Below are 71,910 nucleotides of genomic sequence, written 5' to 3'. Positions count from 1 at the left end.
CTGCCTGCCAATGCAGGGGACATGGGTTTGAGCCCTGGTCTGCGAAGATCCCACATGCCACGGAGCAACTAAGCCTGTGTGCCACAACTACTGAGCCTGCGCGCCTAGAGCCCATGCTCTGCAGCAAGAGAAGCCACCGCAATGAGAAGCCCGCGCACCGCAGAGAAGAGCAGCCCCTGCTCGCCACAACTAGAGAAAGCCCTTACGCAGCAACAAAGACCCAACGCAGCCAAAAATAAATACATATTTTTTTAAATTGATAGATTTACAAGGAGAAATAGAAAAATCTGTAATTATAGTCAGAGATATCAATAGCCTCCCTCATTAAATTGTAGAACAAATAAATAGAAAATGAGAAAGAACATAGAAGATTTAAAAAATACTGTGAACCAACTTGATCAAATTGACATTTATAGACATCACCTAACACCAGCAGAATACTTTTTAAGTGAGCACACAAAATTTACCAAGATTGGTTATACACTGGACCATGAAAACAGTCTCAATAAATTTAAATGGATTCCAGTCAAACCAAGTATGTTCTCTGTCCACAATAGAATTGAATTAGAAATCAATAGCAAAAATCTCTGGAAAACCCATAAATGGTTGGAAATCAATTATCACACTTTTAAGTGAGCCACTGGTCAAAGAATAAATCAAAAGAGAAATTAGAAACTATTTTGAACAGAATGAAAGTGAAGACACAACATATCAAAACGTGAAATGCTGCTAAAGCAGATTTAGCACAAAATTACTTCACTGATGGCCTATATTTCAAAAAAAAGAAAGGTTTCAAATCAATGACCTCAGCTTTTACCTTAGAAATAAGAAAGAAAAGAGCAACTTAAATCCAAAGTAAGTAGAGGAAAAGGAATAATAAAGGTCAGAGCAGAAATCAGTAAACAGGAAAACGAAAAAACAATAGAGAAAAATCAATGAAAATAATTCATTGAGAAAAGCCAATAAAATTGATAAACATCTAGCTAGACTGATAGAGAATATACAAATACATAAACTAGCAATATCAGGAATAAGAAAGGTGACATTATTTTGTGTGTGATGGATATATTCACTATCTTGATTATGGTGACAACTTTATGGGTATGTATATCAAACATACCAAATTGTTCAAATTGTACACTTTAAATACATACAGTTTATTATGTCAGTTATACTTCAGTAAAGCCCTTAAAAAGTAGTTCATTCTGCAACTAAAGTTTTAGTATTGTGATTATTCTTGTCTCTTGGGCTACTGGTTTTAAATGGCTTTATTTCTGAAGAACTTTTTGGGGTCTTTGCGGATTTTTTTTTTTTAGATTTATTTTTTATTGACCTAAGACCTGTTCATTTGTGTGTGTGTGTGTGTGTGTGTGTGTGTGTGTGTGTGTTTAATTCTTTTTTTTAACATCTTTATTGGAGTACAATTGCTTTACAATGTTGTGTTAGTTTCTGCTGAATAACAAGGTGAATCAGCTGTACGTATACCCATATCCCCTTCGTCTTGCGTCTCCCTCCCACCGTCCCTATCCCACCACTCTAGGTGGTCACAAAGCATTGAGCTGATCTCCCTGTGCTATGCAGCTGCTTCCCACTAGCTATCTATTTACATTTGGTAGTGTATATATGTCAGTGCTACTCTCTCACTTCGTCCCAGCTTACCCTTCCTCCTCCCCATGTCCTCAAGCCCATTCTCTATGTCTGCATCTTTATTCCTGTCCTGCCATCAGAACCGTTTTTTTTTTAGATTCCATATATATGTGTTAGCATAAGGTATTTGTTTTTCTCTTTCTGACTTACTTCACTCTGTATGACAGACTAGTAAGACCTGTTCATTTTTACATGCATTATTTTTAGTTAAGATTTGTTCAAAGGAAATTAGTTTTCATTCTTAGAAAATTTTGAGCTTTGTTTTGGGGGGAGGGTTTCAGAATGTGTTTGTTTTTAAATTATTAACAGAAGAAAATCCCTTAAGGGAAAAAAAATATGCCCTTTTTTGTAGATGCTAATGATTTCTTCCCTTTTGAGATTATGAGGAAAATGGGACAGTTGTTAGGAGGAATCTTTGGTACCACATGTATGATGGTTTCAGATTGAGAATGTCAAGTCCCAAACCTTATTTTCTTGTCCCCACCTAACCCCTCTCATCCCCAGCATTATACAATCCTTCGAGTATGAAATGGTAGACAACCCCTTTATCTCATTATATAAAGTACTAAATTCCATTTATTAGCAGTTTTAATAGATATTTGGAACAGCTTCAAAATATATTCCCATATTTTGGCTAACACTACTCCAGAGTGCCTATAATTTCTGAGAAGCACCCAATCTTGAAAAGCCACATATTGGAAAGTGTTCACGGTTAAGCCCTAATAAAGATTTACAAGTACTCAGCTCCTGAAGACTGGGCTTCTGAACATATAGGTCTTAACTAATCAAGTTGATCCCAATTTTCCTCCTACTGCAGATAATATTTTCCAGAGATGGCCACAATAATATCTCCTAACCAACACGCTCTTCTTTGAAGTGACATTCTCTTCCATTGCGAGACAGTGGTCTGTTTCCTCCCCACGCCATGAATTGGGAAGGCCCATTAACTATAGTGGAAGTGGCACTATGTAACTTCAGTAGCTAAGTCATCTATATTAGTTTCATATTGCTGCTGTAACAAATTGACCCCAAAGTTAGTGGTTTAAAACATCACAAATTTATTATCTAAAGATTCTGGAGGTGAGAAGTCTAAAATGCATCTTATGGGGCTGAAATCAAGGTGTTGGCAGGGCTGCATTCTTTCTGGAGGCTCCCGGGACAAATCAGTTTCCTTGTCTTTCTCAGATTCTGGTGGTCACCTGCATTCCTTGGTCCATAGCCCCTTCCTCCCTCTTCAAAGCATATCACTCAAATCTCTGCTTCCACTGTCACATCTTTTCTGATTCTGACCCTCCTGCTTCCTTCTTATAGGGGCTCGTTTGATTACCCTGGACCCACATAGATCATCAAGTATAATCCCCCAATCTCAAAGTCTTTAATTTAGTAACATCTGCAAAGTCCCTTTTGCCATGTAAAGTAACCTATTAACAGGTTCCAGAGATTAGGATGTGGGCATATGTGGTGGAGTCATTAGCTTGTCTACCATATTCATCAAAGATGATACAGTGTCTCCCTCGTGTTCTTGGATACTCATTCTTGGAAGCCATTCACCTTCAGTTGATTCCCATCCTTGGAGTTAGCTGCCCCAGGTGTGAAGCAGCAATGAATGGCCTGGGCTGAACCCTACCCAAATTACAGATTTGTGGACAAAATAGATGTTGCCATTTAAGCCACAAGGTTTTAGAGTGAGTTGTTACCAGACTACCTTCTATTTAATTCCCTTTACTACTTATCTTAGACTCAATGTTCCATCACTCTACCCTCTATCTTTGCATTCTTTTTCCTCTCACCTCCCTATTAAATTCAACACTTCACAGATTCAAATGTCTGTATCTTATGCTTTTGTACCCAGGCCGTCAAGCACTACTAAAGAAAATCGTCTAATTTCAGAGTTGGTGGCCATGGCAAGGTCCTGCTTTCTACCTTAACTAGGCTCTTAATGTCATCTAACATTATTGTTTCTTTTTCTTTCCCATTTTGAATTTTTCTCAAACCTCAGACTTTACCACCTCCCCTCAGCAGATGATAGCAACTTCTACTTCACAAAGAAAATTAAAATAACAATGGTGGAATTTCCTAAAAATGTAGATTATTCAACAAATGATTTTGAGATAACTGGCTTTCCGCATGTTGGAAAGAAGTTGCATCTTTTACCTCACTCTCGAACCAAAAATAAACTCCAGATTTAAATTAAAAAAAAAACAAAACGATATACATATATCCACTCTCTTTTAGATTCTTTTCCCATATAGGTCATCACAGTGTATTGAGAAGAGTTCCCTGTGCTATACAGTAGGTCCTTGTTAGTTATCTATTTGATATATAGTTAGTTATCTATTTGATATATATCATATTTGATATGACTGGATTTGTCAATCCCAGTCTCCCAATTTATCCCTCTTCACCCTGCTGTGCTTCCCCACCCCCACCCCCACGCCCCCCACCCCCCGGCAACCATAAGTTTGTTTTCTACATCTGTGACTCTATTTCTGTTTTGCTGTACAGCAGAAACTAACAAAACATTGTAAGTCAACTATACTCTAATAAAAATTTTTTTTAATTAAAAAAACTAGAAAACTATTACAAGATAATGTGGGAGAATGTCTTTATAATTTCAAAATGGAGAGGCTTTCTAAAGAAGATTATGAAGCCAGAAAAGATAGCTGTGATTTCTTAAAAAGTAAAAGAATCTGGATGTAGAAAAATTCCATAATAAAATGACAAACACAAAGTCATGCAATGCAAATTTCCTCTGATTAGAGGCTTTTTTAAATCAATAAGTAAACCAGATCCATACAGATGTAACTTAAAAGAAGAAATGCAAATGTTCTTCATTTTTGAGAAGATAATCTTACTCATCATCCAAGTTATGCAAAGTAAGATGAAATGTTAATCTTTCCATATCAGATTAACATTGATCAAAACTTTGATGACACACTAAGGTGAAGGTAGGAGGAAATGGCATATCATACAACTTAATCATAAAAATCATCGTTTTTTAAAATTAACTGATTTATTCATTTATTTTTGGCTGCATTGGGTCTTTGCTGCTTCGTGTGGGCTTTCTCTAGTTGTGATGAGTGGGGGCTACTCTTCGTTGTGGTGCGTGGGCTTCTCATTGCAGTGGCTTCTCTTGTTGTGGAGCATGGGCTCTAGGCTCGAGGGCTTCAGTAGTTGTGGCACACAGGCTCTAGAGTGCAGGCTCAGTAGTTGTGGTGCACAGGCTTAGTTGCTTCATGGCATGTGGGATCTTCCCAGACCAGGGCTCGAACCCATGACTCCTGCATTGGCAGGTGGATTCTTAACCACTGCGCCACCAAGGAAGTCCCCATAAAAATCATCTTGACAGTATCTGTTAAAGTCAAAAATCATGTGCTCTTTGATCCAGAAATTCCTCTTCTAGGACTTAATCTTTCAGATATCCATACAAATATGGATAGAATTCAGTATAAGAATATTCTCTACAAAACTGTTTGGTAGCAAAAGACAATGTAGTCCTTGATTAACTAAGTGCCTGATTAAGTACGTGCTTGATTAGCTAAGTACTTAGTGATCTAGCCAGGAGTTTCTAACCTTGTCCAGGTCAGGTCAGGAGGTGAGTGCTAAGGTAGAACCTCAAGAATTAGTAGGAGTGAGTCAGATGAAGGGGGCTGGGGATATGAGGATTCAGTGCAAATGTAAATTACATGAAATGGGAAGGTAGGAGAGTTTGGCATATTTGAGAAACAGAACATTCAGTATCACCAGCAGAAAAGTGGTGAGGAGTTAAACTGCAAGGGTAAGTAGATCTGATTGTGTGAATCATAAAGAGCAAAACATGCAATAAGAGTTTGATCTTTAACCTGTGGACAATGGTGAGCCATTAAAGGGTATTAGAGCAGCAACAGGTATGTGTTTCAGAACATCACTCTGACTGCTGAGTAGGAAATTAATTGAATGGGAATAAACCTGAAGTCAGACTATTCATCCAATACTATTTATGAATACCTCGTATATAGTTAGACACTGTCTAGTTGCTTTAAAAAAAAGACGATACTCCACGTAAGGGTAAAATGTGGCCTCTGGCCTGAGGAAGAATTCAAGGTTTTCTGGCTTGGGAAGTTGGAGGAAAGACCATACTATTCCTTGAGATAAAGAACTTGGGTTAAAAAAGCACATTTGCATAGGCAAGTTGACACTTTCGGTTTGATACACACTGAATTTGAGGAAGTGGAGATGTCAGGTAGAATCTTGCATACATACGCCCTCAGGAAAAGGCTCTGAACTAGAGACACACATCTGGAAATGATGACTGTGCCGATGGTAATTGATCTTTAGGATCAGTGAGATCTGCCCGAATGTTAGAGTCATTTAGCAACTCTCAAGATTTTTTAAATAACCACTGTGCTAGAGGCTATAGAAAGAACCAAGACAATTCCTACCTTCAGAGTTTACAGTATAGCTAGAAAGACAATCAGTCATCCTTATAAATGTAACATTACAAAGTCATTTAACTACTCTGAAGAAAAAGGAGCGCAGCTTTAATAGTGTTACAGGGATGAAGGTACAGATGATAATAAATGACCAGCAAGGGTTTACACCAGCTACATGAGTGAGTGGCCAATGAGGCTAGCTTTCCATAAAGTTGCTAAGTAGTAGTAGTTAGTAGTAGTAGTAGTAGTAATAGTCCTGGCTTTCTGCAAAAGAAGAGGGAGAGATTTTAGATCTTTCAGAATTCAGCTCTGATATGAGTGGACTGCATTCCTGAGGGAGTGTCAGGCTAGAGTGTACTGAAGTGTGTGGATGAGGTCTCTTTGGGAGGAATGAGCTAAACTTCGCTCTGTTTATTAAGTCTCTAAACTTTTGCCTCAAGGTTTTTGCCATGCTGCCTGCCAAGGAACATGCAGGACCTGGCCTGTGTGTGTTGGGCTGACAGGTAAAAATCCAAGTGATGAGAAGCTTGGGGTGTGTCTAGTTCCACTCAGGCCCTATCTCTCCATCATAGCCCTTAACTGTGAATACCCGTCCATGCTCCACACTAATGACAAGAGGGGATTGTCTGCAGTTTGGGATGCCCTGCCACCTTCCCCACTCTCCCTGGAACCCTTCTACCACATCCTCTCTTCTTGCTGCCATTCATGACTTCTACATGAACACCACATTGTACAGGGTGGGGCCCAGGAGGGTGGAGGCAGTGTAAAAGATAAGGCCCCAGAGTCTAAAGACATTGAGACATCTACTCTCATTACAAAGGTTTTAGTTAGGACTCCAAGTCTAGCTCATTCAATAGTCCTTTAAGTTAGAAGTCATCTGAACCTCAATCACAAATCAAATTTTGTCGACTAGATTTTCTGGAGACTGTTACAACAGAGAGGGTGGCTTCAATACCTTCTGTCTCCAGCTCAGTCACAGTAACGTTTATCCATTCTCCCTGAGCCGGAATTGATTGATCCTCTCCCTCCCCCATTCACTTCACAGTCCCTGTTAGCTCTAGATTCAAGAGAATAACAACAGCAGAAAAAATATTTGCTGTTTCTGTGTACTTTCACTTGAATCATCCTAATTCTCCTCCTGGCTCTACGGATGCTTGCCACCTGGGTAGGAAAAATTAAGGAAGTGCAGTAAGAAATGTAAAAACCATGAAGGTTAGTATTTCAAGATCTTATCCCACCATGCTACACTTCAAAGCTCACGTTGAGGGGTTTCCCTGGTGGCGCAGTTGTTAAGAATCCGCCTGCCAATGCAGGGGACATGGGTTCGGGCCCTGGTCCGGGAAGATCCCACATGCTGTGGAGCAACTGGGCCTGTGCGCTACAGCTGCTGAGCCTGCGCTCTGGAGCCCACGAGCCGCAACTGCTGGGATCCGCGCGCCTGGAGGCCGTGCTCTGAAACAGGGGAGGCTACTGCAATGAAAAGCCCACACACCGCAACGAAGAGTAGCCCCCAGCTCGAGGCAACTGGAGAAAGCCCGTGTGCAGCAACGGGGACCCAACGTAGCCAAAAATAATAAAATAAATTAATTAAATAAATTAAAAAAATAATCCACTGACATTAGGACATTTAAAAAAAAAAAGCTCACGTTGAGAGAAATGACCAAAGGAAGAAAATAAATGTAAAATTTGTGAAAGCCAATAAATGTTTATTGACATGCCTAAGCTAGAGATACTTAAAGCCACCTCTGAAAAAGGTACATAGTATGGCTCTTTCTCCTTTGTTAGTTCTCATATACTCTAACCCACTGTAGTTTGGTTTCTGTCCCCAGTCCTCTGTGAAGCCTCCTGCTAATTTCTCCAGTGAATTCTATCTTGCCAAATCCAATGGACACTTCTCTAGTTCCATCTTACTCTAATTCACAACTTCCTCTTTCTTGAAAGCTCTCATTTTTAGACTGCTGAGGCCATTTCCTTGGTTTTCCTTTCACCTGTTTCTTTCCTCACTCCTTTGCTGCACCATCCTGCACTATACTTGTAACTGTTGGGGTGAGTAAGGGATTAACCGTTTCTTCTTTATCCACACTCTCTTCCTACATGAGCTCACTGAATTTCATGAATTCAAACACCATCTTTACCACTTTGCCGCATCCGATGTGATAATTGATTTAGATGAGGAACGTCAATGGAGGCAATTTGGTGAAAGTTGTTAGGTTTCAGGTTATTTACAGATTCCAAAGTAGGACCCCAAAGATGACTTACTATTGCAAAAGGTAAAAAAAGTACCACTCTAACAAATGGGAAAACATAAAATCACTAATATTGAGATGATCTTTTGTCATCTAATGTGTTACAATATGGAATACACAGCATCGTCAATCTAATCAAGTCTCAAAAAAAATTCCCTTTACAGAACACACAAAGCTTAGTGGAATATTAAATGACTCCCTGAAGAAAATAATCAGATAATTGGTATCATCATTGGTATCTTCGAAAAGCCAAAGTGACGGGGAAAAAAAGTAGGAATGTCTGCACAAAAACCTGCACACATATGTTTACAGCAGATTTATTCATAATTGCCCAAACGTGGAAGCAGCCAAGATATCCTTCTGTAGGTGAATGGATAAATAAACTGTGGTACATCCAGACCTCCAGACAATGGAAGCTCATTCAGCACTAAAAATTACTAGCTCTCAAACCATGAGGAGACATAGAGCAGAAATCTTTTTTTTTTAAATTAATTAATTAATTAATTTTTGGCTGACTTGGGTCTTTGTTGCTGCACACAGGCTTTCTCGAGTTGCGGCAAGCGGGGGCTACTCTTGGTTGCGGTGCATGGGCTTCTCATTGCAGTGGCTTCTCTTTGTTGCGGAGCATGGGCTCTAGGCACGCGGGCTTCAGTAGTTGTGGCATGCGGGCTCAGTAGTTGTGGCGCACGGACTCAGTTGCTCCACGGCATGTGGAATCTTCACGGACCAGGGCTCAAATCCGTGTCCCCTGCATTGACAGGTGGATTCTTAACCACTGCGCCACCAGAGAAGTCCCAGAGGAGGAATCTTAGATGCATATTTCTAAGTGAAAGAAGCCAATCTGCAAAGACTACGCACTGTATGATGCCAAATATATAACATTCTGGAAAGAGCAAAACTATGGAGGCAGTAAAAAGATCAGTGGTTGCCAGGGGGTGAAGGGTGGGGTGGAATAAATAGGCAGAGCACAAGATCTTTAGGGCAGTGAAAATACCCTGTATGATACCACAGTGATAGATACATGTCATTATACATTTGTCTAAACCCATAGACTGTACAACAGCACAAGTGATCCATAATTTAAATTATGGGATTTGGGTGATTATGATTTGTCAGCATAGATTCATCAGTTGTGACAAATGTACCACTCTGATGGGGGATGTTGATAATGGGGATGCTGTGCATGTGTGAGGGTGGTGGGTATTTGAAAAACCTCTGTAACTTCCCTTCAGTTTTGCTATGAACCTAAAACTACTCTTTAAAAAAAAAAAATAAAGGTTTAATTCTTTTAAAAAAGTAGAAGTGTTGATTTAGATGAAAATAAAACTAATAAGATATAATAACCAAACAATATTAGGTAGAAGGTATAATGGTATCCATTAAGCTATTCTTTAAACTTTTCTGTAAGTTTGAAAATTTTTATAATAAAAAGTTTTAAAGGGGACTTCCCTGGTGGTCCAGTGGTTAAGAATCCACCTTCCAATGCAGGAGATGCAGGTTCGATCCTTGGTCAGGGAACTAAGATCGCACATGCCACGGGGCAACTAAGCCTGTGCGCCATAACTAGAGAGAGGCCTGCGTACCACAACTAGAGAAGAGCCTGTGCGCCACAGCAAAGACCCAATGCAGCCAAAAATAAATATTTTTTTAAAAAGTTTCCCCACATTAGCTAAAAAGTGATAACATATAATTTTAGCTCAGGCCTCTCCTCAAAGTCCTGACTCATGTATCCCTCATTCCTTATCACCCTCAGTTGATGGCATTACCACATACTTCACTGAAAATTGAAGCAGTCAGACAGGGACTTCCTCATCCTTCCTCTATTAAATTTTCCAACATAAATACTTATGTACTCGTATCCCTTGCCTTTACTCCTTACAAGGTGCAGCACCTTGTATTATTCTTCAAATACAGTAATTCCAAGGGGAGGATTATACTTCTCACCTCCATTGATGTTAGGCTGGGCCATGAAACTCGCAGTGTACCTCCCTTTAGGAGAATTATGCATCCCTGCCCTGGTAAATGTGAGTTGGTCAATGGCCCTGTTTCCAAAAAAGATCACATTCTGAGGTGTTGCAGCTTAGGACTTCAACATATCAACCCATAACACCTCCCACTGGTTAATGGATCATGCCCACTATCATATAAACATGATCTAATATTGGACCTGCTAAAACAAAACAAAACCTAAAACCCAAACTTACAATTCTCCTGGGATCTTCTATCACTCTCCAGCTTCCATGCCTTTACTTAACCCCTTCACAGGAAAAGTATTTGGAAGAATTTTCTACAGTATTGGCATCCATGTCTTTATTTTCCATTCTCTCTCCTCACCCTTCAGTTGAACTTCTGTACCCTCGCTCCACGAACCTGACAATTCCAATGGTCACTTCAGAGAATTTGGCAATGGTCACTGAATGGTGGTGATGGCTGCACAGCTCTGTCAATCTACTGAAAACCATTAAATTGTACAAACTGTACAATTAAATTGAGTTTTATGGTATGTGAATTATATATAAATAAAGCTATTTAAAAAAAAAATCCTTAAGCAGAGTGCCATCTTATGTTGCCTAGAAATATGTTACCTCCTAGAATGCAAATTTTCTTGCCAGTACAACATAAAAATAGTCTGACACAAACAAAAGCTAGTTTTGGTCAGTGTTTTCATCTTCAACATAAATATTTTGAATATTTGTTCTTTAAATATACATACTTCAATTTCGCTATTAGCAATCATCAACAGAAATAGACTCTCTACACTTTTTCTACTATTCTGCCTTTTCCTATAGTGATTTCTTTTCACAGTTAAGGTGTGCTGTCTCTTCAATCACTGGTGCTTAGAAGAGCAAACCAGTTATCTTTAGCAACAGAATAATGACAAACACATACCTTATTAATTTGGATTGTTTAGAATAAAGTCTACTTTGGGGGAAAAAACAATCAAAAAAGTATTATATTCATGTACTTACACAATTGAGAATTTAGTAAGAATAAAATAAGTTCACCAATAAATTCTGCTTTTTTTTTTTTTTTTTTGGCGGTACGCGGGCCTCTCACTGTTGTGGCCTCTCCTGTTGCGGAGCACAGGCTCCGGATGCGCAGGCTCAGCAGCCATGGCTCACGGGCCCAGCTGCTCCGCGGCATGTGGGATCTTCCCGGACCGGGGCACGAACCCGTGTCCCCTACATCAGCAGGCGGACTCTCAACCACTGCGCCACCAGGGAAGCCCAAATTCTGCTTTTGATATTGATTTTAATCCATTCATTTACTCATTGATTCATATATTCAAAAAATATTTACAAAATATCCATTCTGTGCCAGGTGCTGAGTCTGGAGCAGATACACAGAGGTGAAAAACTTAAGTTTATACTTGAGTGTAAGGAGACAGGCATGAAGTAAATGATGGTAATCACACATAAAAAACGCTAAAAAAATAAAGGTGTAAAATGCTGTGAGAAAGAAAAACATGGAGGCCTAATTAAGATTGTGTGTGTGTGTCTGTGTGTCTACATGTGTCTGTCTGTATGTCTTTTTGAGGCGAGAGGCTGACAATGTGAGCGGAGTCAAAGGTGGAACAGAGATCATGTATGGTCATGTAGACCAGAAGTTATTGACAGGTTGTAAGAAAGTAGGAAAACAATCTGATCTATGTCTTAAAAAGGTTATTCAGTGGGTGGTGGTGTAGTGCAATGCGCAGAGACGCCAAGAATAAAATCCAAAGTTATCACGTGGCCTAAATGGCCCTAACAGACCTCCATCCCCACATGCCCACCCCTCCCCTCTCCGGCTTCACCTCCTACCTCCCACTTCCCTATTTTATTCTTTTCCACTAGACTTCTTGCAGATGCTTGAGCCCATCAGGCTGCCTAGGCACGTGTTCTGTGCACTTGGTGTTTCCTCTGCCTGGAATGTTCTTTTATTAGATATTCTTGGAGTTACAGAATGGAGGAACCTCCTTTACCTGGCTTTCTGTGGTAACCGTAAAGCAGAGCCCTGGCTGGTTGACCTGTAGGAGAGGGAAGTAAAACTTCTTAAAGTGAAGCCACTGAGATCTTGGATTTAATGTGTTAACTTAGTGTAAACTAGCCTCTCTTGACTAGTAAATACAACAGTTAACATAACAGACAAAAATTATTAATTAAAAAATATCTTTAAAGATTTTTCAATCTGTTAGAGAACTTAAAATAGTGTCAATTTCATTTTGTTGACTAATGGTGAGATTGAGTATTTTGTTGCGTGTTTTGGCCATTCAAATTTTGTCATCTTGAATTTCTTTTTAAAAAAACATATATTCAAGTATAATTGATTTACAATGTTCTGTTAATTTCTGTTCTACAGCAAAGTGATTCAGTTAAACATATATACATTCTTTCTCATATTCTTTTCCATTATGGTTTATCACAGGATAGTGAATATAGTTCCCTGTGCTATACAGCAGGACCTTGTTGTTTACCTATTCTATATACAATAGTTTGCATCTACTAACCCCAAACTCCCAACTGAATTGCTTTTTAATGTCAGTATTCAATTTCTTATTTATTTATTTATGGCTGCATTGGGTTTTCGTTGCTGCGTGAGGGCTTTCTCTAGTTGTGGCGAGCGGGAGCTACTCTTTGTTGCGGTGCGCGGGCTTCTCATTGAGGTGGCTTCTCTTGTTGCGGAGCAGGGGCTCTAGGCACGCAGACTCCAAGTAGTTCTGGCTCATGATGGGCTCTAGAGCTCAGGCTCAGTAGTTGTGGCACACGGGCTTAGCTGCTCTGCGGCATGTGGGACCTTCCCAGACCAGGGCTCAAACCTGGGTCCCCTGCATTGGCAGGCGGATTCTTAACCACTGTGCCACCAGGGAAGTCCAATATTCAATTTCTGTTTATTGGCTTTTTCCCTATTGATTTTCAAAAGTTCCTTATGTAGCATGGCAATTAGCTCTTTGTCTCTCATGCATAACGTATATTTTCTCCCAGTCTCTCTTTTGATTATGTTAATTATCATTATTGTTGTTGTTATGCAGATATTACAAAAATCTATGTAGTCTATTTTCTTGATATTTTCACTTTTGGTTTCTGAATTTCATGATATGCTTATAAAAGACTTCCTCACTCTAAGATTATTCTACACATTTTCCTCTAGTACTTTTGTTCCATATTTTGGTTAAACTTTTTTAATCTGTCAAGAACTTATTTTAGTATAAGTGAAGTAGGAATCCAGCCTTATTTTTTTTTAATTAATATTTATTTATTTGGTTGCATTGGGTCTTAGTTGCGCCATGCAAACTCTTAGTTGCAGCATGCAGGTAGTATCTAGCTCCTGGACCAGGGATCAAACCTGGGCCCCCTGCGTTGGGAGCTCAGAGTCCTATCCACTGCGCCACCTGGGAAGTCCCCCAGCCTTATTGTTTTTAATGATTCATTTTTAATTTATTATCTTTATCCCCTAATAAATTCCCGTATGCATATTTGAGTCTAGCTGAATTAATTAGTGTAATAGTGTCTTTCACATAAACCTGGGAGGTTAAGAGGAAGAGCAGGTTTGGGGGCAAGACGAAAAATTAATATTAAATTTACTTTCAGTTTCTTGTATCTGTGAGTTTGATATGTCAGTGGAATATCAGGTATAAATGCCTTTTAGGCATCTAGAATGTGGAAACTATGGTTTGGGAGAGAATATTGGTCAAAGCCATTTGTGTGGACATCAGAGTCACAGAAATGGGAACAGCTGGGATGGGGGAAGCAGAGGTAATTTACACAGGGACACAGGAGGCTGTAAAAAGGAAGAAACAGAACTCTTTGTTCTTGTCCTTTGGTATCACGATAACTTAGAGATGGATTTCTCAAACTTGAAATATGTATGCGTACCATGTCAAGGAAAAAATTTTTGATTTTTAAAATCCTAATGAGTTTAGAAATTTAAAAACTGTCCATTTATTTCATCACTTGGTACCAATGCAATGGTTAATACTACCTCAAACTAGTATCCTGGAAGTTGTTGCCTGTGTCTAAGGTTGTGAACCAAATGGTCCAAAATATGACTGTATTATTGTTTTTAAATTGAGGTATAAACTACAAACAGCAATACAGACAGTGAAATAAACAGATCTTAATTGATATCGTTTGAAGAGTTCTGATAAACATATATACTCATGTTACCCACACCCCTATCAGGATATAAATCATCTCCATAACCTGAGAAAGTTCATTTATGGCTGCAACAGTCAATCCCCACCTTTCCCTAAGGCAAGATAATTTCTTTCACCATAGGTTAGTTTCACCTGTTTTAGAATTTCACCTAAATCAAACTATACTGTTTTGTGTCTGGTTTCCCACATAGTATAATGATTTTGAGATTCTTTTGTCAACAAAAATTCATTTAACAGTCAACTTAAGGAGTAAAAGGGAATTTTATTTGAGCCAAACTGAGGATTATAACCTGGGAGACAGATTCTCATATAGCTCTGAGAACTGTTCCTCCCGTTAGAAGTTGAAAGCACAGTCATATACATTTTGGAGACAAAGGCTCGTACATCAAATGACATACTAATGTTTACATAAAGTTCACCAAATGTACGTAGTCCACGTAAGCACATACAAAGTGAGCAGTAAGTCACTAGACCCCTTACAGATCTGGGAGGGAACTTTATTCTTTTAAAAAGTCACATTGCTAGCATCAGAAGAAAGGAAAAAAAATATTGATCTTTACAGTCGAGCAAGCACTCCCATCTTTGATGAGCTCTGGTTAATGAGTAACGCAGATGCACAGTGCATATTCGGGAGGGAGGGAGGAGGCCGAAGTGGACACACAGAGAGAATTTTATGTTTAACTTTTCTTGTCTTGCCTTAAAATATAAAATTTTATTTCATTACATTCATATAGTTCATTACTTCGCATAGTTGAGTAATATTCCATGGTATGGTTCTACCACAGTTTGTCTATCCATTCATCTATTCATGGATGTTTGGGTTGTTTCCAGTTTTAGGTTATTTTGGTTTTTTGTTTTGTTTTATTTTGGCCACATTCAGTATCTTAGTTCCCCAACCAGGGACTGAAACTGAAGCCCCCTGCAGGGGAAGGGCGTAGTCCTAACCACTGGACGGCCAGGGAATTCCCTAAGTTATTTTGAATTAATCTGCTGTGAATATTCTTGCGCGAGACTTTGTGAATATATGCTTTCATTTCTCTTGGGTAAGCACCTAGAAGTGGAATTTTGGGTCATGGGGTAGGTGTATATTTGACTTTATAATAAACTGCCAAACAGTTTTCTAAAGTGAAACTAACAATGAATCCCACTAACAATGAATGGCATTCTAATTGCTTAAAATGCTTGTTAGCATATAATGTTATCAGTCTTTATTTTAGCCATTCTGTTAGGTATGTATCTCAGTGTGATTTTAATGTTCATTTCCCTGATTTTGAGCATCTTTTTATGCGATTATTGGCCATGATGTCTTTACTTTGTCAAGTGTCCGTTCAAAACATGTCCATTTTAGAAATGATTTTTTAAAAACTATTGAGTTGTAGGAGTTTTTTAAGTATTCTGAATATGTCCTTTTCAGATATATGTATCAAGATTATTTTTCCCAGTCTGTTTTATTTTTCTTAATATTGTCTTTTGATGAACAGAAGTTTTAAATTTTGATGAATTTTAATTTATCAATTAAAAAAATTGTATATTCTTCATCACTTACAGACCCTCTACATGCCTCATACAGTTTACCACATGCTGTGTACTCTGAGTAGAATATAAAGAGTTAAGTGACTTTTTTTAAAGCTCTACCTGAATGGCAAGTTTTTGTTGGTTGTTCTTAAATTGTTACAGAGCCTTAATCCAGAAGAGTGGTTCAAAATTTAACTGAGCATATTCATCACCCTTGAAATTGTTAAAAATCGGATTGCTGGGCTCCACTTGATTGTGTTTCATGGGTTCTCTGGTGTTGGCAGGTCTGGGAATCACTGATCTAGTAGTCCTTAAAGCTCGGCCAAACTTAAGGCTACTCCACCTACCATTTCCTCAAACAGAGGGCAGGACACTGTTCATGGAAATAACCTGTTGCATTTTAATTTCCACATATTGTTACCACCAGTGCCTTTTACCGTCCTTTGAAATAGTTAATTAGAAAGCACTGGTTGGGAAAGCACTGGCGAACTTTACCAAACGGATTCTGTTGTAACAAGGCATAACTCAATAAAATATTTCAGAACAGAAATCAGTTGCATAGTCTGTGTGCTTTCCAACTGCTGGCTCTTGCTTTTCTTTTGCAAGAGAAAACTGCAACAAGTTTTCACAGGAAGTTTTTGTTGTTACATCTTTATTTCTTAAAAAAAAAAAAGTTGGTTTTCCTAATGGTTTTGATAATGGACCTTCATTTGGCTGGCAATAAAACATGAAACTTCTCATTGGGTATTTTCAAGATTGCCACGGGGAATCAGCTGCCAGTTTACTGCAGTGTGGAAAACTGCACGAGATTCTGGGATTGGACTCAAAATGCTAATTTCAAAGGTCGAGTGAAGCTGTGGCTCACGTTTTCGCGTGCCTGCGCTCTCTGCAGGCAGAACAAAGACCCAGCCCGAGGAGGCAGAGGCAGAGACCCATCTTAAATCTTTTTCCTGAGATAATTTTGGAATCATGCCTGAAATGCCGGAGAACATGGAACAGGTAAGAGTTAGCTATTCAAGAAAAGAAGCATTCTGGAGTTAAGAGTTTCTTTAAAAGAATCCCAATGAATGTCTGGTAAAAGCCGAAAGGGTGTGTAAAAAAACAAATAAGTGTCATTCATTTCTTTAAAACGTGTAACTTTGGGACTTGGAATAATAAGCAACTTTAATTATTGACGCTGTATGGAGAGCTCAACTAAGTCTCAATTGACAAAAATAAAATCCAAAACAGAACAGCGGTTTCATTTATCAGATTAAATGCAGTGATGTAGGTGAAGGTTCTATATAAATAACGATTTTTATCTATAGTTGTGTGCTCCAGCCTTTCTTTGTCTTGGCATGAAATGAATCTGCTAACCTAACTTTTATCTCCAGATTGCTGTCGTTAAATTTATAGACTTAGCCACCACAGGAACTTGGATATTGTCTGTATAACAGTGGCGTTTTTATTCACAAAGAAACTTCCATTTTAAAAAAGAATGATTAAAACCCATACACGAACATGTGCCCCTGGAACCATACCCACGTTTTATCTGGCAAACATGAAACCAGATCCTCAAACGCAGGCAAGTAAAGTCTATTTGTTCCTCACTCTAGATAAAGCTGCTCTGAGACCCAAAATGCTAATTGCATATGCATGACCTTAAACCGTTTTCGCGTTGAACACATTTTTTTTTTTTTTCCTGGAAAGATCAGACTGCATCACACGTTGCAACTAGAAACTTCACAAAAATTCCCGCTTCTTAAAGAGAGGAGGATCAAGAGGATCTTGAAACCGCTCCCCCAAAACCCACCCACACATTTTCTTTGTTGTTTGCAGATTATGCATGGTTTAGTGTTTGGGGCATTCCTCTCAAGGACTCTAAGTAATGCTAAATTGATTAACAGCCTGGATTAAAACAAAAATTGAAAAGTGGGGGGCCTCAGGCTGTCTTCTGTTACTGTTCTAAAGAAACTTTATGCTTATGCAAATAAGGAAATGAGTTCTTGTTGGGGGTTGGGTAGGAAGGAAAGTCACGGGACTCAGATGGGGAAAAAAAATTTTAAAGGCTGCTTAGCGTTGAGCTCTAAGATTAAACCAAAAAAAGGTTTATGAAAATAATGTCGTTTTAGAAAGATCCAAACAGTAATCACGTTTGCGGGCGACTTCTAAGGTCTTGGTATCCTGTATGCCTGGACAAGAACGCTGAAGACCGTTCGGTGGAAAGTTGGCGAAACCTATGTGGTCCATGCTCTGGTTGCCCCCCACCCCCCGAGTAAATTTCATAAGCATCTCGGCTGGCGGGGGGCTTTTCGGGTTTGAACTGGAAGAGAAATCAGTTGCAATTAAGTGCTAGGTCAGCCTCAACGCTTAGAGCTGTCTTTGTTACTTTAAAAAAGCGCGATCCAGGTGGTAGAAGGTTCAGTATTACTATATTCCCCTGGTTCCTTTAATTTTCCTTGGTAGCGGAGGTTCGGCTCGTGTAGCCCGACGCTGCAGCCTGTAAGGCGGTGCTTCTCAAGGGCTGATCTGGACTCCCGTTAAATCTACCAGAAGTCCCAGGCTCTACTACCACAGCTCATTCTGCAATTACTGGTAAAGTCCGAGAATCTGCGTTTGGAAGAGGTACCCAAATAATTCATCCCCCAGCCTCCCACATCTTTTTATTTTTAACTAGTCAAAATTAGTTTGAGATCTTTGGAATTTCACACGTACTACTTTTTAGCATCCCGGAAAGACAAATGGGTTCTTGGGGTGTTAATGACTCAGATACCAACACTTTTATTTTTATTCCAGTGTCTTTCTAAATCTCTCAAACACTCTTAATGCTCTAGAGACACAGGTCCATTGTGCTTCCTCCCCTCCCCCTCACCCCCCCGCCTCCCTCTCACCCCCCCCGCCTCCCCCTCACCCCCCCCGCCTCCCCCTCACCCCCCCCGCCTCCCCCCTCCCACCATGACTTTAAACTATTTTATCCCACTTTATGTATTACGTGCCCAGTAGATTCTTATGCAGTAGATTCTTATGCACTGCTCAAGTCTAGGCGATCCAATTCAATCCTTACCTAGTCTAGAAGGAAAAACACACAAAATAAACAACTCGTCCTTCCCCCCACCCCCACCCCCACCCCCGCCCCCGGCCCTAAAACAAAACTCGCATTCCTTGCTTAAGACCAGGGCCTTTGTTTCCCTTTAAGAGTTGGCGCGTGGGCTGGGAGCGTCCCGAGCGCGCCAGTCCCCTTTCTGGGGCGTCGGCGGAGCGTGGCCAATCAAGGGGCGCGGTCTTGGCGGCGGAAGCCGGAAGCGGTGAGCGGGGGCTGGCCCGGACTTAGGGGAGGCGGGCCGAGGGCTTTAGAGCTGCGGGCCGCGGCGATCTTGGGCTGGGGGAAGTGGCGGTCGCTGCGGCGGCGGCGCCAAGACGGCGGGCATGGTGGGGCGGGAGAAGGAGCTTTCTATTCACTTTGTTCCCGGGAACTGCCGTTTGGTGGAGGTGAGGGAGTCGGCCCGGGTCTTGGGGCGGGGAGGGGAGGTGCGTATCGTAGGAACTGAGTGCGCGGAGGGGACGAGTCTTGCAGCGGGCGCTGGAGTGGTTTTCCAGACGCCTCCTGCCGGAGTCGGAGGCCCCGGGCGGCGAGGGCGGCGCCGCCGAGTTTGTTTACTTCGGTGCACACCCTTCTGTGTTTTCTTTTTCAGCCGCTGTGACGGGAAAAGAGTAGGTCGGGTTTCAGTTTCGACTCTCCTGTCTCCCCTCTCGGGAACGGAGAGGGGTTTTCAGAGCTGTTTCAGTTTTGATTATTTCTAAATTTCTTTTTCATCCTTTGTTCGTATCCTTTGGTCTTAACAGTTCGTATCTCTAAGAAAGAAGGGGCCAGGTGGCTTTTCAGAAATAATAACAGGTTTGGAGTTGAAAAGTTACTGAACTCGTCACTGTGTTATACACTTTACATGCATTATTTACTTTAGTTCTCATATTTATGACATACTCGTTTTGTTCCATTTTACAGATAAGAAAATTGAGGCTTAGAGGGCGAGTCCTTGGCCCAAGTTCATTCAGTTCATTGCAGCCGGGATTCAAATACAGATCTATTTGAACCACTACGGAGGTTGCATAAACGAAAGCTACTACTGTGTTTGGAGAGCCTCCATTCTCTCCTGTTTAATTCCAGGCCCCCCAGCATTCATCAGTCCACAGAGTGTATCTAGCACTGGGGATAGGAAGATGTTAATGCCCAGGCCAACATATCTTAAGGATATAAGAGAGGACGTAGGTGATGGCTATTTTGATTATGCAGAATTCTTACGCCTTCAAAATATAGCAGATTTAGTGTTTCAAATCGTTTTGGTGTTTGGGGGGTAAGGTTAGAATAATGGGCAATTTAAACCTCTCTTTTGTTCCTGTGTACCCCAAACAACGCTGAGTACTGTAATGTTACATATTGTTTGTTTATGTCAGTGTATATGCGCACATGTATGTATATACAGCTTAATCAGTTTTCACAGTAGGAGTTCAGTAGACTAATGAAAATGGATTTTCCTTCAGTAAAATTGTACAACCAAAAGCTTGGCACATATTTGCTGCTCTCAAAACCGGAATTAAAACTTGCTCGTGTCTTATAGTTTATGTCTGAGAAATAGACTGTAGTGGTTCCTGTTAGTAATACTGGCTGTGGGGTACAATAGGATGCCAGTAGGAGTTAGACAAGTGTCACCTAGGTATCTAAAGTTTTTTAAAGTCCAGGAGTATCTCCTCATAGATCTGCCTCCAGGGGAATGTTGTAAGAATCATATAAATCAGTGTGAAGCTTTGCCAAATTGAAGAGGTTCTAAAAATAGCAAAGTATAATTACATTTACCACTAACATTTAAGAAGATCCGTCTTTAGACACTTGTTTTGTTTCACTCTTGACTTTTTCTAAGACATTTTTTAGTAGAAGTTAATCCAAGTGTGCTAAAGTAGAAACCTCTGTTCCAGAGTACTGTTTAGACCATTTTGAAAGAGCCATTTATCTTCCATTACCTGTACAATTTGGTATTATTTGATTTGATGGCGTAATAAGAGCTACAGCTCTTCGTTTATTTATATGCGTTTACTTTTTCAAGTTTTTTTTGGGGAGGGGGACGTGTCTGTAAATCTGGTCACCTGAAGTTACTGAATTCTGTACATCTAAGAGTTTATAGGATAAGAGGCACATATGTTCAGGGCAACTTAAAGTGGTGTTTAATATTCCTGACCCATAAGAATAAAAATTGCGAAACAGACTTTTCAAGCAGACAGAGTATCTTCAACTCTTAATTCTTTGGGTTAACAAGACAGCTTTTTGTTCCTCTATTCAGAGTTCCTTGAAGTGTTTGGACATTCCTGTGTTTTGCAGAACTAAAGTAATTTACAGAGTAATGGTCCAAAATAATTTTTAGAGGACTATTTCTCCTCTTTTAAAAAGAAAAAAATCAAAATAGTGTGCTTTAAGAAGCTTCAGGTAGAGTCAAATATAGAAGAGATAGTTTTGTTTGGCCTCTTTTAATTTCAGAGTGATGCGTATTTTATTTGCTAACCATCAATAAACTTGCAGTCCAAATGAAAACATCTTGTTGGGCTCGTATACTGGTGACAAAAGGTGCTCATTGAGTCTCTAGAGAGAACTATATGAAAAGAGGATAAGTTACTTTAAGTAAATGAACCTTCTTTCACTCTATTCAGATCCCTCTGTGGTAAGGATAATATGGAATTGTAGGACTGTAAAGCTGGAAGAGCCTTAGGCATCTTTTCCAAATGCCTCATTTCACCAGTGAGGAGTTAGATCAATAGAGATGGAGTAACTTCTCAATGCCACAGAGTGTGGGAGTTAGATCAATAGAGATGGAGTAACTTCTCAATGCCACAGAGTGTGGTTAATCATCATGAAACCGAGTATAAGTTCAAAGGATTGAGACAAAACTCAGTATGTATTTTGCTGGATGATAGAAGCAAAAGGGCCCAAGTTCTGTTTCCAACCTTTTCCCTTTTACTCTGGGCAAGACCTTTAACATCTGTAGATAAGGTTCCTCACTTCGGAAGTGATATCTGCCCTGCCTGTCTAATAGGACTCCTCCTGTGGTCAAAAGGTATGATGTAGGTTTATATAACACATGATAGTTTTCAAATATAAGATTGTGCAGAATCATTTGTTTCAGAAAATGCTTGTACTTTAGATCTCTGGTTTTTTTTTTTGTTTTTTGTTTTTTGTTTTTTTTTTTGCGGTACGCGGGCCTCTCACTGTTGTGGCCTCTCCCGTTGCGGAGCACAGGCTCGGGACGCGCAAGCCCAGCGGCCATGGCTCACGGGCCCAGCCGCTCCGCGGCATGTGGGATCTTCCTGGACCGGGGCACGAACCCGTGTCCTCTGCATTGGCAGGCGGACTCTCAACCACTGCGCCACCAGGGAAGCCCGATCTCTGCTCTTTTAACGTAGAAAATTCTTGAGCATTGACATCTGACCACTAGGTAACACGGACAGTTTCATATTTTCTTCCAGGGACCTTACATATTATCCCAGGGTATAAGGATGTAAGGTTGTATTTTTCCATGCAACACCCATCCTTTTTTAAAGTTAAGTGGTATTATATTCCCTAAAGAGCATTGCTGTGCTTGTAACTTAATACTGTATTTCATCAAATCTAAGATGCTCTCAATTATAAGATTATCTGGGCTCTTATTTTAAGATGCACTAAAAAGCAAAAAACACTGCCAAACCATCTTTATTTCATTCATTTAACAGAGATGATAAATGAGGAAAAAATGTGCTTCACAGAATCAGTGAAGTACCTAGAGATCTTATTTTACTGTTTAAGAATTTTGTGGTTACTGCAAGCATGATGCTTGTTCTTTAACTACTTCTTCTAGTTTTCCTTTTTAAGGGGGAAAATGGGGAAGATGTTGTCGCTGCTAGAAAGGCAGATGGCAGTTTTTTGACTTCTTTGATTAAGAGCTATCTTTAGGAAGGTCTTGGACTTTCCTGGAGTTCTCAAAATTCAGTTTCCAAATCACCAGCATTAGCACCTGGAAACTTGTTACAAAGGCAAATTACGAGGCCTCATTCCAAATGTACTTGATCTGAAAGCCTTCCAGTCGATTCCTGTCCTCAGCGAATAAAGCCTGTGAACCACTGATCTAAGAACTCTTGTCTATTCCTTTCCTTCTTTAGAGTGAAGTGAGAAACTTAGAAGAAACCATATCATAGCTCTGTTATAGTATTTTCCCAGGGATCTTTATCCTGTGTAAATTGTTTTCTGATCGTATCTCTACTAGACTTGACATGTTTTAACCTCTTTACAATTAGAATCTTTGTAGAGTTGTTTTTTTGCCAGAAATTCAAAGAAAATATTTTGCTGGCTGAAATCCTTGTTTTTATAGATCATTTGGCTTAGAGGCAAGTTTTGCAACAGAGAGCATAGATGAATTTTTCTCTAACTTCTAAAATGTCTTGAAATTGGTTGAACTAAGGAAAAAATATCTTTAAGAACTACCTTTGTACTGTCTCTGTCAGCCCTTTCATTTCAGGTTTTTCATATGATAGAAATACTTGATTTGGGTGGCCTTTTTTAAAAAAATGTATAGTCTTCTAAGTTAGCTGAATTGAGGGCTAGGAAAAAAAAAGTCTTTTTGTGTGCACAAAAAAGGTTATTGCGTGCATATTTAAGATTTTTGACAGCTCAGAATTAGGTGACTATAACAACATTTGAAATTTAAAAGGACTCAAGTTGATAAAATTTAATAAAACTTTTTGTTGTTTTTTAATAGTAAATGTTGACTTAATTCAAGAGTCTGAGGAAATTCGATGTTACCTATCTTGGGAAGAAGAGAAAGTTCTATGTAAACATAGAACTTAAATTGTTTCTTAAATAGTAGTTCCTTTTTAATTTCAGTGTGTGAGGAATTTTTCCTTTCACAATAGCAGCACAGACCAGTTCCTCTATCTTTGTTTATTTGTTTTAACTGGTCTAAATAGGTAAATTAAGAGTTAATGCAGGAATATGGATGGTGGTGGTGGTATGAATTGGGAGATTGGGATTGACATATATACACTAACATGTATAAAATGGGTAACTAATAAGAACATGCTGTATAAAAAATAAATAAAGTTTAAAAAAAGAATGTTATATGATGTGGAATCTAAAAAAATGATACAAATGAAAGTATTTACAAAAAAAAAGAAGAGTTAATGCAGGAATATATTTACCAGTTTGGTTAAACTTAGAAAGAATGTTAGTGCTATAAGGACCAAATTTATTTTTCTTCTACATAAATTCCTGTGAAATGTGAATTCTCTAATTTAGACCTATCACAGTATGATAAAGTCAATGAGATTTGAAAAAAAACCTTGAGATTAAAAACTGAAGACCAGACATGTCAATTTGGAAACATATCAGCAGAACATAGCCCCAGTATTTAATCGGGCCATAAAGTAAGTAAGCTTAGAACTCACTGCATTTTTATAAACGGAAGAACGTCATTGCTGTTTTTTACTAATTTGGACATCACTGATTGTAAAAATAAGCTTTTCCATTATTACCACAGGAAATCTAAATCTATTTGACTAGGTGATTCCTTGCAGTATCATCTTAGGTTCTTTTTCTTGCGTAAGATTATTAAAACTTTTTAAAAATAAATTTATTTTATTTTTTATTTTTGGCTGCATTGGGTCATCGTTGCTGCACGCGGGCTTTCTCTAGCTGCGGTGAGCGGGGGCTGCTCTCCGTTGCAGTGCGCGGGCTTCTCATTGCAGTGGCTTCTCTTGTTGCGGAGCACGGGCTCTAGGTGCACAGGCTTCAGTAGTTGTGGCTCTCGGGTTCTAGAGTGCAGGCTCAGTAGTTGTGGCTCACGAGCTTAGTTGCTCCCTGGCAAAACTTTTTCTTAAGTGACACACTTACCCATGCATTTTGATTAATCTTTGTTCTAACTTAAGAATTGGCTTATAGATTGGGCAAGGAAGCATACAATTAAGACTTGAAGTATTTAGTGAATGAAAATGGTGGCTGATTTCGTTGAGAGACTATTTTCAAATTAAACAATCCTTTTCCACCCCCTTCACGTTTAGGAGGAAGTTAACATCCCCAATAGGCGGGTTCTGATTACTGGTGCCACTGGGCTTCTTGGCAGAGCTGTTTACAAAGAATTTCAACAGAATAATTGGCATGCCGTTGGCTGTGGTTTTAGAAGAGCAAGACCAAAATTTGAGCAGGTTAATCTCTTGGATTCTAATGCAGTTCATCACATCATTTATGATTTTCAGGTATGGTTTATTTTAACACGTAAGTTAACTATTAATAATTGTCTGGATGACTTGAAAAATGCTCTTGTTCTCAAGGAAGTTATTGTACTTAAAGCTCTAACATATTAAGCAACAGTAATATATACTGCACTTTTTTTTGGCATGGATAAGAATATGTCATCCTTATAAAAGATTAGGTTGAGACATAGGTTGACAAAAGGCAGAAGATGAAGCATTTTGTAAAATGCTTATGTTTGTGAAGTATTCTTCTAAGTACTACTTTCTATGCAAATCCTTTCTTAATATTATCTGTAAACCTTACAACACTGCAAAATATTCTCATTTGCATTTTAGAGATCACAAAGGCAAGAGTGGTTAAACCACTTGTTGGCGATGGTCACAGAAGACTTAACAGAAAAATTTAGATTGTGTTACACCTCTGATCAAATCAGAAGTTCTGATTCTTTCTAAAAATATGATCCAAGGAAAACCTGCATCAGAATCACTTGGGAAACTTGTTCTTAGGTTTCAGTCTCAGAGATTTTCATTCAACAAGTGTGTGGTGGGGCCTGGGATCTACATTTTAAGAACCATCCCAGCTTATGCACACTTAAGTTTGAAAACAGCTCTCAGATCATGCTTCCTCAAGCAATTGCTGAGAAGGAGGAAGTTGGGTGAGTGGGTACACGAGCCCTGCATGTCACTGATCTTCCCAAATCTTAGCTCTTACTCAGCTCCTCTGGGAAGTAGGTGCCCCTTCTCTACAAAGGACCCTCTGCATTCCTCTGTCCTGATATAGGTCATATGATATTGAAACAGTCTCTTTACATATCTGTCTTTTGCATTAGATTGTGAAATCCTTGCTTCTCGCAGGGTGCTTAGCGTATAGGTGGCATACTTAAATGCTCAACTGGGAATACAAGTTTTATGGATGGTTAATCTTTAAATGACTGGTTTAAGAGATTGGAATTTATGAATTTAATTTGCAATTGATATTCCTCTCCCTTTACCATAGACTTATTAAGTATTTAGATCATGTTAATTCCATAAATGATCGCTCTTTTCTCCCACCCAGATTAGGGGGATGAAGCTTCTTTTGATTTAAAAGCATGGTTGTCAACAAGAGTTGTGTCTGATTTTGCCTGGGGATTGCTAAATTGCTCTTTGCCTTTCAGGAAGTTTGAACGTTGAAACAGGGAAGTGTGACAAAACTACATTAAAAATTACAATGATTCTTTAGTTGAAGGAATGTCGATTTAATAAACATTTTCTATGAATTAATTTACTGTTGGAAGGCTACAGTTCTTTTGTTTTATTCCTTTTTGGGTTAAAAACACATCAATGCTGAACTCCCAGCCCCATGTCATAGTACATTGTGCAGCAGAGAGAAGGCCAGATGTTGTCGAAAATCAGCCGGATGCTGCTTCTCAACTTAATGTGGATGCTTCTGGGAACTTAGCAAAGGAAGCAGGTAATGATGTCTTTATAAAATCTTCATAAGATATTGAGTGATCGCTGAGTTTGTAAAGATTAAACTTTTTAGATGGTTTATAAAAGATTTGTTACATATATGATGAATAAGCTGTTACAAATTCCAGTAAACAGTAATGTCATGTAGTAATTTAATAGATTCTTTTCTTTCTGTCTTTTTTTTTTTGTAGCTGCAGTTGGAGCATTTCTAATCTACATTAGCTCCGATTATGTTTTTGATGGAACAAACCCACCTTATAGAGAGGAAGACATACCAAGTCCCCTAAATCTATATGGCAAAACAAAATTAGAAGGAGAAAGGGCTGTCCTGGAGAACAATTTAGGTAAGACACATCTCTTTAGCCCTGTACGTGACTGCTTTTGAGGATTCCTTTTTGTTTATGATGTATATATATGTTTCTAATTAAAAAAAATTAGTCGAGGAACATAAATCACTGGAGAAAAACTAGGGAATGCAGTTAATAAAAAAGAAAAATAAGAATTCTCGAAATCCTGAAGAATTTATGAATCCTTCCAGACTTTTTCCAGTATCAGTGGGTACAGGAATATCGTTAAAGAAAACAAATCATACAGTACAAATTTTTGTAATCTTTCAAAAAACGGGTCAATATCATTTTTCTTGGATTGCGGTATTCTGTTATTTGTATGGTTTTTCTTTTTCCCTGTGTGTTTGTGTATATATACGGAAACATAAATGTACTGATTATAAAAAGTATACCCTCCTTGAAAAAGTTTTTAAAAACATTTAAAATTGTAAAGAGTTCTCTCAATACTCCCTTAGAGAGAGAAGCACCAACTGTGCTTATGTATGGAAGTATTTTTTTGAATTTTCAAACCTGTGTGCACGTTGTTTTGTAACCTGGTTTTCTCCCCCCATGTACATGCATTTCAGTTCTTAAGGAGCCATCTCTGGAATATCTTTTTCATATCAGTAGCTGCATAATATTTGACTTAATGATCCCCTGCACTAAAACTCCTGCCTCAGACTGTACTACATCCCTGAGAAGCATCCCCTAGTATATATACATACTAACACATTTGGGGTTTTTTTGGTGTGTTATAAATTATCCTTCGGAAATCATCCTTGAATATATTATCAATATATAGCTGACCCTTGGACAGTGCAGGGATTAGGGTAGCCAATCCCTGCATAGTGGGAAATCCATTTACTCCTCAAAGACTTACTCACAGCCTACTATTGTCTGAAGCCTTACTAAAACATAAACAATCGATTTACACATATTTTGTGTGTTATATGTATTTTTTTAAAATATAATTCCCAGGACAGTCACGTCTTTAACCTTTCCTTTCTTCTCTCTCTCTCTCTCTCTCTCTCTCTCTCTCTCTCTTTCTTGGCTGTGTTGGGTCTTCGTTGCTGCATGTGGGCTGTCTCTAGTTGCGGTGAGCAGGGGCTACTTTTCGTTGCGGTGCGCAGGCTTATTGCGGTGGCTTCTCTTGTTGCGGAGCACAGGCTCTAGGCGTGTGGGCTTCAGTAGTTGTGGCACATGGGCTCAGTAGTTGTGGCTTGCAGGCTCTGGAGTGCAGGCTCAGTAGTTATGGTGCGTGGGTTTAGTTGCTCCATGGCATGTGGGATCTTCCTGGACCAGGAATCCAACCTGTGTCCCCTGCACTGGCAGGCGGATTCTTAACAACTGCGCCACCAGGGTACTCCCATTGTTGTCTTATATGATACAAAACACTATAGGTGTTACACGTGTTACTAACACTACACATCAAAAATGAAAAGACAGTGTGAGAAGAAATTTGTAATTATTTACAGGTATGATTCAGGCGTTGATAAGGAAGAAGCAGTAATATGATTGCTTTATGGTAGCCTAGTGTAATCAATATGATTGTTTAATGGTAGCCTAGCCTATACACTAATGAATGAATCTTTGTAAAATTTAAATGGCATATACAGTATTACAGTCATATTCATAATACAGTGTTAGAAATACTGGTATATTTTTTTCTAAAACCACTTACCTGTGTGGTAGACTGATACAGAGTTTCTCGAATTATGAGAGAGAAGAGAGGCATGCTGTATAGTAATGTAACTCTTGGAAAACAAAGTTATAAAACAGTAAGAAAACTAACACGTTATTAATTTTATATTAAAGGTCACTCACCTTATGCCTATGTAAGGATAGGCTGTCCACTTCAAGTCTTGTACATGATGTGCTACATGAAAAAAATCCACATATAAATGGATGCCACAGTTCAAACCTGTGTTGTTCAAAGGTCGTCTGCAGCTGCACAATAAGTTAATTTAATTTTAATAGTTTTTTTTAAATTTCAGTTAAAGCGTTAATTATTTAATCTGTTGTAACCCCTCAGTATTGACCAACATAAAATCGAAATACTTCATAATTCCTTAGTCAGTGTTTTCAAGGACTATGTGGTGAACACTCATATACCCTTTATATAGATTCACCAATTGTTAATGTTTTGCCACGTGTTTTATATGTACACTCTTTTCTTCCTGAACTCATAGAGAATTAGTTGAATTTCACTCTGAAATACTTCACTGTGTATCTTCAACAAGGATGTTCTTCACATAATTACGATGCAGTTATCACACTTAGAAAATTTAACATTAATACAATACAGTCTGTGTAGGAATTTTGTCCCAGTAATGTCCTTTATCGCATTTATTTTTTAGGCACAATCAAGGATCACTTGTTGCATTTAGTTGTCATAATCAGTTTTATTTTTAATGGCCACAATAATGAAGAAATTATTTAATTAATATAATTATAAAAAATAACCCACATGACAGAGACACTTAAAAATATTCAGGATCACATTTGTTAAATAGGTGAGCTGTGTCATTTTGGTATATTGCAAGTTTTCTGCGATGATGTCGTTTAAATCTGCACACTTTGATCTTATAGCAAGACTTAAGAACCAGTCAGCTTTGAAGTATTACCTGCTTTTATTACTCTCTAGGAGCTGCTGTTTTGAGAATTCCTGTTCTGTATGGAGAAGTTGAAAAGCTTGAGGAAAGCGCCGTGACTGTTATGTTTGATAAAGTGCAGTTCAGCAACAAGTCTGCGAACATGGACCACTGGCAGCAGCGGTTCCCCACACACGTCAAAGATGTGGCCACTGTGTGTCGTCAGTTAGCAGAGAAGAGGATGCTGGTGAGAATCTAAGTGCTTTTTTACAATTATTATTATTAATTTATTTTTATTTTTGGCTGTGTTTTGTCTTCGTTGCTGCGAGCGGGCTTTCTCTAGTTGCGGTGAGCGGGGGCTACTCTTTGTTGCGGTGCGCAGGCTTCTCATTGCAGTGGCTTCTCTTGTTGCAGAGCATGGGCTCTAGGCACGCGGGCTTCAGTAGTTGTGGCTCGCAGGCTCTAGAGCGCAGGCTTGGTAGTTGTGGCTCATGGGCTTAGTTGATCTGCAGCATGTGGGATCTTCCCGGACCAGGGCTCGAACCCGTGTCCCCTGCATTGGCAGGCGGATTCCTAACCACTGCGCCACCAGGGAAGCCCTCTAAATGCTTTTTAAAAACTTAACAAGGACACCAAACAAAAGTAGTTCAGATAGTAGGCTGTATTTATGAGTAATAAAAGTATTCTGCTGTTACGTTTGATTTTATTTCTCAAATACTGTAGACCCCATCTGTCATTCTCTTACTGCAAGATAACTGAAAACTGGTATTTTTCTTCGGGTAACAAAATAATCTCCTAATGCCTTTTAAGAAGACTGTCTTAAATAATGTCTATTTAAGATTTAGGTAGTGGCAGAGAAGAAGCTACATAGGGATTTATCATTTCAGCCAGTGTAAGAATAATTTGTAATTGTTTTTGGATATTTGAATAGTAGTTCATTTTAAGCATTTGAAAAAATAGAATATCCACAGAAAGAAAGATTAGAGACTGATTTATTTTAGAATATTAATAGTAGCATGACGTTTTTTAATACATCAAAATTTATATATTTTTTAAAAAAAATATGTACCATGACAATTTTTAAGGATGTTATGACCAATTAGCTCGTCTTGAAAAATGGTTCTGTTAAGTTTTGGTTTTAGCTTCTTAGGATAGTTGGAAATACTTGTTAAATTGGCCTGTGTTTCATAAAAATCTGTAATCATTTTAGGATTCCCACTAAATAAAACTGGAACTACTTACACTTTTATTTAAAAAAATTCTTAAGGCTAAATTCTAGAAATTGCTTTTCTGGTTTAGCTGGGGATATTTATAGGAATTTGATTTTAGATATCTTGTGTATAGCATTCCAGAAAGGAGAGATGCATTTTATTTCCTGAACCTGTTTAAGTTAGTTTTCTTGTCAAACTTGCCATTCCACTCAACTCAAAAAGTTTGAAACCGTTTTGAATTTTTTGTGTCCTTGTCAGGATCCGTCAATTAAGGGAACCTTTCACTGGTCTGGCAATGAACAGATGACTAAGTATGAAATGGCGTGTGCAATTGCAGACACCTTCAACCTCCCCAGCAGCCACTTAAGACCGGTAAGTACATGGCATTTAAAACCTTCTTGCTGGGAATTCCCTGGCAGTCCAGTGGTTAGGACTTGGCCCTTCCACTGCAGGGCGCACAGGTTCAATCCCTGGTAGGGGAACTAAGATCCTGCAAGCCTTGAGGCGTGGGCAAGAAAAAAAAAACCAAGCTAACCTTACTGTTTGGAAGTCCAGGTCTATCACTACAGTGTGTACTATGGATAACATTTTTCTTGTTGTTTGGAAGTTTTGGATAACTTTTTTTCTGGCACTAATCAAAGTGAACTTTGCTTGTATTTTGGCAGTTTCTATTGTTAATTTTCTCTAAATTACCATGTATAAAGAAGCCCATGAGTATTGGTGAAGTTTATAGAAAAAGTATTGTCTTGATTGTGGTGGACATTTTATTTATTTTTCCAGGGATCAAATCTGATTTCTTGCACCGAGGGCAAGAGGGCAAAGGGAAGTAGCGAATATAAAACTTCAGCCTGAGGCTTCTTATTTTTGATTTTTTTGTTTTTGTTTTAAAGATAACTGACAGTCCTGTCTTAGGAGCACAACGTCCAAGAAACGCTCAGCTTGACTGCTCCAAATTGGAGACCTTAGGCATTGGCCAGCGAACACCATTTCGAATTGGAATCAAAGAATCACTCTGGCCTTTCCTCATTGACAAGAGATGGAGACAAACGGTCTTTCATTAGTGTATGTGTGTTGTTGTTGTTTTTTTTAAAAGGAGAAGTCAAGTATGTGGCACTTTTTAAAGAAAAAAGGAAATAGTTTTGTATGAGTGCTCTTTAATTGTGACTCATGATCTTTCAGGTAAATGATGCTCTTGCACTAGTGAAACTGTCTGAGGAAACCAAGGGCAGTAATGCCTTGTTTGGAGTCATGAGTTTTCTGTTTATCATTTTGTTCTGGCTTAACTTGCTGTTTGAATATAGTAAATTATGATTCTCAAATATTTGAGAGCCAGGATGAAACACATCTGCTGTAGACTTTTTTTTGGATGAAATGCATTGTTCATTCCTATAAATAACCCCTACATTTTCAGGACTTTTGTATCTGTTGATCCTTTTATGTTTTAAAGTATGTTAAATAGTATAAAAATCATTGGTGTTCATCATTTGCTTTGCTTGAGCTCAGATCAAAATGTTTGAAGAAAGAAACTTTATTTTTGCAACTTAAGTGTAGTTTTTATGCTTGAGATGTTTCAACTTGTTATGTATATCGGAACTCCTGCCGCTTGATGCCTCCTGCTTTTGTAGCAGTGAATGGTGAGCCTTTGAGAGAGAGAATGTGTGTATGTGTATGTATTTTTTTAATATATATGAAACTGTCCTTTTCACTCCATGTCACTAAGTGGTATTTCTTATGTGTGGTTATACTAATAGTAATGGGCCTTGTAAGTCTTTTGACCATTCATGAATAATAATAAATATGTACTGCTGGCATGGTAATGCTTAGTTTTCTTGTATTTACTTCTCTTTTTTAAATGTAAGGACCAGATATCTGAACTGTTGTTCTGTTGCTCTAATTTTTTACAATTACCTTCTTATCATGTAACATCTGATGCATATAAGAGAATATAGTTAATATACATTAAGATATAAAACACAATAATAAAATGAACCCTGGTGAACATACCACTTGAAATCTAGAATGTTACAGATACTGTGTTTACTTGTTGTGTCCACTGACTTTTTTTTTTTTTTTTCTTTTTTTTGCTATACGCGGGCCTCTCACTGTTGTGGCCTCTCCCGTTGCGGAACACAGGCTCCGGACGCGCAGGCTCAGCGGCCATGGCTCACGGGCCCAGCCGCTCCACGGCATGTGGGATCTTCCCAGACTGGGGCATGAACCCTCGTCCACTGCATCGGCAGGCGGACTCCCAACCACTGTGCCACCAGGGAAGCCCACACTGACTTTTTTTTAATGGAAAGTAAATAACTATATACTCTTGTAATAGATTTACATAGAATGTTCCTTTTGAAGAATGCAGAGTATTTGAATGTGTTTTCTATACCAAGTGATATTCAGGTTGCCTTAGCCTCCACAATATTTTTGGTCCTTAATAAGGGAGCAGAAAGGTAGAGTAACTAGTGAGACTTGGCTTCTATTTGGAATTCAGTGTAAATCCTGGTTTCAGAATTTCCAGTTTCACTTGTGAAGTATTCTTTCTCTAGATATTATGGTCTTATTTTCTCATTAGACAAAAAGTATTTGTTTCTGATTTCCTAATTTACTTAGAATTTGGGATTTAGAGAGCATCAGGTCTGGGTGATTTGATTAAAGCAGCAGTTCCCAAACCATGCTATGTTTTATTATTAACTAGGGAAATTTTACCGCTACCTGAACCCTATCCTGGACCCACTGAAATAGAATTTCTGGAATTGATGCCTGCTAATGTAGTTTTAAATGTTCCCCAGGTTCTTCTAAGGTAGCCAGCCTGGCACCTGTATTTGGCAACCACTGACTCATTCTGGCTTGTCTTTTTAAGTTACTTCATTTCACATAGTACAGAATTCAAATTTTCAGAGTAAAAAAACTTCTTTCTCATCCTTCTCTACCCACTTACCTTTCATCTGTGGAAGAAACCAGTGTAGATAAGATTCTAGCTTGTTTTCAGAGGCATTCTACCTGTATCAGAATATAGTCTCATGACATACGTATTCGTGTTCATACTCTCACCATACTTTCTTTATTTACATAGCGTAACATACATTTTTCTGCACTTAGTGTTTTTTTTTATTTACTATGCCTTAGAATTTATATAATTATAATGTCTTTTTTTGTTCTATTCATTTTGAAATTTCAGTCTCAGAAAAGTTGCCATAATACCATACAGAATGCCTGTAATCCCTTTTTCCAGATTCCCCAATTGTCAGCATTTAGCTGTATTTTTCCTATCATTTTCTCTTTCTCTCTCTATTTTTTTTTTTTTTTTTTTTTTGCAGTACACCGGCCTCTCACTGTTGTGGCCTCTTCCGTTGCGGAGCACAGGCTCCGGATGCACAGGCTCAGTGGCCATGGCTCACGGGCCCAGCCGCTCCACGGCATTTGGGATGTGGGATCTTCCCAGACCGGGGCACGAACCCGTGTCCCCTGCATTGGCAGGCGGACTCTCAACCACTGCGCCACCAGGGAAGCCCTCTTTCTCTCTTTTACATATACACACAGGATACATGTATTTTCCCCTGAACCATTTATTTTATTATATTTTATGTTAAAAAAAATTTATTCGGTTGTGCTGAGTCTTAGTTGCAGCAGGTGGGCTCCTTAGTTGCAGCTCGCTGGCTCCTTAGTTGCAGCAAGTGAACTCTTAGTTGCGGTGTGCACGTGGGATCTAGTTCCTTGACCAGGGATCATACCCGGGCCTCCTGCCTTGGGAGCACAGAGTCTTATCCACTGTGCCACCAGGGAAGTCCCTCCCTGAACCATTTAAGAGTAAGTTGGAATCATGATGCCTAATCATCTACTTAGTATATAAACTTAAGGTATGTTTTTTAAAAGTAAGAACACATGTCCACATATCCCATAATGTAACCATCAAAGTCAAGAAGTTAACATGGATACAATATTATCCTCTAATTCATAGACCCTGTTCACATTTCATCAGTTGTCCTAGTGATGTCCTTTGTAAGTCTGTCCAATCCAGGATTACTCATGGCATTTGTTACCATCTTGCTTCAGCTTCAGTCTAGAATAGTTCCTTAGTCTTTTTTTCTCTTTCATGACTTGACATTTTTGACATCATGGATTCACATCAATGCCTCCAATTCTAATGTTGCTCCACAGGGTTTAGTTTAGCTTCCCTCTTCTCGTATTTGTAGTTCCTTTCTCTGACAATGAGAAACCTAGCTCCCATTATTTTCCACATTCAAATCAACTATAAGAGCCATTCTTCTGATCACACCAAGTTCCCTCTGCTCCCCCCCCTTACCCCACAGGCTTCTGTGAGCCAGTTGAGCATTCCTGACCCCTGGGCCATGGCCCTGATGCTAGTTACCATGTGGGGCACTGCACCTGGTTGAGGACCTTCTCGCAGCCCACAAGGCACTGCATCAGCAGCCCTGCAGTCCACCATGAACCAGGAGAGCACCAAAGAGAAGCATCTAGGTATCTTTAATGGCTGCATTTATTCCCTTGTATCAAGTGAATGAATCACAGTTTCTTTAATCAGTTTCTTACTGATGTGCTTTTTTAAAATTTTTATTTATTTATTTTTGGCTGCGTTGGGTCTTCGTTGCTGCATGTGGGCTTTCTCTAGTTGTGGCGAGCGGGGGCTACTCTTCGTTGTGGTGCGTGGGCTTCCCATTGCAGTGGCTTCTCTTGTGGAGCACGGGCTCTAGGCACGTGGGCTTCAGTAGTTGTGGCTCATGGCTTAGTTGCTCCGTGGCATGTGGGATCTTCCCGGACCAGGGCTCAAACCCATGTCTCCTGCATTGGCAGGCAGATTTTTAACCACTGCGCCACCAAGGAAGCCCCCTTACTGATGTGCTTTTGATTGTATGGAATCTTTAGTCTTGTGCCTTTTTTTTTTTTAATTGAAGTATAGTTGATTTGCAGTGTTGTGCCAGTCTTTGCTGTACAGCGAAGTGAGTCGGTTATTTGTGTGGAATCTTTAGAGCATGCTTTTTGTGAGCTCATTGTCTAAAACGTTCAAGTTTGTGGGATTTTCTGCTCTGTTGTATGTCCACAGATTATACCTATAAGATGACAAATATATGCTACAGGTCCTGAATGTGTATCAGTCTGTGAAGTAGGAATGAATTCAGAAAAAAATTCATTACCAAAATAGGAATACTCCTTGAGATATGGACCTGAATGTGTGAGGAAAAGAATGCATCCTAATCAGACAATTTTTATGTTACAGGCTTAAACTAACACTGTCCTACCTCAAAGTATTTGCTTATTTTGCATGGGTTTTAATACGAAATAATCATTTTAGCTACTTTCAGAAGGAAGGAAGGAAACATCTAACTTGCCAATATCGCAAAACCTTTGGAATAAATTACTGTTGGAGTCTAAATTAAATCCTATCTCTTTGAAAACCGTATCAGTAGTACTTTGCTACAATGAACATACTTTTATATTTAGAAATAAAATTTTGAAAAATTGAAAATAATGTAGATTATTTTTATAACCTGTTTAGCCTAACAACTTCTGAAATTTCTTTTCTGTATTTTGCCACACAGATGACAAGATACGTGAATTTATATGCATGTACTTGTATATCTGGAAATTGGATAAATTAAAATTCATATATTTATTTGCAGATGATCTATATCAAAAGATGGCCGTGAAATTGCTCAGCTCACATGATTGTTTGCTTTCCATGGTCTCCATCTCCAATCTAATTTTTGAAAAACATACTACATGTTACTGGGCAATTCCAATGTTTCCGTACTTTGTTATAGAACTCAAAAAATGTTACCTTTGAGGCCATTCTCGCCTTCTGAGATGGCCTACACTCTGTGGAATGTGTTTCTCTCTAAATAAATCCACTTCTTACCTTAAAAAAAAAAAAAAAGTTACCTTTAAAATGTGAACTTGACTTAGAGGCTTCAAAACATCTTAATATGAGATGCTAAACTTATTCAGGAGAGGACAAACACTTGGGTATGTTGAAGGGTGGGGAATAATCTCTTTTTCTCCTTATACTGTCTCACCCCAGACTTTTATGTGCTTGGTACATAATAAGTCACTGGATAGTTGAAAGAGTGATGAGGGTTCTTGCATTCAGAACCAATGTTCTCTGTAGTTAGAATTCACACTGAAACTAAAGGACGAGGATGGATGATGGAAAAAAAATATGTGCTGTATGAGCTAAGACCGTATGAGATGGCACCACTTTCTATCTGGTTTGATAACATGTCTCTCAGCAGCCTGAGGGATAGTCATCTTTCATAATGTCAACCTCTAAACATTCTTAAGTTTTTAATGACTCATTTCAGATCCATCATTCATGATCCACTTAACTCTGCCAAGCCAATTTAATCATCTTCAGCTACAGAGAGGTTTAGCAGGCCCAGGTTATTTATTTAAAATCTTGAAGGGTTAAGAGATCTAGATGTGAACTTTGGTGAATAGATTGGGTTTCATCCCAATCTTAGATTTTTTTTAAAAAAAGTATTTTTAATGGTGAAAAAAATCTTACATGCAGAGGGTGCATAAAATGTATGTACAGTTTCAAGAATAGTGATAAACACTTATGTAATACCACCCAGGTTAAGAAATTGAACATTGCAGGTATCTTAAAAGCTCTCTGTATGCCTTTCCCCTATTGTACCTGTATTAATTAGGGCTCTCCAGGGACACAGAACCAATATGATGTATATATATGTAAAGAGAGATTTTTATAAGGAATTGGCTTCTGTGTTGGTGAAGGCTGGCAAATTCAAAATCTGCATGGTAGGCCTGCAGGTCGGAGACTCAGGAGAACCGGTGTTGCGGTTTGAGTCCGTAGGAGGTCTGTGGTAGAATCGGGAAGAGCTGATGTTGCACATGAAGTGTGAAGGCAGTCCCTCTCTTGCTCAGGGGAGGCTGGTTGTTTTGTTCTATTCAGGCCTTCAACTGGTTAAATAAGGCCCACCCACATTATGGAGGGCTTTACTCAGTGTCCACTGATTTAAATGTTAATCTCATCCAAACGGCCTCACAAAATACCTAGAGCAATCTTTGCCCAAATATCTGGGTACCCTCTGGCCTAGCCAAATTGACACACCAAATTACAAAATTATACACAGTGCCGGTTCTCCCTCCAGAGGTAACCATTATCTTCACTTAAAAATTTTTTTTTATATTGTGATAAAATACACAATAAAGTGTACAGTTCAGTAGTATTAAGTACATTCATCAAGAAATTTCCAGAACTTTTCATCTTGCACAACAAACTATACATATTAAACAACAACTCATCCCCTCCTCCCCCAGCCCCGGGCAGCCACCATTCTACTTTCTCTATGAATTGGACTATTCTAGGTACGTAATATAAATGTAACTGTACAGTATTTGTCTTTTTGTGACTGGCTTATTTTACTTAGTGTGATATTCTCAAGATTCATCCACGCTGAAACACGTGACAGAGTTTCTTTCATTTTTCAGGCTAAATAATATTCCATGTTTGTATGTACACATTTTGTTTATCTGTTCATCCACTCATGGATACTTGGGTTGCTTCCATTTCCTGGCTATTGTGAGCAATGCTGCAGTGAATATGGGTGTCAAATAGCGCTTGAACTCCCTGCTTTCAGTTCTTTGAGGTGCATACTCAGAAGTGGAATTGCTGAATCATACAGTAGTTCAATTTTTCAATTTTTTGAGGAGTCACCATATTGTTTTCCATAGTGGCTGCACCATTTTACATTCCCACCAACAGGGCAAGGGTTCCTGTTTCTCCACAGCCTTGCCAACACTTGATATTTTCTGTTTTTCTGATAGTAGTGATACTAATGGGTGTGCGGTAGTATTGTGACTCTTGTGTTAATCACTGTCTTGATTGTCTTTATAATTTATGTATGCATCTCCAACTATATATATATATATATTTTACACCTTTATTGGAGTAAAATTGCTTTACAATAGTGTGTTAGTTTCCGCTTTATAACAATGTGAATCAGTTATACATATAAATATGTTCCCATATCTCTTCCCTCTTGCGTCTCCCTCCCTCCCATCCTCCATATCCCACCACTCCAAGCGGTCACAAAGCACCGAGCTGATCTCCCTATGCTATGCGGCTGCTTCCCACTAGCTATCTGCCTTACGTTTGGTAGTGTATATATGTCCATGCCTCTCTCTCGCTTTGTCACAGCTTACCCTTTCCCCTCCCCATATCCTGAAGTCCATTCTCTAGTAGGTCTGTGTCTTTATTCCTGTCTTACCCCTAAATTCTTCATGACATTTTTTCCCCTTAAATTCCATATATATGTGTTAGCATATGGTATTTGTCTTTCTCTTTCAGACTTACTTCACTCTGTATGACAGACTCTAAGTCTATCCACCTCATTACAAATAGCTCAATTTCGTTTCTTTTAATGGCTGAGTAATATTCCATTGTATATATGTGCCACATCATCTTTATCCATTCATCCAATGATGGACACTTAGGTTGTTTACATCTCCGGGCTATTGTAAATAGAGCTGCAGTGAACATTTTGGTACATGACTCTTTTTGAATTATGGTTTTCTCAGGGTATATGCCCAGTAGTGGGATTGCTGGGTCATATGGTAGTTCTGTTTGTAGTTTTTTAAGGAACCTCCATGCTGTTCTCCACAGTGGCTGTATCAATTTACATTCCCACCAACAGTGCAAGCGGGTTCCCTTTTCTCCACACCCTCTCCAGCATTTATTGTTTCTAGATTTTTTGATGATGGCCATTCTGACTGGTGTGAGATGATATCTCATTGTAGTTTTGATTTTTATTTCTCTAATGATTAATGATGTTGAGCATTCTTTCATGTGTTTCTTGGCAGTCTGCATATCTTCTTTGGAGAAATGTCTATTTAGGTCTTCTGCCCATTTTTGGATTGGGTTGTTTGTTTTTTAGTTATTGAGCTGCATGAGCTGCTTATAAATTTTGGAGAGTAATCCTTTGTCAGTTGCTTCATTTGCAAATATTTTCTCCCATTCGGAGGGTTGTCTTTTGGTCTTATTTATGGTTTCCTTTGCTGTGCAAAAGCTTTGAAGTTTCATTAGGTCCCATTAGTTTATTTTTGTTTTTATTTCCATTTCTGTAGGAGGTGGGTCAAAAAGGATCTTGCTGTGATTTCTGTAATAGAGTGTTCTGCCTATGTTTTCCTCTAAGAGTTTGATAGTTTATGGCCTTACATTTAGGTCTTTAATCCATTTGACCTTATTTTTGTGTATGGTGTTAGGGAGTGATCTAATCTCATGCTTTTACATGTACCTGTCCAATTTTCCCAGCACCACTTATTGAAGAGGCTGTACATTCTCCACTGTACATTCCTGCCTCCTTTATCAAAGATCAGGTGACCATATGTGTGTGGGTTTATCTCTGGGCTTTCTATCCTGTTCTATTGATCTATCTTTCTGTTTTTGTGCCAGTACCATACTGTCTTGATTACTGTAGCTTTGTAGTATAGTCTGAAGTCAGGGAGCCTGATACCTCCAGCTCCGTTTTTTGTTCTCAAGATTGCTTTGGCTATTCGGGGTCTTTTGTGTTTCCATACAAATTGTGAATTTTTTTGTTCTAGTTCTGTGAAAAATGCCAGTGGTAGTTTGATAGGGATTGCATTGAATCTGTAGATTGCTTTGGGTAGTAGAGTCATTTTCACAATGTTGATTCTTCCAATCCAAGAACATGGTATATCTCTCCATCTATTTGTATCATCTTTAATTTCTTTCATCAGTGTCTTATAATTTTCTGCATACAGGTCTTTTGTCTCCTTAGGTAGGTTTATTGCTAGATATTTTATTCTTTTTGTTGCCATGGTAAATGGGAGTGTTTTCTTAATTTCTCTTTCAGATTTTTCATCATTAGTATAGAGGAATGCCAGAGATTTCTGTGCATTAATTTTGTATCCTGCTACTTTACCAAATTCATTGATTAGCTCTAGTAGTTTTCTGGTAGCATCTTTAGGATTCTCTTTGTATAGTATCATGTCATCTGCAAACAGTGACAGCTTTACTTCTTCTTTTCCGATTTGGATTCCTTTTCTTCTCTGATTGCTGTGGCTAAAACTTCCAAAACTATGTTGACTAAGAGTGGTGAGAGTGGGCAACCTTGTCTTGTTCCTGATCTTAGTGGAAATGCTTTCAGTTTTTCACCATTGAGGACGAAGTTGGCTGTGGGTTTGTCATATATGGCCTTTATTATGTTGAGGAAAGTTCCCTCTATGCCTACTTTCTGCAGGGTTTTTATCATAAATGGGTGTTGGATTTTGTTGAAAGCTTTCTCTATATCTATTGAGATGATCATATGGTTTTTCTCCTTCAATTTGTTAATATGGTGTATCACGTTGATTGATTTGCGTATATTGAAGAACCCTTGCATTCCTGGAATAAACCCTACTTGATCATGGTGTATGATCCGTTTAACGTCCTGTTGGATTCTGTTTGCTAGTAGTTTGTTGAGGATGTTTGCATCTATATTCGTCAGTGATATTGGCCTGTAGTTTTCTTCCTTTGTGACATCCTTGTCTGGTTTTGGTATCAGGGTGATGGTGGTCTCCTAGAATGAGTTTGGGTGAGTTCCTCCCTCTGCTATATTTTGGAAGAGTTTGAGAAGGATAGGTGTTAGCTCTTCTCTAAATGTTTGATAGAATTCGCCTGTGAAGCCATGTGGTCCTGGGCTTTTGTTTGTTGGAAGATTTTTAACCACAGTTTCAATTTCAGTGCTTGTGATTGGTCTGTTCATATTTTCTGTTTCTTCCTGATTCAGTCTTGGCAGGTTGTACATTTCTAAGAATTTGTCCATTTCTTCCAGGTTGTCCATTTTATTGGCATAGAGTTGCTTGTAGTAATCTCTCATGATCTTTTGTATTTTTGCAGTGTCAGTTGTTACTTCTCCTTTTTCATTTCTAATTCTATTGATTTGAGTGTTCTCCCTTTATTTCTTGATGAGTCTGGCTGATAATTTATCAATTTTGTTTATCTTCTCAAAGAACCAGCTGTTAGTTTTATTGATCTTTCTATCGTTTCCTTCATTTCTTTTTCATTTATTTCTGATTTGATTTTTAGGATTTCTTTCCTTCTGCTAACTTTGGGGATTTTTGTTCTTCTTTCTCTAATTGCTTTAGGTGCAAGGTTAGGTTGTTTATTCAAGATGTTTCCTGTTTCTTAAGGTAGGATTGTATTGCTATAAACTTCCCTCTTAGAACTTCTTTTGCTGCATCCCATAGATTTAGGGTCGTCGTGTCTCCATTGACATTTGTTTCTAGGTATTTTTTGATTTCCTCTTTGGTTTCTTCAGTGATCACTTCGTTATTAAGTAGTGTATTGTTTAGCCTCCATGTGTTTGTATTTTTTACAGATCTTTTCCTGTAACTGATATTTAGTTTCATAGCGTTGTGGTTGGAAAAGATACTTGATGCAATTTCAATTTTCTTAAATTTACCAAGGCTTGATTTGTGACCCAAGATATGATCTATCCTGGAGAATGTTCCATGAGCACTTGAGAAAAATGTGTATTGTGTTGTTTTTGGATGGAATGTCCTATAAATATCAATTAAGTCCATCTTCTTTAAGGTATCATTTAAAGCTTGTGTTTCCTTATTTATTTTCATTTTGGATGATCTGTCCATTGGTGAAAGTGGGGTGTTAAAGTCCCCTACTATGAATGTGTTACTGTCGATTTCCCCTTTTATGGCTGTTAGTATTTGCCTTATGTATTGAGGTGCTCCTATGTTGGGTGCATAAATATTTACAATTGTTATATCTTCTTCTTGGATCGATCCCTTGATCATTATGTAGTGTCCTTCTTTGTCTCTTGTAATAGTCTTTATTTTAAAGTCTATTTTTTCTGATATGAGAATTGCTACTTCAGCTTTCTTTTGGTTTCCATTTGCATGGGATATCTTTTTCCATCCCCTTACTTTCAGTCTGTATGTGTCTCTAGGTCTGAAGTGGGTCTCTTGTAGACAGCATATATATGGGTCTTGTTTTTGTATCCATTCAGCCAATCTGTGTCTTTTGGTGGGAGCATTTAGTCCATTTACATTTAAGGTAATTATTGATATGTATGTTCCTATTCCCATTTTCTTAATTGTTTTGGGTTTGTTATTGTAGGTCTTTTCCTTCTCTTGTGTTTCCTGTCTAGAGAAGTTCCTTTAGCAGTTGTTGTAAAGTTGGTTTGGTGTTGCTGAACTCTCTCAAGCTTTTGCTTGTCTGTAAAGGTTTTAATTTCTCCATCAAATCTGAATGAGATCCTTGCTGGGTAGAGTAATCTTGGTTGCAGGTTTTTCTCCTTCATCACTTTAAATATGTCCTGCCAGTCCCTTCTGGCTTGCAGAGTTTCTGCTGAAAGATCAGCTGTTAACCTTATGGGGATTCCCTTGTGTGTTATTTGTTTTTCCCTTGCTGCTTTTAATATGTTTTCTTTGTATTTAATTTTTGACAGTTTGATTAATATGTGTCTTGGCATATTTCTCCTTGGATTTATCCTGTATGGGACTCTCTGTGCTTCCTGTACTTGATTAACTATTCCTTTCCCATATTAGGGAAGTTTTCAACTATAATCTCTTCAAATATTTTCTCAGTCCCTTTCTTTTTCTCTTCTTCTTCTGGAACCTCTATAATTCGAATGTTGGTGTGTTTAATGTTGTCCCAGAGGTCTCTGAGGCTGTACTCAGTTCTTTTCAGTCTTTTTTCTTTATTGTGCTCTGCAGTAGTTATTTCCACTATTTTATCTTCCAGGTGACTTATCCGTTCTTCTGCCTCAGTTATTCTGCTATTGATCCCTTCTAGAGTATTTTTAATTTCATTTATTGTGTTGTTCATCATTGTTTGTTTCATCTTTAGTTCTTCTAGGTCCTTGTTAAATGTTTCTTGCATTTTGTCTATTCTATTTCCAAGGTTTTGGGCCTTCTTTACTATCATTATTCTGAATTCTTTTTCAGGTAGACTGCCTATTTCCTCTTCATTTGTTAGGTATGTGGGTTTTTATCTTGCTCCTTCATCTGCTGTGTGTTTTTCTGTCTTCTCATTTTGCTTATCTTACTGTGTTTGGGGTCTCCTTTTTGCAGGCTGCAGGTTCGTAGTTCCCGTTGTTTTTGGTGTCTGTCCCCAGTGGCTAAAGTTGCTTCAGTGGGTTGTGTAGGCCTCCTGGTGGAGGGGAATAGTGCCTGTGTTACGGTGGATGAGGCTGGATCTTGTCCTTCTGGTGGGCAGGTCCACGTCTGGTGGTGTGTTTTGGGGTGTCTGTGGACTTATTATGATTTTAGGCAGCCTCTCTGCTAATGGGTGGGGTTGTGTTCCTTTCTTGCTAGTTGTTTGGCAGTGGGTATCCAGCACTGTAGCTTGCTGGTCGTTTAGTGAAGCTGGTGCTGGTGTTGAGATGGAGATCTCTGGGAGATTTTCGCCGTTTGATATTACGTGGAGCTGGGAGGTCTCTTGTGGACCAGTGTCCTGAAGTTGGCTCTCCCACCTCAGAGGCACAGCACTGACTCCTGGCTGCAGCACCAAGAGCCGTTCATCCACACGGCTCAGAATAAAAGGGAGAAAAAGTAGAAAGAAAGAATTAGTAGAAGTAGGAAGAAAGAAAGAAAGAAGGAAAGAAAGGGAGGGAGGAAGGAAGGAAGGAAAAACAGAAAGAAGATAAAATAAAATAAAGTGAGATAAAATATAATAAAGTTATGAAAATAAAAAATTATTAAGAAAAAAAATTAAAGAGAAAAAACGGACGGATAGAAGCCTAGGACCAATGGTGGAAGTAAAGCTATACAGACAATATCTCACACAGAAGCATACACATACACACTCACAAGAAGAGGAAAAGGGGAAAAAATCATAAATCTTGCTCTCAAAGTGCACCTCCTCAATTTGGGATGATTCGTCGTCTAAAGGAGGGAAGGAAGGAAAGAAAGAAGATAAAGTAAAATAAGTTATTAAAAATAATTATTAAAAATAAAAAAATACAAAAAACAACAAAAAAAACGGATGGATAGAACCCTACGACAAATGGTGGAAGCAAAGCTATACAGACAAAATCTCACACAGAAGCCTACACATACACACTCACAAAAAGAGGAAAAGGGGAAAAAACTATAAATCTTGCTCTCAAAGACCACTTCCTTAATTTGGGATGATTCGTTGTCTATTCAGGTATTCCACAGATGCAGGTACATCACGTTGATTGTGGAGCTTTAATCCGCTGCTTCTGAGGCTGCTGGGAGAGATTTCCCTTTCTCTTCTTTGTTCCCACAGCTCCCAGTGGCTCAGTTTTGGATTTGGCCCCGCCTCTGTGTGTAGGTCGCCGGAGGGCGTCTGTTCTTCGCTCAGACAGGACGGGGTTAAAGGAGCCGCTGATTCGGAGGCTCTGGCCCACTCAGGCCGTGGGGAGGGAGGGCCACGGAGTGCGGGGCGAGCCTGCGGCGGCAGAGGCCGGCGTGACGTTGCAGCAGCGTGTGGCGCGCCGTGCGTTCTCCCGGGGGAGTTTTCCCTGGATCCTGGGACCCTGGCAGTGGCAGGCTGCACAGGCTCCCCGGAAGCGGGGTGTGGATAGTGACCTGTGCTCGCCCTCAGGCTTCTTGGTGGCGGCGGCAGCAGCAGCCTTAGCGTCTCATGCCTGTCTCTGGGGTCCGCGCTGTTAACGGCGGCTTGCGCCCGTCTCTGGAGCTCCTTTAAGCAGCGCTCTTAATCCCCTCTCCTCACGCACCAGGAAACAAAGAGGGAAGAAAAAGTCTCCTGCCTCTTCGGCAGGTCCAGACTTTTCCTGGCCAGCCGTGGCGCACTAACCCCCTGCAGGCTGTGTTCACGCCGCCAACCCCAGTCCTCTCCCTGCGCTCCGACCGAAGCCCGAGCCTCAACTCCGAGCCCCGCCTGACACGGCGGTTGAGCAGAAAAGCCTCTCGGCCTGGTGAGTGCCGGTCGGCCCTGATCCTCTGTGCGGGAATCTCCCCGCTTTGCCCTCCACATCCCTGTTGCTGTGCTCTCCTCCGTGGCTCTGAAGCGTCCCCCCTCCGCCACCCGCAGTCTCCGCCGGCGAGGGGGCTTCCTAGTGTGTGGTAACCTTTCCTCCTTCACGGCTCCCTCCCACTGGTGCAGGTCCCGTCCCTATCCTTTTGTCTCTGTTTATTCTTTTTTCTTTTTCCCTACCCAGGTACGTGGGGGGTTTCTTGTCTTTTGGGAGGTCTGAGGTCTTCTGCCTGCGTTCAGTAGGTGTTCTGTAGGAGTTGTTCCAGTTGTAGATGTATTTCTGGTGTATCTGTGGGGAGGAAGATGATCTCCGCGTCTTAGTCTTCCACCATCTTCCCGGAAGCCCCCAACTATATATTATTTAGTTCTGAAAAACGGATAATAAGCACACAGCCAGGGAAGAAAAGGATAATATTGCTACTGCAAGGTGACAGCTCCCAGGAGGTGATTTACTGAATGTCTCTGACTTCGGCTTTCCTGCAAGTTTACAGTGGGCAAGGGCGTGAATGAGTCTTGGGAAAACTGGACCAACTACTGTTGTGTAGGTCTGGAAGGCCAGTAAGAATGTGGTAACAGGGACTGGCTTGCTCTGTTTTCTGCTTCTCAGCTTGCTGTGGCCTACCATCTAGCTGTCAGAGGTAGGTAGCACTTATTCTTTGGGGTTAAGATGAAGATCCCCACCAATTCCAGGCTTCATAGCATGCAGGGCAGAGCAGAAACAGAACAAACTGGGCCAGACTCATCTGACATTCTCAGGTTTAAAACAAAGATGATAGGATTGCAAACACCATCTTGGAGATAGCTCTCAGCCTACTCTCTTTAGTCATGTTGCTCCAGTCTGGACTTGCTGCCCTGTATTTTCTGATCTCCTTTCTCTGTTGTCCTGGAATTTCCTTTGTCTCTCCTGTGTTGAGTCTCCTGTTTCCTGCATTTCATTTCTGTCACTTTATTGTGCTTTCTAGTTGTGGTCGCACATCCTTCAGTGGCTTCCTGAGAAAGGGTCTATAAGGGATAAAAATGTTGAAACTTGACCGCTTGGGAAACATTTCCCCCCAGGATTTTGGAGACATTGTTCCATTGTTTGTGCTTCCAATGTTGGTATTTGAAAGTCCAGAGCCAGTGATTTTTTTGTCCTTCGTATGTTTCTTTTCCCCCTCGCTAGAAGCTTATTGAATCTTCTTTTTATCTTTGCTGTTCTGAAATTTTACAGTGGTGCCCCTTGTTGTAGGTCTATTTTCATTCATTTTGCTTAGCCCTTAGCCCATTCAGTGTTTTTTTTTTTTTTTTTTTTTTGTGCTACTCAGGCCTCTCACTGTTGTGGCCTCTCCCATTGCGGAGCACAGGCTCCGGACGTGCAGGCTCAGTGGCCATGGCTCACTGGCCCAGCCGCTCCGCGGCATGTGGGATCCTCCCGGACTGGGGCACGAACCCGTGTCCCCTGCATCGGCAGGCGGACTCTCAACTACTGCGCCAACAGGGAAGCCCCCATTTAGTCTTTAAACTTAAAGCCTTCAGTATTTCATTACTATCTCCTCCTCTCCATCTTCTTTTTCATTGTACTTTATGGATATCACACCTCGTAATCTGATTGTAGTAGGCCAAAAAATGCCCCATGTCCAACTTGCCCATGTCCTAATCCCCAGAATCTGTGAATGGTACTTTATGTGGCAAAAGGAACTTTGCAAATGTGATTAAGAATAACGAGATGAGATTATCCTGAATTATCCTGGTGGGTTCAATGTAATCACAGGGTCCTGTTAAGAAGGAAGCAGGAAATTAAGTAGTAGATGTGATAATGGAAGCAAGAGTGATGCAAGGAGGAGGTCACAGGCCAAGGAATGTAGGCAGCCTCCAGAAGCCAGAAAAAGCAGTATGGAAACAGATTTGCCTCTAGCACCTCAGGAAGAAGCATGACCTTGCCAACACCTTGGTTTTGGCCTAGTGAAACTCATTTCAGACTACTGACCTCCAGAACTGAAAGATAATAAATTAGTGTTGTTTAAGCCTCCAAGTTTGTGGTAATACGTTACAGCAGCAATAGGAAACCAATAACTGATCCTCTGATTTTCATCTCTGTTTTTAAATTCTTTGTCTTTTTAGTATTCTCATTCTGGGAGACTGCGTTAACTTTAAAAAAATGTTCCCCACTTCTGCTAAATTATTCTTTTTGTTATCATCTTAGTTTCTAAGAACCTGCGTTCTCTCAATGTTTCCTTTTTAAAAAAGAACATCATTGTTATGTTTCATGGATGTATGGACTGTGTTATCTCTTTTTTTATTAATGATAGTTTTGTTTTAGTTTTTTTTGGCTGCAAGGTATGTTTCCTCCAAACTGCTTTTATTTGATTGATTGTGCTTAGTCTGTTTTCTTCTCTGTTAGAGGCTCTGCTAAGCTGTCTGGTAATCCTTGGCTGCCTGATCATGATTGAGAGCGAGACACTGAAAGGCTAATGGGAACTGCTGAGTATCTGTGTGTAGGAAGATTGTCCTGTGTATCGTAGGATGATTAACAGCACCCTTGGCCTCTCTTTACTAGACACCAGCCACACCCCTCCAGTCTTGACAATCAAAAATGTTTCCAGACATCGCCAGATATTCCCTGGGAGCAAAGTCATCCCAAAGGAGAACAACTATTCTAGGACAATGTGAGTGCTTCCCGTTAGTTGGGGGGGCTCCCAATGTCATTATTTTCAGGTTTTTCCTTCTGGGCAGGTCAGATTCCTCAGAAAAGGGTCTTCCAGTCCCCTGCTTGGAGGGCAGAGGTTTGACTGCCAGTGGTCTGGTGGCTGGTTGGAGAAGAAGCCTGAGATCTGTACTATTAAGCCGTTTCAGGGAGAGTGAATCAGAAAGTTTTATCACAAAAGAAGTGTTGCCAGAGGGAGCAGAGCACTAAGTACATCAGCACATCACTGCCTTTAAGCTCCCTTGAGATGCTGGAGATAGAAGGGCCAGAAGGGTGACCCGCAGGCAGTACTCATAGCCTCCAGGGACTCTCATACCATCCTTTTCCTACTGAGATTAATATGGTTTAGAGATTCCATAATTAGTAATGTAGAGGGCCACTGTTAGAGAGCCAAGTTTATCTTTTACATAATAGGCTTTTTCTTTTTTTTACATAAATTACACTTTATTTAAAACATATGAACGAGGGTATTTCAGATCACACTAAACATAATAAATATATAACTTGCTTTGTTAAAAATCTGCAGTATACCTTCAAGGAAAGGCTAAACTTCCAATGCCAACTATATATGAGACAAAATTAAATATTTACAATAATCAGTTTCCTAAAAGTGGTATTTTTAATACCTATAAGAGGAAACTCATTCTAGTGCTTTGTTTCCATCGAAACGTCTATACATTCCTTTATTCACAGAACCAGGTGCTTCTGTTACTAAAAATACATATCCAAAGCTTTTATATCCTTCTAAATAGATTTAACATTTTAGCTCTTTGGGGGAGGAACAGGGAAGTCCAGACAACACAGACCATCTTAAATTATTAGAGATGATTGGCTTGATAACATACCCTGTTTCAACTCAGATGGGAAATTTGATGAACATGTTAATGATAAAAAAGAAAAATCCCAGTTCACATGTCTAAGGTAAGTCATCCTTCTCTATGTGAGCATTTGCGTGGGTCGAGGAGCATCCATTACAGCAAACTTCCGGTGATCCAGACCTTGATACCACGCTCCACTTCTGATTTGTACATTCTCTTCCAACTTGACATGGCTTAGATTCTTCAGGGGTTATATTTAGTACATTGATTGAACTATGTTCAGATACACAGGCACGTGTCTGGCAAAAGTCGGAAGTAGAAGGAGAAGCAGGAAGAGATTTAATAAGTTTAGACTTGCAAACTGGAGACCCAGTAGGCACACCGTGAGGTTTCTTTTGCCGTGGCCTCGAGTGTACTGTAGGGTTGTCCCGATCCGAACTTCCTGAGAACGCACTGAAAAGTTTCACATTTTCTGAGCTCTGGTGGTCCTAGGTAGTCATATTTAAAAACTGTTGATTTACCCAACTGGCTCTTTCTTCTTCAAATGCCTTTCTCTCCAATCCTAGGCGAATAGCTGCTTCTGTAAAGCTTAGTCTTTCTTTCTCGAAATTCTTCTTTTGCTCTTTAAATAGGGACCGTTCTTCTTTGAGGCGTTCCTTTTCTTCCAACAAGTAACAGTCTTGTAGCAGTGAAGTGGTGTCATCATCACATGCAGTAGCGAGCTGCTGCTGCAAAAGTTGCTGCCGAGTTTTAATAATTTCTTTACACTGTTGAATTTCTAACTCAAGTTTTTTCAGTTTCTTGTTCGTGGTCTTGTCGTGAGATTACATCTTCATCATTAAAACCTTCTAGGTGTACCTTTGAAACTTGGTTATCAAGTTTTTCTACGTGACTTTTCAAAATTCTCTACTGTTTTCTGATGCTATTGGTAAGCTGCTCTCTCACAGTTGCACAGGAAAGGTGAAACGTACTCTCTCTATTCAGTTCCCCAGCATCTTCAGTATCAGGGATAACAGTTCCTGTACTATCATATGCTCTTTCTCTAGGTTTCTGCTTTTGGGGAGAAAGAAGAGAAATTATTTCCTTTTTCATTTGCTGAAAAACCTTCTTAAGCTCAGCATTTTCCATTAAGATTTGTTTCTGACAATATTCAAGAGAATTTTTTACATTTCATCTTCATTCCTGGCTTCAGTTTTACCCATCCTCCAGGAGCCTTTTTCCATCAGCTCTCCCCACTTAATTTAAAACTTCCATAGCTATTTTTTTATCCTTCTTGGTCATAACAAGTTGATGTAGATGTTCCTTTAGTTTATTATATTCACGCTCTTTTCTCTTCATATCATGATTATATTGAGTAGCTTGACTTACAATGATATTTTGTAATTTCTGCACCTCATCTTTCTCATTTTTCAGTAGCTGATGCAAATTCCTGTTCTTGCATTGTAACTGTCTGTCTCTCTCCTGAAGACCAATCATTTCTGTCCTGGAGGTTTCCAGTTGTTCCTTAAGTTTTGCATAGCAGTTCTGCAGATGGTCCATATCGCTTCCCAGTTTCAGATTCTGTGTTTCCACATTTTTCTGGGCTAGGAGTTTCTTCTGCTGAGTACAAGTAGCTCATTCATACAATTTAAAACAGGAAGTATATTTAATTCTCTCTTTGTCTCTTTACCTTTGGATTCTTCATATAATGAAGGAAAACCGAAAGTAGTCAATTCCTGATCAAGATATGAAATACTTTGTTCAATATTCTGTTATGTGCAGAAGGCACTAAAAAAAAGTGCACATTTTTTGATAAAGGTATTGAAGAACATAGCACTTGCTGTGAGTATAAATTTGATGGAGACATCTTTGTTTCTGAGGTATATTGAGAGAGATGTTTGCTTTCTGAACACAGACCTCGATCTGTAACAGTCATCCAATCTCCCATAGCAATCGCCAGAGCCAGGATACCTGAGGAACCAGTTCAGCGGTGAAACATTCAGCCCAGCTGCTTTCACTCTACTCTGTAGGCATCACGGCCCCTGGGTGCGGCGGAGACGCACCGCTCGGCCGTCCTAGACCTGCTCGCGCAGCTCCGAGGGTCCGCACAGGCAGCCTACATAATAGACTTCCTTAAGGTGTGCAATTCATCCAGTGGAGACCTTGACCCAAGATATTGAACTCCTTGCTAGATTATGTTAGTGCCCCCACACAGTTCAAAGTCCTGAAGTCAGCATTCAGCTTTCATACATTCACTTATTCCTCCTGTCTTCAGTGTAGTACCTCCATCCTCAACCTGCCCATCTCACCTCCTGTACTCCACTCCAGAAATCATCTGTGTTAAAAGACTCTCCAGAGGATAGATGTTCAGAAATCTGGAGGTGTTGGGGAGAGGATCTGGGAATCTAATTTCACTCATTTCTCTTTATGCTCTTCCTTCCCTTTCACCCAAGATTTGGAGGTATCTGGTCCTGAGTCTTTTAAGGATTTTCAGAGTAAATTACTTTGGTTCTCAGCTCTCACAACCACTGGCTACAACTCAGCTTTTGGGGGTTGGTTAAATCCTTTACCATAGTTCCCTTTGCTTTCCAGCTTCCAAAATTTTGTTACTGTTGTCTCCTTTCCTCTTCTTCCTGTCCTTTTTATTTTATGTCTTTTTTTTTTTAAGTATTTTTCACTGGGGTTTTGGGAGGAAACAAAATTTGATACATGTATTCCATCCACCGTCTTAAAATGGGACACCATACTTTTATTGATTTATAAAGTTAGATCATGGATCTCCTCCTGACCTGCTTTATGAGCTGAATGCTCCCAGTTTTCTTTAGTTTGATGCCTTCCATAGCAGTTTTTGTGATCTCCTGCCTCACTTGAATTGCTATTCTTTGCTATTGTGTCTTTGGGAAAGTTAATTAACTACAACTGGAACATGATATCTAGGATAAGGTCATCCATCGTTTAATACAAGTGAAGCACCAAACTAACCATTTTATTTTTGGCTATTAATGTTGCCTGCATTACCTGGAAAAAGTGATTCTGTTATTAGTTATGATTCCTATCATTTTGGAGTATCTTTTAGTTGAAAAGATCTAAATATTCCTTGAACTCCCGTGGACTTCAAGACTGCCAAGGCTAAGCTTTAAAATTGAGAACAATCAATTTTCCAATTCCTGCCAAGAGCAATTCTTGGGAGATGATTAAGGGTCAGCATGGCATATTAACACTGTTGATCTAAAACAAAGCTAATAATTTTCTTCCTTTACCCAATGTCCCAGTCAGTGTTCTTAAGTTAATAATGCCAGCTTCCTAAAAGGACACTAGAGTCTTTATATTTTCCGTTTGTGAGATATAATTTAATTTGATTTTAGCAAGCAGCATTTGAATTTCCATTGCACAGGGTGGCACTAACTAAATGATAATACAAGTCATATTAAATCTCTTATATTTGGGCATTAGGAAGATGATCTGGGTACCACAATAGGATATTATACTTTAGACAGCATATTGGTTTTCTGGGTACCTTTTACAAATAACCACCAACATAGTGGCTTAAACAACTCAAATGTATTACCTCACAGTCCTGTAGGTCAGAAGTCTGACACAGGTCTCAATGGGCTAAAATCAAAGTGTCTCCAGGCTGCATTCCTTTGCAGAGGCTTTAGAGAAGAATAATTTCCTGCTCATTAGGGTTGTTGATAGAATTCAGTTTCTTGCATTTGAGGGAATGAAGTCCCCATTTTGTTGCTAGTTATAAACTGAAGGCTGTTCCCAACTTCTAGAGGCCACCACATTCCTTGGCTTGTGGCCCCCTCCTTCCATTTTCAAAGCCAGCAGCAGTGGGTCGAGTTCTCACGTTGAATCTCTCCCAACGCTTCCATCTCATCGCTCTCTGACCACAGTCGGGAAAGAGTCTCCAATTTTAAGGACGCACCTGAGTAGATTGGGTATCTCTCAATGATCCAGAATAATCTCCCCATCTTAAGGTCAATAGTCTTAATCATATCTACAAAGTCTATTTTGCCATGTAAGGTTCTGGGTGTCAAGGTATGGACATCTGTGGGCAACCACATGTACCATGTACATTAGATAACAGTTCTGTAACTAAAAATGGAATTATTTAGAATTGGCAGCTTGAAAACTCAAGGTAAAAAGGGTCTAAAAAAGTGTTCTATCATTTGCTTAAATTGTTAAATGGTGGGTTGCAGAAACACAACCAGCTTTTGACAGCATTTCTTCTCCTCCCCAAATTTGGTTATTTTATTTTTGCTTTAATCTTTATTTAATCTTTGGTTAGGATTCTTCAGAATAACAAAGACTGTACTTTTGTCCATTTGTAAATAATGACTGCATCTACCCACCCCCCACCCCCGGCAAAGTGACAGCCATTGCAATGGGGCAGATAAAAATGGGAGATTTTCTTCTTGCTATTCTTATAGCAAAACGCTGCCATTTAAATGGAAACCAAATTAAAACAGAGATACTAGATAGTTTAAGAGGCAAATGTTGCCTTTCTTTGCTATCTCTTACCCATAAACTTCAGCGTGTGATCTGTAGACAGACTGGCAATATTGTCTACTGTCTTTTATCATCCTCCCAAAAGCAGTTGATTATCTTGGAAGGGCTTCAAAAGCAATTAAGAAAATCCCTTATGTCAAGTTACGTTTCAGACAGGATAAATTAGATGTATGGGGAAATGTCCTGATAAAGTACTCGAGAAATAATGAATCTGTGTACAATTTGTAATTGCTCCTACAAAAAAGTTAGAGGCTGTTAACCTGAGACTGGACGCTCAGAGATGGTTTTTTAAATTTCTCATTACAAATGCAAATGCCTTATGAAATTGAGCCCAGAGCATTTTTAAATGTCCAAAATGTAATTCAAAACATTGTTTATTACATTTCTGTCCTGGCTCTTTACCGCATCACAAGCTTCTTTGTAAACGCTGATTTTTAAGCCAGGGGGTCTGAAAAAATGAAATGAATGGCAATGAAAAAATGGCCGATTTCACTCACTAATGTGGAACAGGTCCTAAAGGGCAGCTCTGCTCCAGAATGAAGGGTGAGGGTTAGCACCAATGCCACAAAAGGATGGTGATGGATGGTGATTGAAGAGACGTTGATTTGTTAAGTGTCCATGAGATTATTGCGTTTGGTTTCCACTTTATGCATTAAAGATAGACAGATGATCTTCAATCTCCATAACCCCATCCCTGTGACTCCAGAACAATACAGGCTCCATGGATGGCCCATAATGAGTTAGTGGGGACAGAGATTGGTGGGTTAGGTGCTGGAGCCTGGGGATACTCTGTCAAAAATAGGTATCTAGTTAGAATACTTTTATTATCACAGTGTTAGGAAATTCAAATGCAATTTCCTTCCCTGATGAACTGCTATTCCCTTCTGAGTAAAGTGATTTCAACTCTTCCAAACTACTTGGATTTTATCTCCCATTTCCTAACTTTTGAGGTATGGGTGTACCCGTTGCTAATTTTCCTCCCGTGATAAACATTAGCAAGTGGGAAGTTATTAGAGGGTTATTATACAATATTCATAGACCGCTTTTATTTGTGAAAGTGTTGGAAGGTCTCTTAAATATGAACTGTTTCCAAATAACCTTGGGCTCATTTTTCATCTTGATCCAAATCCCATGGAAGCAAACCAATCATGAAGCTCTCTGAAAAGTCACTGGAAGCCCCAGGCTCAGAACCCAGCTGTGGAGCATGAACTATTAGGTTCTGTGCTGCTGGAAGCTTTGAGTAACTGAACCACAGGGACTGATGCTCATTTAGGAATCAAAGTTGGTGCTTTGTTTCCAGAAGCCTTTGCCTGAGCTGAGGAAAGTAGACTAAACCTCTCATAGGAGTTCAGATTGTATAGACTTTACTTTTTACACAGTTGCTTTTGAGATGGTTCAACAAAGTGATGTCTTTTCTGTTTAAAGAATAGGGAACAATAACAACAGCAAAGCCAGTGAAAAACAAACTGCAGGGTATTCCCATCCACAGAACAACTCTGATTTCTAAGTTTGTCTTCGTTAATGTTCTATCCATTGGCATTCGTCCATGTTCTCTCTTGGTGAGCTGTTTCCCGCTCCTATCCTCAAATACCATCGCAGGTCGAAACTGAGACCTCTGCATTATTTCTCTTGCCTTGATCTACCGTCCTCTGATTTACAGCTTTACCATACTCCTTTCTACTTCTCATCAAAGCATGTTTGTCCTGATTCTCTCCAGAGTCAGCAGCCAACATAATAATAGTATTGCTTACTAAGTGCTTTATTTGTAATAATCCTCTTATCCTCAAAATAACCCTCTTGGGTAGTTACTATTCTTGTGCTCATTTTACAAATGGAGGTAAGGGAGACAGTGATGAAAAAACAACATGATAAGCATGTTGTTTAAGTCTCACAGCTGGCAAGTGATGGAGTCAGGATTCATGCCCAGGTGATCTGGCCCCAGAGCCCCTGCTGTTCACCTCTGCTTTTCACTGGCTGTCAGAACTGGGAGAACTAATTGTTGCTTTAGGTTAGATCCTAAATGTAGATTCTGACATTTCAATGGCTGTTGGATCTAGGGCAAGTTAACTAACTTCTCTGAGCTTTAGTTTCCTCAGCAGTAAAATAGGGATATTTGTGTGAAAAAAACAGAGATAACCCCCATAAACATTCATGGCTATAGTAGGTCCTTGAGAAAATTTAGTGTTAGCTAACCCTTTCCTTTCCTTAATGTTCTCTCCTTAATGATATAATTTGCAAATGAAATCAGCTGATTTCTGATGTTGATGGGGAAAGTGGTTTACCATGTTGCCTCTCTCTTGTGGTAACATCAAGCATTGTGACTTTTCAGATTGGCGGACTTTTCAACACTTCAATCCATTTAGGCAAGGACTACATCTTCGCTGAAGTTGTACCAAGTCACATAGTCTTAGATGTACTTGTTCTCGATCTGGAAATTTTATATTACACTTACCACGTGCTCACTGCTATGTCTTCAGGAAATGTTTTTTTTGTTTGTTTGTTTTTTTGCGATACGCGGGCCTCTCACCGTTGTGGCCTCTCCTGTTGCGGAGCACAGGCTCCGGACGTGCAGGCTCAGCGGCCATGGCTCACAGGCCCAGCCACTCCGCGGCATGTGGGATCCTCTCGGACCGGGGCACGAACCCGTGTCTCCTGCATCGGTAGGCGGACTCTCAACCACTGCGCCACCAGGGAAGCCCTTCAGGAAATGTTTTGAAGCAGGAAATGAAGTGGAGCGGCAGCCACCTGCTTGTGGGATTGTGTCATATCATGAAGAGCTGGTGGGCTGGTCTGGTGCTCCAAGAATGGCAATGACCCATGGAAAATGCTTTGGCAGAAGTCAGCATATTCCCTGGCCATGGGACCAGCTGTTTCTAACTACACACTATGTAGTTACACTACACACTACGTGGTGGGAAGTTCCCTTTCCAAGTTCTGGGAACCACACGGGCTACTAATTTTATGACAGTAAATATAACTGCAGGTATCTGTGTGCAAGACTGGGTTGCAGGATAAACATGATGAATTATCCACTTTCTGGGGATGAAATGGAAAGTTATCTTTTTTGTTACACTTATCACAATAGCCAGTAGAATGCACAGGCCTTTGCCAAGTTTTAGTCACATTTATTTATATGAGATAAGAAGAATATGAAAAGTTCATTGTATTGCATTTGAATATCTCCTCAAATAAGCCCTCATATTAATTTCATCTTCATTTTGATGAATCTTTGTCTCTATGCCCCATCTTTCCTTAGCTTTACCATATGTAACTCTGAGCACGTTAATCCACAGCCTTTTATTGAGTATCTACTAAGTGTAATTTCCTGTACACATGGGAATATAAAGAGGAACAGAGCATGATCCCTGTCCTGAGTGATCTTGAAATCTAATAAGAGCTAAGAATCAAACATGTAAAAATGCTACATAAACATATTAATATTTTTGGAGCAACAGTTACTTGCAAACTACCAATTATTTAGATATCCTCTCAGAGATAGCCTGTGTATAGATTGAGCATATATATATACACATTACTCTTTTTAAAAAGTAACAGTTAAAAGCATGCCATATGTACTGTTATGGTCCTTGTTTTTTTTCACTGGTAATATGTCTTATAAGTCATTTCATAGCTGTGCATATATATCTGCTCCATTATTTTTAATAGCTTCATAGGATCCCATTATATGGAAACCAGCTATTTTCTATTATTACCTTATTGTTTTTGGTTTTTTTTACATCTTTATTGGAGTATAATTGCTTTACAACGGTGTTAGTTTCTGCTTTATAACAAAGTGAATCAGTTATACATATACATATGTTCCCATATCTCTTCCCTCTTGTGTCTCCCTCCCTCCCACCCTCCCTATCCCACCCGTCTAGGTGGTCACAAAGCACCGAGCTGATCTCCCTGTGCTATGCGGCTGCTTCCCACTAGCTATCTATTCTACGTTTGGTAGTGTATATATGTCCATGCCACTCTCTCACTTTGTCACAGCTTACCCCTCCCCCTCCCCATATCCTCAAGTCCATTCTCTAGTAGGTCTGTGTCTTTATTCCTGTCTTACCTAACCCTAGGTTCTTCATGACATTATTTTTTCTTAAATTCCATATATATGTGTTAGCATACGGTATTTGTCTTTCTCTTTCTGACTTACTTCACTCTGTATGACAGACTCTAGGTCCATCCACCTCATTACAAATAGCTCAATTTCGTTTCTTTTTATGGCTGAGTAATATTCCATTGTATATATGTGCCACATCTTCTTTATCCATTCATCCAATGATGGACACTTAGGTTGTTTACATCTCCGGGCTATTGTAAATAGAGCTGCAATGAACATTTGGTACATGACTCTTTTTGAATTATGGTTTTCTCAGGGTATATGCCCAGTAGTGGGATTGCTGGGTCATATGGTAGTTCTATTTGTAGTTTTTTAAGAAACCTCCATACTGTTCTCCATAGTCCTGTACCAATTCACATTCCCACCAGCAGTGCAAGAGTGTTCCCTTTTCTCCACATCCTCTCCAGCATTTATTGTTTCTAGATTTTTTGATGATGGCCATTCTGACTGGTGTGAGATGATATCTCATTGTAGTTTTGATTTGCATTTCTCTAATGATTAATGATGTTGAGCATTCTTTCATGTGTTTGTTGGCAGTCTGTATATCTTCTTTGGAGAAATGTCTATTTAGGTCTTCTGCCCATTTTTGGATTGGGTTGTTTGTTTTTTTGTTATTGAGCTGCGTGAGCTGCTTTTAAATTTTGGAGATTAATCCTTTGTCAGTTGCTTCATTTGCAAATATTTTCTCCCATTCTGAGGGTTGTCTTTTGGTCTTATTTATGGTTTCCTTTGCTGTGCAAAAGCTTTGAAGTTTCATTAGGTCCCATTAGTTTATTTTTGTTTTTATTTCCATTTCTGTAGGAGGTGGGTCAAAAAGGATCTTGCTGTGATTTATGTCATAGAGTGTTCTGCCTATGTTTTCCCCTAAGAGTTTGATAGTTTATGGCCTTACATTTGGGTCTTTAATCCATTTTGAGCTTATTTTTATGTATGGTGTTTGGGAGTGATCTTATCTCATACTTTTACATGTACCTGTCCAGTTTTCCCAGCACAACTTATTGAATAGGCTGTCCTTCCTCCACTGTACATTCCTGCCTCCTTTATCAAAGATAAGGTGACCATATGTGCGTGGTTTATCTCTGGGCTTTCTATCCTGTTCTATTGATCTATCTTTCTGTTTTTGTGCCAGTACCATACTGTCTTGATTACTGTAGCTTTGTAGTATAGTCTGAAGTCAGGGAGCCTGATTCCTCCAGCTCCGTTTTTTGTTCTCAAGATTGCTTTGGCTATTCGGGGTCTTTTGTGTTTCCATACAAATTGTGAAATTTTTTGTTCTAGTTCTGTGAAAAATGCCAGTGGTAGTTTGATAGGGATTGCATTGAATCTTTAGATTGCTTTGGGTAGTAGAGTCATTTTCACAATGTTGATTCTTCCAATCGAAAAACATGGTATATCTCTCCATCTATTTGTATCATCTTTAATTTCTTTCATCAGTGTCTTATAATTTTCTGCATACAGGTCTTTTGTCTCCTTAGGTAGGTTTATTCCTAGATATTTTATTCTTTTTGTTGCAGTGGTAAGTGGGAGTGTTTTCTTGATTTCACTTTCAGATTTTTCATCATTAGTGTATAGGAATGCCAGAGATTTCTGTGCATTAATTTTGTATCCTGCTACTTTACCAAATTCATTGATTAGCTCTAATAGTTTTCTGGTAGCATCTTTAGGATTCTCTATGTATAGTATCATGTCATCTGCAAACAGTGACAGCTTTACTTCTTCTTTTCCAATTTGGATTCCTTTTATTTCTTTTTCTTCTCTGATTGCTGTGGTTAAAACTTCCAAAACTATGTTGAATAAGAGTGGTGAGAGTGGGCAACCTTGTCTTGTTCCTGATCTTAGTGGAAATGCTTTCAGTGTTTCACCATTGAGGACGATGTTGGCTGTGGGTTTGTCCTATATGGCCTTTATTATGTTGAGGAAAGTTCCCTCTATGCCTACTTTCTGCAGGGTTTTTATCATAAATGGGTGTTGAATTTTGTTGAAAGCTTTCTCTGTATCTATTGAGATGATCATATGGTTTTTCTCCTTCAGTTTGTTAATACGGTGTATCACATTGATTGATTTGCATATATTGAAGAATCCTCGCATTCCTGGAATAAACCCACTTGATCATGGTGCATGATCCTTTTAATGTGCTGTTGGATTCTGTTTGCTAGTATTTTGTTGAGGATGTTTGCATCTATGTTCATCAGTGATACTGGCCTGTAGTTTTCTTTCTTTGTGACATCCTTGTCTGGTTTTGGTATCAGGGTGATGGTGGCCTCGTAGAATGAGTTTGGGAGTGTTCCTCCCTCTGCTACATTTTGGAAGAGTTTGAGAAGGATAGGTGTTAGCTCTTCTCTAAATGTTTGATAGAATTCGCGTGTGAAGCCATGTGGTCCTGGGCTTTTGTTTGTTGGAAGATTTTTAATCACAGTTTCAATTTCAGTGCTTGTGATTGGTCTCTTCATATTTTCTATTTCTTCCTGATTCAGTCTTGCCAGGTTGTGCATTTCTAAGAATTTTTCCATTTCTTCCAGGTTGTCCATTTTATTGGCATAGAGTTGCTTGTAGTAATCTCTCATGATCTTTTGTATTTCTGCAGTGTCAATTGTTACATCTCCTTTTTCATTTCTAATTCTATTGATTTGAGTCTTCTCCCTTTTTTTCTTGATGAGTCTGGCTAATGTTTTATCAACTTTGTTTATCTTCTCAAAGAACCAGCTGTTAGTTTTATTGATCTTTGCTTTCGTTTCCTTCATTTCTTTTTCATTTATTTCTGATCTGATCTCTATGATTTCTTTCCTTCTGCTAACTTTGGGGTTTTTTGTTCTTCTTTCTCTAATTGCTTTAGGTGCAAGGTTAGGTTGTTTATTCGAGATATTTCCTGTTTCTTAAGGTAGGATTGTATTGCTATAAACTTCCCTCTTAGAACTGCTTTTGCTGCATCCCATAGGTTTTGGGTCATCGTGTCTCCATTGTCATTTGTTTCTAGGTATTTTTAAATTTCATCTTTGATTTCTTCAGTGATCACTTCGTTATTAAGTAGTGTGTTGTTTAGCCTCCATGTGTTTGTATTTTTTACAGATCTTTTCCTGTAATTGATATCTAGTCTCATAGCGTTGTGGTCGGAAAAGATACTTGATGCAATTTCAAATTTATTAAATTTACCAAGGCTTGATTTGTGACCCAAAATATGATCTATCCTGGAGAATTTCCATGAGCACTTTAGAAAAGTGTGTATTCTGTTGTTTCTGGGGTGGAATGTCCTATAAATATCAATTAAGTCCATCTTGTTTAATGTATCATTTAAAGCTTGTGTTTCCTTATTTATTTTCATTTTGGATGATCTGTCCATTGGTGAAAGTGGGGTGTTATAGTCCCCTACTGTGAATGTGTTACTGTCGCTTTCCCCTTTCATGGCTGTTAGTATTTGCCTTATGTATTGAGGTGCTCCTATGTTGGGTGCATAAATATTTACAATTGTTATATCTTCTTCTTGGATCGATCCCTTGATCATTATGTAGTGTCCTTCTTTGTCTCTTGTAATAGTCTTTATTTTAAAGTCTATTTTTTCTGATATGAGAATTGCTACTCCAGCTTTCTTTTGGTTTCCATTTGCATGGAATCTCTTTTTCCATCCCCTTACTTTCAGTCTGTATGTGTCTCTAGGTCTGAAGTGGGTCTCTTGTAGACAGCATATATATGGGTCTTGTTTTTATATCCATTCAGCCAGTCTGTGTCTTTTGTTGGGAGCATTTAATCCATTTACATTTAAGGTAATTATCGATATGTATGTTCCTATTACCATTTTCTTAATTGTTTTGGGTTTGTTATTGTAGGTCTTTTCCTTCTCTTGTGTTTCTTGCCTAGGAAAGATCCTTTAGCAGTTGTTTAAAGCTGGTTTGGTGGTGCTGAACTCTCTCAGCTTTTGCTTGTCTGTAAAGGTTTTAATTTCTCCATCAAATCTGAATGAGATCCTTGCTGGGTAGAGTAATATTGGTTGTACGTTTTTCTCCTTCATCACTTTAAATATGTCCTGCCAGTCCCTTCTGGCTTGCAGAGTTTCTGCTGAAAGATCAGCTGTTAACCTTATGGGGATTCCCTTATGTGTTATTTGTTGTTTTTCCCTTGCTGCTTTTAATATGTTTTCTTTGTATTAATTTTTGACAGTTTGATTAATATGTGTCTTGGCGTGTTTCTCCTTGGATTTATCCTGTATCGGACTCTCTGTGCTTCCTGGACTTTGGGGTCTCCTTTTTGCAGGCTGCAGGTTCGTAGTTCCCGTTGTTTTTGGTGTCTGTCCCCAGTGGCTAAAGTTGGTTCAGTGGGTTGGGCAGGCTTCCTGGAGGAGGGGACTAGTGCCTGTGTTATGGTGGATGAGGCTGGATCTTGTCTTTCTGGTGGGCAGGTCCACGTCTGGTGGTGTGTTTTGGGGTGTCTGTGGACTTAGTATGATTTTAGGCAGCCTCTCTGCTAATGGGTGGGGTTGTGTTCCTTTCTTGCTAGTTGTTTGGCATTGGGTGTCCAGCACTGTAGCTTGCTGATCGTTGAGTGAAGCTGGGTGTTGGTGTTGAGATGGAGATCTATGGGAGATTTTCATCGTTTGATATTACGTGGAGCTGGGAGGTCTCTTGTAGACCAGTCCTGAAGTTGGCTCTCCCACCTCAGAGGCACAGCACTGACTCCTGGCTGCAGCACCAAGAGCCTTTCATCCACACGGCTGAGAATAAAAGGGAGAAAAAGCAGAAAGAAAGAAAAAGGATAAAAGAAAATAAAATAAAGTAAGGTAAAATAAAATAAAAAATAATTATTAAGAAAAAAAGGTTTTTTTAATTAAAAACAAAAAAATTGACGGATAGAACCCTAGGACAAATGGTGAAAGCAAAGCTATATAGACAAAATCTCACACAGAAGCATACACATACACATTCACAATAAGAGGAAAAGGGGAAAAAAATCATAAATCTTGCTCTCAAAGTCGGCCTCCTCAATTTGAGATGATTCATTGTCTACTCAGGTATTCCACAGGTGCAGGGTACATCACGTTGATTGTGGAGATTTAATCCGCTGCTCCTGAGGCTGCTGGGAGAGATTTCCCTTTCTCTTCTTTGTTCGCAGAGCTCCCGGGGTTCAGGTTTAGATTTGGACCCGCCTCTGCATGTAGGTCGCCGGAGGGCGTCTGTTCTTCGCTCAGACAGGACCCGCCTCTGCATGTAGGTCGCCGGAGGGCGTCTGTTCTTCGCTCAGACAGGACGGGGTTAAAGGAGCAGCTGCTTCGGGAACTCTGGCTCACTCAGGCCTAGGGGAGGGAGGGGCACGGAGGTGGGGCGAGCCTGCGGTGGCAGAGGCCGGCGTGACGTTGCACCAGCCTGAGGCGCCCCGTGCGTTTTCCCGGGGAAGCTGTCCCTGGGTCCCTGGACCCTGGACCCTGGCAGTGGCGGGCTGCACAGGCTACCCGGAAGGGAGGTGTGGAGAGTGACCTGTGCTCGCACACAGGCTTCTTGGTGGCGGCAGCAGTAGCCTTAGCGTCTCATGCCCGTCTCTGGGGTCCGCGTTGTTAGCCGCGGCTCACGCCCGTCTCTGGAGCTCCTTTAAGCAGTGCCCTTAATCCCCTCTCCTCGTGCACCAGGAAACAAGAAAAAGTCTCTTGCCTCTTTGGCAGGTCCAGACTTTTCCCCGGACTCCCTCCCGGCTAGCCGTGGCACACTAACCCCCTGCAGGCGTGTTCACGCCGTCAACCCCAGTCCTCTCCCTGCGCTCCAACCGAAGCCTGAGCCTCAGTTCCCAGCCCTGCCCGCTCCGGCGGATGAGCAGACAAGCCTCTCGGCCTGGTGAGTGTCGGTCGGCACCGATCCTCTGTGCGGGAATCTCCCCACTATTCCCACCGCATTCCTGTTGCTGCGTTCTCCTCCGCGGCTCCGAAGCTTTCCCCCTCCATCCCCCGCAGTCTCTGCCCGCGAAGGGGCTTCCTACTGTGTGGAAACCTTTTCTCCTTAAAGCCTCCCTCCCACTGGTGCAGGTCGCGTCCCTATTCTTTTGTCTCTGTTTATTCTTTTTTCTTTTGCCCTACCCAGGTATGTGGGGAGTTTCTTGCCTTTTGGGAGGTCTGAGGTCTTCTGCCAGGGTTCAGTAGGTGTTCTGTAGGAGTTGTTCCACTCCTACAGAGTGGAATGTATTTCTGATGGATCTGTGGGGAGGCAGGTGATCTACGCGTCTTACTCTTCCGCCATCTTCCCCTGAAGTCCTCCCTTATTGTTTTAATGCCAAACAGATACATTAAACTTGATCAGTCTGTTTAGTCTTGGATTTAAATAAATTTTAATTGATTTTTGAATATCTGGTCTTGGGAAAAATTTTAGACACAGAAGTTTGGAACATCACCGAAACAAGTATATATGTTTTCTCTGAAACTATTTTGAAGGGGATGACGTTTATTGGAATTTATATTCCGTCTTGTATGTTAAAAGAGCCGCCTCGTTAAATCAGTGTCATATCAACATTAACAAACAAATGCCAGGAAAGTAGGAAAGGGGTTTTGAGTATGGAGAGACTGTTGGAGCCACTTTTAACAAAGTGGAACCCTCATGTGCCATAGCCCTCAACACAGATGTACCCCCTGCCCCATTGCTCTACCCACATTTTTTTTTTAATATTTATTTATTTATTTATTTGGCTGCGTCAGGTCTTAGTTGCGGCATGTGGGATTTTCGTCGCATGTGGGATCTAGTTCCCTGACCAGGGATCAAACCTGGGCCTCCTGCATTGGGAGTGTGGAGTCTTAGCCACTGGACCACCAGGGAAGTCCCTCTACCTACATTTGGAACTGTGGCTTTGGCTTCTTCACTCTCAGGTTTTGTTTGTTTGTTTGTTTGTTTTGTTTTTGGTAAGAACACTTATCATGGGATTTACCCTCTTAATAAATATTTAATTGTACAATAGAATATTGTTTCATTTTTTTTTTTTTTTTGCGGTACACGGGCCTCTCACTGTTGTGGCCTCTCCCGTTGCAGAGCACAGGCTCCGGACACCGCAGGCTCCGAACGCACAGGCTCAGCGGCCATGGCTCACGGGCGCAGCCGCTCCGCGGCATGTGGGATCTTCCCAGACCGGGGCACGAACCCGTGTCCCCTGCGTCAGCAGGCGGACTGTCAACCACTGCGCCACCAGGGAAGCCCCTACAATAGAATATTGTTAATCATGGGGACAATGTTGTACAGCAGATCTCTAGAACTTATTTTGCATAACTGAGACTTTATGCCCATTGATTAGCCATTCCCTATTTCCCCCTCCCCTCAGCCCCTGGCAAGCACCATTCTGCTCTCTGCTTCTGTGAGCTCGACTATTTTAGGTACCTCATTTAAGTGGAATCATGCAGTATTTGTCCTTCTGTGACTGGCTTATTTGCTTTAGCATAATATCCTTAAGATTCTTCTATGTCACATTGCAGGATTTCCTTCTTTTTAAAGACCAAATAATATTCCATTGTATGATATACCACATTTTCTTTATCCGTTATCTGTTGATGAATATTTAGGTTGTTTCTGCATCTTGGCTATTGTGAATAATGCTGCAGTGAACATGAGAGTACAGATATCTCTCTGAGATCCTCATTTCAATTATTTTGGATAAATACTTGGAAGTGGAATTGCTGGATTGCTTGGTAGTTTTATTTTTAATTTTTTGAGGAATCTCCACATAGTTTTCCATAGTGGCTGCACCATTACTACATTCCCACCAACAGTGTTTTAATTTCTCCACGTCCTTGCCAACACTTATCTTTTGTTTTTCTGATAATGGCCATCCTAACAGGTGTGAGATGATCTCATGTGGTTTTGATTTACATTTCCCCGATGATTAATGACGTTGAGCATCTTTTCATGTACCTGTTAGCCATTTGTATGTCTTCTTTGGAGAAATGTCTATTCAAGTCTTTAGCCAATATTAACACTGGGTTATTAGTTTTTTGATAATAAGTTCTATGAGCTCCTTATATATTTTGGAAATTAACTCCTTATCTGATATGTTGTTTACAAATATTTTCTACTGTTCTGTAGGTTGCCTTCTCACTCTGTTGTTTACTTTTCCTCACTCTAGGTTTTTCTGTTGTTATTGTTTGCTTGTTTGTTTTCAGGCAACATAAAAAGAGAAATACACACTGCAGATTTTGTTAACTGGTAATATTCATATTCTTAATTCAACAATAGCTGATGCTTATAATGATGTTTTGGACATGCTGAGGAGCCTGTATTATTGTTGAAGAAAGATGACATCCATTCTAGTTTATTTTTTCTATATATCTCCTTTATTTTTACCTGTATTTTATTTGAAATTTTTCTCATGCACTTACTCTTGTGCTAGGTGCTCTACATGCATTATGTCATTGATTCCTCACATCATGTGAGGTACAAATTATTCTATTTTACAGATGAAACAAGCTCAGGGAGACTAAGTAACTCACCCAAGGCACAGCAAGGGGCAGACCTGGAACTGAGATCTACTTGTATCTAAAGCCCTATTATTTCTGTTCTGCCACACTATCTCTAAATCTTTGAAAACTGTGAATCTGAATGTTATACACACACGTGCAAACATATATGTGCACACCATCCACAACGTTAACCGGAACAGTAGTCCTCAGCCATTCCAGGTAGCCTTTTGTTGTAGATAGGAGGTTGAGACCTCCACATTGTAACCTTATACTCATCGTTTTACTTAAAAAAACCTGTGCCCAGCAGTGCCAGCAAGTAACCAACTTGATTCATGTGAACTTTATCTCATCTCCGATTTGCCTGCTTTCAGATGGAGGTGATGAAGTGAGGCAGAAGAGTGAATTGATGGAAAAGTCACTGTGTAATGTTCACTATGTGCTTCACTAAGCAAAGAGCTTTGTAGATGTTGTGCATCCACATCTTACTGAATGTGGATGGACGGGAGCCCATCCACATCTTACTGAAGCCCCCTTTTCTCGAGGAAAAGCCATTCCATGTGGTCTCATGGGACTGAACTCCCCTCCTCCCTGCCTGTGGCCATATGATACATACCTGGGCAGAGTACCGCATTTCCCTGGCCAAAGAGATTGGATCAGAGATGGGCATATCACCCAAGTTGTGCTAATATGACCTCTCCATGGGACTTTCGCTGTGACTATCAGTAGTTTTCTCTTTTTTCTTAGGAAAAACAGTTGTGAGGGTAAGCGTCAGCAGCTATCTTAGCCACCATGTGTAAGCATTTACCTAAGAATGAAACTGAGAAAAGCAGAACCAAAAGTTTGAGAGAAAGCTTTGAATTCCTAGTGACATCCGTTGAACCCTTTGATTCAGCTGTGCTTAAAGTCAGCTTCATTGCCTTGAACTTCCCAATGATGTAATTTTTCTTGGAGAAATGGCTCATTCCAGGGCTGGAATTATGAGATGTACATAGGTGCCAGAAAGTGAGGAAGGGCCCAAAGAATAACAGAGGCGAGTTAAAAAGACACGGGAACCCAACTTGAAGTATCACCCAATGACCAAATCTAAGGCAATTTTAGCAATAAAATAAGATAAAAATAAAATAAAGGTAGTAATGGATTATATCCTATAGAATAAAATATTTGTGAGTCCATACATCAGTAAATAAATAATTGAATAATTAAGTCAGGGAGATGGGACAACTCTTCCTTACAGTAAAATTCCAATTAATAAATGCAGAATGCATGGTGGAAATAGAAACCATTTGCCAAACACCGTGGTAATAATTGTTGCAGGCAATAATCGTTGATGGATGCTATGAGTGGACAAAACTATGATGAGAAAAAGCATATTTGTACAGTCACAAGGTATCATCTCACAAAATAGTTATTTACAAAGGAAAAATTAGTAACCCTATAGTGAAGAAACCTTGCAGGCACCTCCTGGACCAGGTGATCAAAGTTAACATCATAGCAATAGGACATATTGACTCTTGATGCACTGAGAAGAGTACAACATCACTTCTGTGGTATTCTTACTAAAAATGAATAACCTCAGTCCAAATCATGAGACAATATTAGACAAACTCAAATTGAGAGACTTCTATAAAATAACTGGCTAATATTCTTCAAACTTGTCAAGGTCAAGAGAATAAAGAAAGTTGAGGAATTTTCGTAGGCGGTAGAGACCAAGGAGATACGAAGCCTAAATACAATGTGGGATCCTGAACCAGAAAAGAGATGATTGCCAAAATTTGAATCAGGTTTGTGGATTAAGGTATTTTTGTCGATGTTAATTTTCTGGTTTTAATAATTTTTTGACAGTGAACTTGTTTATATTTGGGGAAGCTGGCTCAAGGGAAACTAATATTTTTGTAATGCTTTTGGAAATATAAAATTATTCTAAATAAACGTTATTTCCCTCTTATTATTTTAAGTTATTTTATGTCAGGTTTCTCTCATCTGAAACCAAAAATGTCCTAATTTAATAAAATGTACTATTTTGTCTAATTTTCACTTCAACCCTATAATGCCAGGGTTATTGTCTTCATTTACAGATCATGAAACTAAGCCTTAGGTAGTTTAAATAATTTTCTAAACATCTCATAGCAAGTGACAGAGCCAGGATTTGAACCTATGTCTATTTGACTTCAAATTTTTATGCATATTAGAAAAATAATCAACCAACTGGATAACTAATCCATCTTTTTTTCTTTTTAGTTTTTAATTTTTGGCTGTGTTGGGTCTTCGTTGCTGCGCACGGGCTTTCTCTAGTTGCGGCGAGTGGGGGCTACTCTTCGTTGTGGTGCTCAGGCTTCTCATTGCGGTGGCTTCTCATGTTGCGGAGCACAGGCTCTAGGTGTTCAGGCTTCAGTAGCAGCAGCATGCAGACTCTGTAGTTGTGGCTCACAGGCTTAGTTGCTTCACGGCATGTGGGATCTTCCTGGACCAGGGCTCGATCCCGTGTCCCCTGCATTGGCAGGCAGATTCTTAACCACTGCATCACCAGGGAAGCCCCCATCTTATTTTAAAACCTACTGTATTTTCAAAACTCTACCTTGTTCCAGAGAAGCCTTGAGACAGAATACTTGCAACTTGGGTGCAGGTTAGAAGAAATATTGGAAAAATATTAGAAAATGTGTTGGTGTTTGTGCTTTATAAGCATACAGTAGAACTCTAAAATTACACATGGTGCAGGAGGGCATGCAAATTACTCTCAGTATGGACTTCCTCTGAAAACAGTGAACACTTGGCAGACAGTATGATCAAATAAATCAGATAACTGAGGCATTTTTCCAATGGGATAGATACTTGGTTCAAACCTTTGATGAACTGTTTTTTTTTTTTTTTTTATATATGGGAAAGTAGTTTAAATTTAAGGAAAAGCAAACAGTGGGGCATGTTAAAATATCCATTAACTAAACACTCTGAAAGGGTATAAAATGCCTCCAGCTGCCAAAAAACAATTAGGCTGCAAATATGCCTTTGGTTACCTAACCAGACATTCCCTAAACACTTAGTTCTAATTAATTTTCTCCATTACACAACAATGCCTCTCCTAATTACACTAGAGAAATTCTATAAACCTACTAGCTATTCAAAGTCTTTATTGCACAAATTATTCTGGTAGGTCCCTATTAGAAGCAAATCCTCACTGTCTAATTTGTACATACCTCATCTCAACAGACATGGGCTACTTAGTAAACCCTTGACAGCCAGGCAAACTAGTCTTCTATGTGACAATATTTCAATAGGAGTTTTAGTGTGATGGAACATCAAGGCTGAATAATTGAAAACATACCAAGGTAAAGGTGAAAAGTACAAGCGCAAGAAGCACATAGGGTCTGAAATCATACGCATGTTGCAGAAGTTTTGTGATCCCTGGACCAGCAATAGAGGCTGACTCAGAGGAACAAAACTGTGCTTTCGCTGAACTCAAGTGCAAAGGGTAGGCAGTGGCAATCTTCAGCTCCAGAGGCAATATAGCAAGTATAACAATTGGACTGAACGGGTCATAGAACTACAGACTTTTTTTTTTTTTTTTTTTTTTTTGCGGTACGCGGGCCTCTCACCGCCGCGGCCTCTCCCGCTGCGGAGCACAGGCTCCGGACGCGCAGGCTCAGCGGCCATGGCCCACGGGCCCAGCCGCTCCGCAGCATGTGGGATCCTCCCGGCCCGGGGCACGAACCCGTGTCCCCTGCATCAGCAGGCGGACTCTCAACCACTGCGCCACCAGGGAAGCCCTGTTTCTTTTTTTTTTTTGAGAATTTCTAACAAGTGTCTCAGGAGGCTTCTCAGACAAAACCTACTTGGATTCTGCCAATAGATTCTTTGCTTTCTCAAGTACTTTTGGGGTTTTGGAGATTCAGTTGCTGGAGGTTTTGGTAGCCAAGGGCTCTGCCAGAGTTACTGTTCCCAAAGTGTGGATTGTGCAGTCTTTTTTAGGTGATTCTAGAAATTCTACATATTTGAGGATAGCAATACGTCAGTGGTTCACAATTTTAGAGGGAGATTGTTAACAATACGGATTCCTGGTCCCCACCATCAACCCCCGCCCCCTAAATTAGTGGGTCTTGGATGAGGTCCAGAAATCTGCATTTTTAATAAGCATCCAGATGATTCTGAGACAGGTGGTCAATAGACACACTCTGAGAAACATTGATTTAAATGCTGAACATCTTAGGGAGAGAGCAGAATTTGTGCTCTCTCAGCAGCAGAATTGCAACGTTCTCCCGATGCGGCAGCAAGCGCTTCTCATAATTTAGCAATTGAAGCAGTTCCAGGAAATCAGTCCACTGAGCCTTTCCCTCACTGAAGCCCCAGTAGAACTTGCTCACTCCTCCTTTCTTAATTATGTCCGGCTAGCAGTGAGCATTCCAGCTGCTGTGCTCTTTAATCCACTTATCCATCTTACAACTCCAATTAACCAGGTGCAGCCATCCATCTGGTTAATATGAGGACAAGCTGTTAATTTGTGAATGAAGAAAAGGTCTGCAGACAACAAACAAACTAGCTAGGAGCTCTGGAAGATAACATTTACCCCAATCCTTGTGAAACAGGGTGAAGGAACAGGGGAATTCATTTGTTATAATAAAAGAAGGAAATGCTTTTTGGTGGAGGGAAGTGAATACAGAATTTAGGCAGCTTGGGTACCAATGTGACTTGCCCCAGGTCATCTCTGAACTTCGTGTTGTTACCTGTAAAACAGGAAAGTAATAGGACTTAATTTTCAACTCAGGGAAGTTAGGAGACTCTACTGAGATCATGTGAGACAAGGCACTTTGTAAAATGCAACAGAAATATTTTCATTTGTTTTTGTGCATTTATTGTATACATGTATGTGGGGGGATCTCTTTTCATGCACATATATTTTATGAATAGTGTTTTCTAGCAAGCAGATTGTACACTTTGATTACATGCTAGCTTTACTATTTTATTGCCTTCAAGTGTTTTTTGTTTATTTGTTTTTAATATGCATAATAAGACAGATTTCCTCCATCCCTTCCAACCCCAGTCTTAGATTTAAGTGTGCATTTGAACGTGTTACAGAGGGAATGTGTCCTCAAATTCACATGTTGAAACCTTAACCTCCAGTGTGATGGTGTTTGGAGGTAAGGCCTTTGGGAGGTAATTAGATTTAAACTATGCCTTGAGGGTGGGGCCTTCCATAACAGGATTTTTTTTTTTTTTTTTTTTGCCACACCTCGCGGCATGTGGAACTTCCCTGACCAGGGATCGAACCCGTGCCCCCTGCAGTCGAAGCACTGAGTCTTAACCACTGGACCGCCAAGGAAGTCCCACAATGGGATTTAATGTCCCTATAAGAGGGAGAGAGAGAGCATCTAGGAAAGGCCACGTGAGTATACATCAAGAAGGCAGCCATTTACAAACCAGGAAGAAAGCCCTCACCAAGGACCGGATCTGCCGGCACCTTGATCTTGGACTTCCCAGCCCCCAGAACTGTGAGCAATAAATGTTTCTTGTTTAATTCCCCCCATCCCACCCGCACAAGTCTGTGGTATTTTGTTATAGCGGCCTTAGCTGACTAAGACAGAAGCAATCCCTGGAGAACTTGTTAAAACTCATATGTCTGGGTGCACTGCCAGAGTTTCTGATTCAGTGGGTCTGGGAGGAG

At 39.8% G+C, this 71,910-nt stretch overlaps 2 protein-coding genes and 1 pseudogene across 7 annotated transcripts in view; 2 read left to right on the top strand and 1 right to left on the bottom strand.

Moving 5' to 3' along the window:
- HMMR (hyaluronan mediated motility receptor) overlaps positions 1-10,850 on the top strand; it is a 44,096-nt gene extending 33,246 nt beyond the window's left edge. For 2 of the 4 annotated variants that reach the window (XM_033432037.2, XM_033432040.2), the window contains one exon: positions 10,647-10,849. In XM_033432037.2, coding sequence (XP_033287928.2) covers positions 10,647-10,732 — 86 coding nt within the window. In that variant the 3' untranslated portion in view covers positions 10,733-10,849. Of the gene's footprint in view, positions 1-10,646 lie in introns of all 4 variants that reach the window. The other 2 variants (XM_033432041.2, XM_033432036.2) reach the window with 2 other exon arrangements.
- Positions 10,851-16,791: 5,941 nt separating this feature from the next.
- On the top strand, positions 16,792-32,593 carry MAT2B (methionine adenosyltransferase 2B). Of its 3 annotated transcripts, none has more exons than XM_033432043.2 (7): positions 16,792-16,952; positions 25,005-25,199; positions 26,535-26,649; positions 26,840-26,992; positions 29,619-29,812; positions 31,035-31,148; positions 31,667-32,593. In XM_033432043.2, exons 1-7 carry the CDS (start codon positions 16,923-16,925, stop codon positions 31,835-31,837), a joined length of 972 nt encoding a protein of 323 aa, XP_033287934.1. In that variant the 5' UTR covers positions 16,792-16,922; the 3' UTR covers positions 31,838-32,593. The 3 variants fall into 3 exon arrangements, with proteins under 3 accessions (XP_033287934.1, XP_049564442.1, XP_004272017.1); XM_049708485.1 differs by lacking the exon at positions 16,792-16,952 and adding an exon at positions 17,327-17,517; XM_004271969.3 differs by lacking the exon at positions 16,792-16,952 and adding an exon at positions 19,254-19,421.
- Positions 32,594-48,321: 15,728 nt separating this feature from the next.
- On the bottom strand, positions 48,322-51,247 carry LOC101270287 (afadin- and alpha-actinin-binding protein-like; annotated as a pseudogene).
- Between the last annotated feature and the right edge of the window lie 20,663 nt (positions 51,248-71,910).

The sequence above is a fragment of the Orcinus orca genome, chromosome 3, assembly GCF_937001465.1.
Source record: "Orcinus orca chromosome 3, mOrcOrc1.1, whole genome shotgun sequence".
Classification (NCBI taxonomy): domain Eukaryota; kingdom Metazoa; phylum Chordata; class Mammalia; order Artiodactyla; family Delphinidae; genus Orcinus; species Orcinus orca.
Note: the sequence above shows the minus strand (reverse complement) of the source record. Positions and strands in the feature narration are given on the sequence as shown.

Coding starts and splice junctions, on each gene's coding strand:
- MAT2B (XM_049708485.1), top strand. CDS start 17,431: ATGATTAAAACCCATACACGAACATGTGCCCCTGGAACCATACCCACG. Junction 17,518..25,004: donor AACCAGATCCTCAAACGCAG/GCAAGTAAAGTC, acceptor CTTCACGTTTAG/GAGGAAGTTAACATCCCCAA. Junction 29,813..31,034: donor TAGCAGAGAAGAGGATGCTG/GTGAGAATCTAA, acceptor TGTCCTTGTCAG/GATCCGTCAATTAAGGGAAC.